This window comes from Lolium rigidum, chromosome 2, assembly GCF_022539505.1.
Source record: "Lolium rigidum isolate FL_2022 chromosome 2, APGP_CSIRO_Lrig_0.1, whole genome shotgun sequence".
NCBI lineage: Eukaryota > Viridiplantae > Streptophyta > Magnoliopsida > Poales > Poaceae > Lolium > Lolium rigidum.
The window spans coordinates 216262187-216334275 of NC_061509.1; the positions used below are offsets into that span (position 1 = coordinate 216262187).

The window sequence follows — 72089 nt, forward strand, 5'->3', positions numbered from 1 at the left end:
CCTCTTGTCCTTACAGATTTCCCTTTTACATCTCTTACAGGTCAAATACCTAGATTCATTGCAACTAAATTATATGGATATCAGCGATGAAGGGACACGTGTTTCAGTTTGGACAAATGCAATGGTCAGGAAAGCTATTATGCAGGACACACGACCTGATGGTTCGTTCGGCAATGCACCGGTAAAAACTTACAGAAATAGCATATGTAGTTTAACTGTAGTTTTTTTTGCCTTTTCAACCAAACCATATGATTGTTCTCTGATATATGTTCCTCTCTGTCTATGAATCTGAAGTTGAAACCTGAATATGCGTACACAAGTGCATCTGAATCAACTGAGAGAGATGTATCTGTCGAAAATTCAGCAGCTCATGGGCAGGATAAACTCAACAACCTAAGCAATAGGTCCACTGATATGGATGAATCTATGGAGCAGTCACGTACACTCGGACATGATGAAGACAACACAAACCATCAAGAGCAAAGCGACAACACACATTTTGAAGAACGTGTCGATGATGAATGGAAGTATGGTGACATGAATGAAGAAGAGTTTGAAGATGTCAAACCAGAAGCGTATACAGGGGGCAAACCATACTTTTTGCAGACCCGGATGTTATTGATAGGTTCATCAGACATAATGTGCCATCTACATGCACAGCGCAAGTAAGCATGAAACAACATTTTTCTTACTCTTTTTACATCTCACCTAGAAAATAACACCCTGACTAAAGTGGAATACAACTTCCATCTGAAAATAACATTTACTCATTGAAATCGAATGTTACCATCATAGGATTAATTTCTGTAATTATTTTTTACCATAGCTTTTTTTCTGCCTTTTCCAATGTTCCATGTTTTCAAACACCACTAGTAGAATAAGACATACATTTTTTCCCTATTATACAAGAGTGACACCAATTTGAACCAACTTTTCCGGGAAAAAACATCTGAACTAATTTTAACAATTTTTTTTGCAAACATTGGTTCAAAATTCTTTTAGGATGTATCATTACCTGCAAATTTATTACTTCTGTACAAATTTTCTTTGCTGACAAAACTACTTACAAACTTACTGTCATTTGCAGGAAACCTATAAATTCAAAGAAGCAATTGAGTACGCTTGTCATGGTTTTGAAGCAAGCTTGCAGATGCTAGTTCGAAATTTAGTTCACAGTGCAGAGAGTAGAAACAATCCAGAATTCACAGGTCACCAAATCAGCTCGCAAGAAACACTGACAAAAAATAAAGATTCAAAAGCCAACACACAGTTCAAGCAGACAACCACAAGGGGGTTTTCCAAGAAGCAACCATCAACAACACATGATGACAAGACCTTCAGGACGCATTCAGAGATCAATCAGAACAACAATTCTGTTTCTATGGGTACAGACGAGGGTTGTGCCAGCAAGTCAGTACCAGATGGACACATAGAAGGATTTGAAGAAGAGTTGAAACAACATATGGGTCCTGCTGATGGCATTACCAAACTAGCCAGTCCACAACCAGTAATCCTGCTGAAAGATGATGCCATTCCAACTATGAGCCCTGTTGAAGATGATGCAGTTAATGAGGAGAAAGAACATCTTGATGCCATTTCAGTGAAAGATGTTGAACAAGAAATCAACGAAGACCAAGGCATTCCACCCACAGTTACTGCTCAAGATGATGCAGGCATTCTGCTGGAAGTTGAAATACCAAACAGTGTGTACAAGAGCACAGTGGATCATGTCAACCATGTAGGATGCAGCAATAAAGATATAGGAAACTTATATTCTCTGGATGCACTTGTGGCAGAATATAAGCAGAAAAAGGGGGAAAATCAAGAAGATGTTAGTAAGATCGGGACACCAACCGTGAAGAATAACGACAGTTCCACCAATTCAGACAAGCTGACATCAAATCAATTTGTGGATACTGGAATCTTGGAGCACAAAAATGTAACTTACAATGAACTATCCGGTGTGATGTTTGATGATCAAGATAGCTCAGTAAGCAGTGAAGAGAAAAAAAGGATAGAGTTCATGCACTGTGTGGGGTTCTCACACATTCACAAGTTAAGCATACCAATCCTTCAAGTTCCAGAGATATCTGACAGTGCGATTCAAGATAATACATCTCAACTAAGGAGCCAGATGTTTCAGGAATTGACAAACAAGCCAGCTCCAGAAGTACCTTCTGGATTGGAATCACTAATTGATGGAAGCAAAACAGATGATATGGATAAATTATTGTTAGACATGGTGCCAAAAGTAGAAGCAAACAAACGGAAAAAGGTCTCGTTCGCAGATGGACCAAGCAAGAAAATGAAGGAGGAATCAGTTTCTGTAGTTCCATCTCCATCAAGATATAGAACAAGATCTGCTTCTCGCGAAGAAATGGCTTCAAGCCCACAGAGAAAGCAGGATATAGGTGAAGCCCAAGTAAAAACAGCAGCAAAAGGAAAAACATTGACGCCAAGAAAGACAACTCATCGCCAAGTATCAAGTCCAAGTGACAGCAATTCACGGAGACAAACAAGACTTTCAACACTGAGCACTATGGCAACAACAAAAACTGAAAACAAGAAAGATGTAACTCCAAGTTCATCTGGAATCAAAACTACAACCAGTAGCATCCCAAGTTCAGCAAATTTCGACCCAATGGGTAGGAAACTAAACTTCGACAGCACAGAATCTGAAAGGAGAATGCACGCAATGAGGATGGCTCCGGACCCACCACCTTTTGATCTAAGCACACCACCAGAAACCACTGATCAAGATGAATTAGTCATCAACGAAGCTAACAAAGAAGTGGAGATACAAGAAGCAAAAGCTATGGTTGCAGCACCAACCACCAAGAAAAAAACAGATGCATCAAGGAGCACTACACCTGTGGTTCATGAATATCAAAAGAGAAATGTCAAGATAGGACACTTAGCAAAATCTCCATCCGTCAACCTAGAATCCAAGAAAAACTACAGTGTTTCCAAGTCAGTGGAAACTTTGTACAACATGGTGTGTGAGCATGGATGGAAGACTAGCTCAACATCGAATAAAGAAATAGTCATTGATACAACAAATTACTATTGCAACCTCGGGCAGTTGGCAGATTCAGTTGCACCAGGGAAGATGTTGATAAATACGATGAGCTGAGATTGGAATTCACATAATGACATTGGAGAACAAAAATCCTAAGAAATACATAATGCCACTACGTGTTGCTGTAAGTAAACAATCATCGGTTCTTTTTGTACTTTTACATTTTTTCATGCACTTCTTTTTGTCCGCATTAATTATGCAGCATGTAATTCCTGCATCTCTTCTACAGAAATATCTCATTGATTCCCGATATGATTTAAAAGATGTTACAAGGTGTTTCGAGAACAGCCCAGCGAACAGACTTGATCACAAAGATATTGTAAGTTTGCTAACTTCTAAACTGATTTTGTTAACTGAATTTTTTATACACCAGATGTGCCTCCACAATAAACTGATTTTTTTAAACAAACATACAGACAATAACATCCTTCATCTAACAGGTTTGTTTCCTGACACTCGAGAAGTGGGCACGAACACCTACAAATGGTTCTGGACACTATTGGTTGGTTGTTCTTAATGTAAGTGCAGAAAGATTTGAGATAATTGACTCGTTATCATCAAGGAAAAAGGGGGAAGCTCTTATGATGGAAGCATGTCACATGCTCATAGCGGGAATCAAGGTTATGTGGAAAAGAGAGTACGCAAAATCAAAAGTGCAAATCGCGAACTGGCCAATAGAAGTTATTGACAGTCCTCGTCAAACAAACACGTAAGATTTTCTTGTTTTTGGTACTTGACAAAGACAAAAAAAGTACACTGCTACATCAGGTTTTTTGGATATCTCAATATATGTTAACTATGTTGCTGATCCATATGATCTCCTAGGTACGATTGCGGTTTCTTTATGTTGAAGAACCTTGAGGAAAAACATGGAAGGATGGTTTCATCATTCACACAGAAGGACTTGCCAAACATCAGGAAACTATACACTGACAAATGGCTACGCACGGAGAACAAAGCACCTTGGGGCTTATATATCTAGCTATTCTTCTTGATGTTAAGGTAATGAAGCTGCTTCTCATCATTTTTCTAACATAAAATTTTACTGATAAAGGACAATTGAGTCAAGCAATTACATATGGAGTTTCTCTGGAATTTTTCTTCTCATTTTTTACACAAAATAACATGCAACTTAACACTTAAATTCAAAGAAGATAAAATCTTACATAAACTCAGAACGTAAATTGCAACATTGATAAATAATATATTCAAATGGACTCTGAAACCATGTATCCATGTTAACATAAGAAACAAACTCTGAATCCATGTCTACATGTCTAAATCTTAATTACCACCAAGCCATTTTCTGTTTCCTATCACTGGAAAAATTGATGAAAAGGGAATTTCTCTGGATTTGCCAATCTTACTGGACAATTCCTTGCATCATGATCTATTTCACCACAAACACTACAAGTAGTTGGGTTAGGCTTCTTTAGCTGGAGTCCACCTTTCTTCCTTTTACTGCATGGTCTTCCTTTAGCTGCAGTAACAGGGGGGTCTTTTGCTTTCTTGTTTCTGTTTCTAGATTGAGAAACATCTTCATCCATTCTTCCCTCAAAGGGAGAAGAATCTGAAATATCTTCAGTTGCAACTGACTTGTTTTTCCTCCTCTTCAGTGCATCTGCATTAGCTTTCTTCAAAGCAGCTAGTTCTTTGCTCATTGCAATCATGTGCTTGTCTGCTATTTCTTTTGTTTTCTCAGAAACTGCCAATCCAACCGCGAGTTTTGAAAAATCATTGCAAAGATTTCCATACCGTAGTAACCTCATGTATTTTCTAGACATTTTCTCTGTTTTTCTCTGTACTGGCTCGACAATGGATGGAACAATATCAGGAGGGGGTAGGGACCACCTAGGTAGAATGTAGTGCTCAGGTATCTCTCGCACTTCACCAATGTAAGACATTACTTTCATAATGTGGCAACAAAGAGTTCCATCCTTGTAAAACTTGCAGCACTGGCAGTTGTACATGAGATTTTCAAGATCAACGTCAACCACATAGGTTCTTCTGCCATAACCATATACAGTACCTTGCACTGGGAAAACCTCAAACACACCACCACCACAGTCCCTAGCATTGTAGGATGTTATCTTCCGCAACTCCAGCTGGAAAATGTTGTAGATGGGTAGAGTGTAGGTCTGCAAAATTTGATCCTCCATTGGAAAATCTCCCCACAACCTGACAACTTTGTCCATTCCCATGAAATCATGCCCATCCTCAGCACAATCAATCTTCTCTTGTAATTTCATATACTGCTTGAAGAAATTAAGTAGGCTTTCGCATGGGCTTATGTACTGCTTCAAAACAGCATTAAACCCTTCACTGCGAGCTGTTGTTTGCAAGAATGGGAAAAATCGCTTCATGAAATAAGCAGGAACAAAACATTTCCTTAGATCATAGATGTCCTTGAAATGATCATTATCAACAACATCATGTTTTTGGATCATCTCAGCCCATCTAGTTTCAAATTCTTCTTCAGTAACACTATAGACAATAACATCATTGAAATCTCTTCTCGAGTCTTCTCTTTTGGCTGCCATAGGACCAATTTTTTCCTGAACCTTCTGCATGATATGCCATCTACAGTTCCGGTGAATGGTGTCAGGGAACACCATTTCAATTGTAGTCCTCATAGCTACATCCTGGTCAGTAATGATGTTCAGAGGGTGCAAACCATCCATTGCTACTAAGAATGTCCGGAATAGCCACTCAAAGTTCGCAACCTTCTCATTCCTCAGGAAACCACAACCAAGCTGTATGGACTGACCATATCTATTGATTCCAATGAATGGTGCGCAAGGCATGTTATACTGATTAGTCATGAAGGTTGTGTCAAACGATATGCAATCATTGTACAACTTGTACACATCTCTGGCTGCACCATCAACCCAAAAGATGTTCTCAACCCTGTTGTCATCGTCTAGCTTGTAGTCATAATAAAACCTAGGATCATCCTCTTTTAGCTTCTCAAAGTATTTCAACAACTCAGGGATGTCTTTGATTTTCCGCTCTTCACTATGTTGGGCTCTGTAATTGCTAATGGTTTTAGTACTGTAAGGTACATTCTGCTTGCTTCCATATAATTCCGCCATGATTTGCATAATCCTTCCCGAACTGAGATTTACATTACTTAGCAAATCAATGAACTTCTTCTCTTCTTTTGGAATTTTGTTGTGCGATCTCAAGAATTTTTTCAGAGCAAATTTCTCAACAAATTCATGCGTATGCTCCTCGACAAACTGAGTAACTTCCCATCTGGCACCAGATCTTTTAATCCTCATTTTCGCCTTGCAATCTGCCAATTTTGTGATAGCTCGGTTTCTAATCTTGACGAGAGTAGGTGGTAATGAATTGTTCCCCGTTTTGTTGCAAACAAACAAGCATTTGTCTTTCTCTCCATCTTTTGTAGACTTCCTAGATGATTCAATCCTAACGGAGAAGCCAACATGATGCGCATACCTATTGTAATGTGACAGAGCAGCTTCCCAGGTGTCAAATTTCATGCCAAGAAATGGTGTCTTGGGGGAAAACCCTTCTGGTGTTGACTGAACTTCACCTTCCTCACCACTGTCCTCACTTGGTAAAGTCACACCTATCTGGAAACCTGATCCGGCGTTAGTGCCTCTGTCCGAAGTGTCCTTCGGGTCGACTTGTGCATCACTACTCTGACCAGCCGAATAAGGTCCAAATGGCCCAGTTGCATCAACATTTTCCCAATTAGGACCACCATGAGATGTTCCTGCAGCATTGCTATTACTCCCAGGAACAAAACCTTGGTCAGGAGTGCCTTCCCAAACCGGAGGAGCATGAGATGATCCAGCTTCATTGTCATTGCTTCCAGGAGCAAAATCTTGGTCAGCTGGCTCGTTCAGATCAATTCCGAACCAGAAATCAAACCCTCTCGGCATCTGCAACAGTTGCACAGAGTTATAAGAAGAAAATTATACAGTTGAATAACTAAATGAACAAGAATTTCTTGTTTCACATTGCAATTTAATTGCTGTTTTTATGGATGTTGTTCAACATAATTTCACTTCATGTACTAACTAACTACATTTTTTTGCCCTAGGGTACTGAAGTGATTGGTTGAAGATCATGAAAAGACAATTTTTATGGCTGAAGATCATGAAAACATCCAGGTGCAGGTACTGAGAATAGTTAACACCAAAAACAAGGATCAAGTAGGACCTGAACAATGCATCTCAGATGTTATTACTGCTGTACCCGCAGTTTTGTACATTATGTGTGGAACATGGTGATGTAAGTAGTAAGGCATGCATGCTACTACCTAGTATCTTAAGTAGTATCGTCCGGTATCATCCAAAAACTGTTGCAAATGCCGTTACTTTTGGATCAAAATAAATCCATCAGCTGTTACTATCTAGATGATTTTCCTGTTTGATACATCTTCAGCAAATTACTTTTTGAATCTAATGCATGAACTGAATCAGCTGATGAGTTTTCTCCATATGCATAACTGAATTTCTTTTGTTGCTTCTAGATTTCTCCATATGCAACATCATAACTGAAATATAACTGGATGTTGTCATGTTTAAGATTGGCATGATGCTTTTAAAGAGAAAAATGATGTTACTTCTACTGTTTTTGATGTATCTACTGAAAATTACCAATTTTTATGAACACCAACTAATGCAGAAACTTCAGTGTCAATTACATTGCTTTTTTTTCATCATGCTGCTCAGGATAGGAAACTATCTTTTTGAGCAAACTACTGGATACTTTTCCTGAGATGTGTGTTATTTCATCATTGTCAAGAAAACATAGAAAACATTGCAGAAAAGTAATTTTCCTAAGATGTTTAGCATATGTAGTGAAGATGTCTTTTTTATACTCATTTTTCCCTGATACTTTCTTTTGACATATGTACAAAATCATGTGCATAACTGGATTATACTGCCTGAACTTTTTTATAGATGTAAACAGTTCAAGTATATATAACCTGGTTCAGTGCATGTAAGCAGGATGTAAACAATTCCATTAGATGTAAGCAAGTTCAGTACATGTAAGCAACATGGATCAGCAAAGGTAAGCAAAATTTCTGGGGGTAGATGTTAGCAGGACTTTTGGGGTAGATGTAAAGGAAAAGAGGTTATTCCTTTCTCATGTAGAGGTTAGCTGGTACCTGATTTTCTTGCTGGCTGACGGGATGTTGTTGAAATCCCTGAAAGAGTAGCCAGATCAAGATTGCTGGACAGTGTTCTGGTGAGTTTTGCTGTGCAGTTTCTGGTTCAAATCCTTGAAACAGTCGCCAGATCGAGATCCCTGACGGGATGTTTGTTCTAATCCTGGAGGATGTTGATTCTACTCTTCAGATTTGGATCTGGTGGTAGATGTAACTGGATCTGATTTCAGGGAGCAGGGAGGAAGAAGAACGTACGACAGAGAGGGGAAAGTTTCACGTTTTTGGTGCTGTGGATGAATTCGGGACGAGTTGGTCCCCCTTTTTTGACGATTGGCTGATGCCAACCTGTGTTCACACGGGACAGCACGTGGTGGTCCACGTTTTTGCTTTTTCAGGAAGTCATTACTGTTCAAAAAAGGAAAGTTTGGTTGACCTGGCTGTAACTTAAAACTAGGCTGACCTGAACGTAGTCGCGTCCTTGATAGAATAGTGTCGGGAAGCCATTAGGACCTGGCTTTTTAGTGGGTCCCATCTGAAAAAGTGTTGCCTTGGTATCCTCGTTCAAGTATGGTTTAGTGGGTTAAACATTCATCTCAACCGAGATTTTTTTTTTGGGTAACATCAATAACAACAACATCGTCAAAGGTTTCCGAGGAAAATAAATCACCACTAAAACTTCCGCCATTACTTTGATGCTAGGGAGATCATCACAACGGGTACCATTATCAGTGAGAAGACCACGAGTCTGTACGCCGCCTAGCAAAAGCATGAGCATGAAAAACTACCATATTTTGTTCCCCCTCCTTGAGCCAGTCAACCCTAGACCGTTGTCATGCAATGTTTTTCTCGTGCTCAAATAGTTCACAGAGACGACGCTCAGCCTTGCTTGCAATCAGGTCATTACAGTTGACCGAGACTAAAGACAAAGTGCTTTGCGTGATGTGGCCGATCCCCCGCCTCCGCCGGACGCTTCGGCGGCGGGAGGTTGGGGAATCACCGGATCCCGACGTGTATATAGCGTAGGTTCAAGTGGGTGGTTTGCCGACGGTGCGGAGGAGACGATGGCGCGGTCGGTGTGGCCTTTTGTGGGGGCGGACATCTTCTCTGATGGCGGTGCTCTGCGGGGCGTGGCCGCGGATCTGCCTCCTCTTGGCGCTCGCGGCTCGGTGGAGCTGTGGGGTGCCTCTTCCCCGTCCCGGAGGTCGTGGAGCGGCGGCTCCGATGTGAAGCTTTTGAAGGTGAAGGTGGTTGTGAATCAGATCGAGGACGATGGCGACGAGGCGAGGTGGAGGCTCTTTCGAGCCGAGATCTGTGACTTCCCGTCCGCCTTGGGTCTCCGTCCGTGTCCAAGGCAACTGTGGAGGAGCGGCGTGTCGCGGTACGTCTCCTTTGTCGACGGTGTCTTCAAAATCCTGCAGGACTTGGGTGTATTTTTTCTTTTGTTTCTCAGGGTATGTTCTGTTTGATCTCTGGTTCTATATCACTTGATCTTTCCCGCAAAAAAATAGTGCTTTCAGCTTACGCTAGAGATGCTTGATCCGCACCCAGCCGAAGCTCCCAAAACCCCACTTATGTAACTTGGTGGCCACCATGGAGATTGTCCCTCGTCGAAACTACTTATTTCTATATTAATTGAGCAAATTATATATTACTACCTCCGTTTCAAGGAATAAGACGCCCTCGTTTTACGATTTTTTTTTACCAAGAATTGCTTCAAATAGATAAAGATTGTTTACATGAAATTAGTATCATTAAAAAGTGCTTTTCAATACGAATCCAACAATACTATATACATATAATATAATCAAGATTTTGTTGCTCAATTTTTATGGTCAAAGTTCGTCTTGAAATACGTGTGCGTCTTATTCCTTGAAACAGAGGTAGTATGATATTTATTTTCACCAATAGCTTCTTATGTACTACATGTGTATATACATATGTTTCTCTAGAGCCGGAACAAAATTATATGAGTGACTCGTTCATATGACTGTGCAAAATATGAGTAGATGTGTGGTGAATAATACATCTATTGAATTTACGATCTCTCGGGGCGGAAGGGGCGCGGCCGGAGTGGTTTTTGCAGGTGGTGGTGCTTCCCCTCGTCGGCGGCGCTCCGAGGAGCTCTGGCGTCGAGCTACCGCCTTCGTCGAACCTGCGGGTCTGGAGATCTGCCAGGTTTGACTTCCCCGTCGCTGGATTCCGTGGGACGGCGGGTCCGAGAGATGCGGATTCTCATCGGCGTGACGACGACGGCGGCTTCTGGCGTAGATCCTACGGGATCGGTGTTCGGCGACTTCCCGCTGGCTCGGGGATGCTCCTGATCCAAGGCATCGAGAGGAGTTTGAGCAGCGGCGCGCCACCGACAGCGTTGCGTCGTCTCCGGCGTGGTCGAGTTGCTCAGGGGCTGGGCTGTAATTTTTTTTGTTTCTTCTGAGGGCCTCTTTGTAACTTGCTCGATGTAATATCTGTGTCTTTCACCGCAAAAAAAAGTATGTATGAGGGGATAAATGGAAGTGTTGCGAATCGAAGGAGAGCTGCTTGCAGAATGATATAGTTATGTGACGGCGTCGTCCACTAATGAATACTCGTAACCTTGGAAGATACATGAGGGACGGTGATAATCTACACAAGTGGGAAGGCCCTAGAGAAATCGTGGCATTGAGAAATGTTGGAGTTTTTTTTTTTTTTTTGGTAAGAGGATACCAGTCGGAGTAGAGAAATGGTAGGTTGCAGCTTAGGATGTGCATATATTTTACTTCGTGGGCCAAGTTAATTGACGAATGGAGTAAAATTATTGTAAATTGGTGGGTCTGAAGAGTAAACAAATCTTATCCGGATCTCTAGCTCTTGGGGGCCCACGACGAGCAGCACTCTACTAGTCTACTTGTCTACTTGTCAAGTACTAGTCCACTTGTCAATCTAGAGTGGCTCCACGGACCACGGTATCCTGGGCATCCATAATTGCATATCAATGGTCGTTCATGGCTAACTTTGAGTTTGAGGGAACAACCACGACGCCAGCTGGAAGCCTACAAGTGGGCACAACACCGTGTTCATGAACGATTCTGACCGTTGTGCCTTCATGTTGTAGATGCTGCAGTAGAACCGCTCCTTTCCCAAATAGAAGTCCTCATCGTGACTGTGTGGAATAAGATATGGTTCCCCATGTAAGTGGTGTACTTGTGGGGGATATGGACGGACCGGGAGCACCAACGCCCAAGGAAGAGCATCTGATCGTCTCAAGTGGCTAGTGCATATGTGGATTGCCTAGCCCTTTCTATTAGTTCGGACTTTTGGTTCAAGTGGCTAGTGCATGAAGCTTAACATGGTATCAGAGCCCCAGGTCTCAAGTTCAAATCCTGGCTTTCACATGGTTTCGCAATTAAGCCTAAAAATTGCTGTTGCCCCCCTCTGCCACCGCTGTTTCGGTGTGCTCTTCTTCTTTCACGTGTTGACTTTCTCTTCTCCCGTCACACGCGAGTGGGGGTGTTGTGAAGTGTATATGTGGATTGCCTAGCCCTTTCCATTAGTTCGGACTTTTGGTTCAAGTGGCTAGTGCATGAAGCTTAACACTATGCTCCTCTTAATCTTCCATCGCGACTTCTCAAAGTCAGCTACAAACACATTGAATTTGGTCGACATCTCTGTGTCCAATCCACTCAACAGAGGCCAGAGAGGTTCGGCTACTTTGTTGGGGTCCACCCTCTGGATCACCAGCAACGCACCGCCGGATTCCACGAGGTAGCAGTCAGGAGGTTTGAGGCGGCCTAGGTTCTCGATGGCGCGGTCAACCCGAGACACAGACGGATCAGCGGTGCCCTGGTCTACACAAAGGGAGAAGAGGCCGTGGTTATAGCTGAGAACATAGAGCTTGCCTCGATAAAATATAATGTCTTTGACTATTGTTAGCTGTTGATCGCCGCTTGCCACCAACGCCCAGGAGGCTGCCCCTGGTCTGCATAGGAATATCCTGGGATGACCTTTCTCGCCGGCGATTGCGGCGACAAGGTTATTACCTCGGCACACCACTAGCTTCCACATCGATGGCAGCCCGGGGAGCACCATGGTGGTAATAGTGGAGAAAGGGCTCACAAGAGTCATGGCACCGTCATGGCGCTGGAACACGAGCCACTCGCCGCAGGAGCTCTGCGCGTGAGTCCTTCTATGGCCGCTGAGGTTGATCGGAGGCAGCGGCTGGAACGCTGAGCCGGGCAAGCTGTAGAAGGTCCGGTCAGGTAGCGCGATCCAAGGAAACTGTGGGGGCAGGACAGTGTCGGCCGAGCGCCACTCGCAGCATACAGCGCCAAAGCGAACGCGATCGACATGGCTAGGGCCTAGGGAGGCGGCGGAGCACGACGCCCGCGAGATCCCCCGGGAGGCTAGACCAGGATCTCTCCTTGTCTTGTACAACATGTCGGCGTCGCACGCGACTACGTGACAGCTTACGTGCGTTCGTCATCGATCCGATGTCGCGGTAACAGAGGCAAAACCCTGGCTTCCCGATCCGAACCCTAAATCCGAGTATATACGAACAACACCCAACTCGCAGCCCAGCCCAGCCCACTCTGCACCAACACGGCCCACCTGGAGCTCCTTCCAAAATTAGGAAGTCCAATACAGCCCGCCCAGCAAATGGACTGCCGGTGGCGACTGGCCAACCAGTGGGGAAAAAGGTTCAAAGGAGTAGTAGTCTCTACTCGGACCGTGCGACGAGACGGGGGGATCGGGATCGGCGGCGATGGCGGCGGCGGCGGCGCGCGACGGGGAGGCGAGGCGGGCGCACGCGGCGATGGTGGGGGCGCAGTTCATCAACGCGGGGTACCACGTCGTCGCGAAGCAGGCGCTCAACGTCGGCGTCAACCGTGTCGTCTTCTGCGTCTTCCGCGACCTCCTCGCCCTCTCCGTCCTCGTCCCCATCGCCTTCTTCCGCCACTGCGGCTCGCCCGCCCAGGCGCGGCCGCCGCCGGTCACGCGACGCCTTCTCCTCTCCTTCTTCCTCCTCGGGCTCACGGGGTAAGCCATCCACCCGCTCGCTCGCTCGGCGTCAGACAGACTGATCGGCTGAAGCAATGCCGCTTCCCTGCTTACGAATTTCGTTCTGTGACGCGTCTGTGTGTTCAGTCCCACTGGCAACATCATATGTGGCACGAGACATCAGCGCGCCTGTCCAACACCATGTGCGTCGGAGCCGGCAAGGAGTTATCGACAGTTTTATTCGGCTCCAAATTTTGCCTGACACATTATTGGGTGCGCTGATATGAGTCAAAATATGACAGGCCCTAGGTCGAGGGCGCTATTTTTTCGAAATGGGGAAATATTTCCTCAGCTTCTGCATCCAAAGGATGCACACGACTTTTTTATTAGATTATTCACGAAATCTTACAAGAAACAATACAAAAGATCAATCTCGAAGCAACCTTACTATACCTACAGTGGGATGAAGAGGGTGACAATACACCAACTCACATCATCCAAAACTAAATGCCTTCCCAAACCGCCCAATAGCAGGTGAGAATCACATCCAGACAAGCAGACTCTCAGCGCACGCCAACGCACACGCCACAGGAGTTGCTCCCGCCGTCTTCCTCGACTCCATCTTCAAGAGATATCATCGCATTAACCTTGCAAGACCTGCCGTCGATGCCACCATGACGCCAGACGGCTCCACCATCCTGCATGTATACATCATCCCGCATCTGTCGTCGATACCCTGCAGCACCACGCCGCTGAGACTCAGCGCCAATAATATGGTAGATGAACACCACTCCACCGAAATCCGCCAACATCCAGCAGCTGCTCCAAAAATGATGCCCCAAGAGGTAGAATGACGCAGGCCGCGCCGCCATCGTCGGATCCGGGAGGCCTGGACCTAGGGTTTCCCCCGGAGCAGCACGAGTGAGAAAACCGCAGACTGCGACGACGATGCCTTCAAGAAGGTAGCAGTGCGACACGTCGCCATCGTCCGCCAACCAAGGTCGGAGCACGGTTTTCACCGGCAGCCGCGCATCCCCAACTCGCCAAGCGTAGTGCCAAGACGGCGAAGATGACGCCTTCGACAAGGTAACGACGTCGACCGCCGCCGCCATCATCCGCCAAGACCGAGGTCGAGGCTCAGTTTTCACCGGCCGCCATGACACCCCGGACTAGATCACCATTGCCGGAAACCTGTGTGAGATCCCATGATCCCCCACATAGGACTACCAGCCTAGTCGACCACCTCCGACGAAGACGAAGGCCGCCTCCACCGTCGAACCCGAGGCTGCTGCCCCGGGCGTCCTCGAACCGCGGGAGAATCCCAAGGTCACCACCCCGTACCGGCGAGAGGCGGAGGGGATGGCCCAACTGTCCCACCACCAGCCACCACCGGTGTGCCACCGATGGGAGGCAGGGGAGGCCGCAGCACCATGGCCACCGTCGCCCCTCCTTCCTCCGACCGCCGCCGCCCCACCATCACACGGGAGGCAAGAGGTCCCCCACCGTAGCCTCGAGGAGAGTACCCAGCCGCCGTCCCTGCCGCAGCAAGAGGGAAGCCCGGGGCCCCCGCCACGCCCCGCGGCCTTTGCCTGGCGGCGCCGCCGACGATGGCGGCGGGAGGAGACTAGGGTTTCAGAGGGGGGTGCGGGACGGGTATGTTGTCCTTTTTTCAGAGGGGCTCGAAAGATACCTGCTTGCTAGTAAAAAGTCAAGGGCGCTATTGAGGCAGCCGCTGGAGCTCTAAGAACTCAGGCGCCCTAGTAAAAACATCGAGGGCCCTATTTAGGCAGCCGTTGGAGCTCTGAGAACTCATGTGCCGTAGTAAACACATCGAAGGCGCTATTGAGGTAGCCGCTGGAGCTCTGATAACTCAGGCGCCCTAGTAAACACTAGTAGAAATTCTCTTAAGGCTAGCAAGCAGTGATAAGCTAAATATGAGCGAGATCACATCTTCTTTTGAGGCCCATAGCCCACTGGCCTACTCACTGCTCACATTATTTACTTGTGTCTGCTATTGGGCCCACCACACATCAGAGGGCTTCACCTAATGAGATTATGTCTGGTGGGCCTATTTAAAATAAACAACAAATACATCGTTTGCAATAACTTCTTGCTAAATTCCCTGAAAACGTCTAGCTAAAAAAGAAGTAACACATCCATAAATGCCACATACCCACACTGTCCATTTAGTAGCTAAGGCGAACACTACGCGTTAAAACTGCTCTTTTCTCGTCCCTCTCTCTAACGTCAGGAAAGGTCTTCTCATTTTAGAATTTTGTTGCTATACATATTTCCTTGGGAGCACATGAATTTCGATCGATGGTTACGATCAAATAGGCAAACTAGACTGCCCACACCAACTCAAAGAAGATAATTAGATGTATACTTTTTTATTAAGGAATCTAACGTTGTATATGATGCCCCCCATAGGGGGCTTCACAGCGATTTGAGCCTCGTAGCCGTTGGATCTTGTTTGGTGGTGGATCTCGTCCGTCCATTTTTTCACTGTAGAGTAGTCCAGGACGAGGCCCTCGCGCGAACCCGTTTTTTATCCATGGGTCATGTGGCCCGCCCGGCCCGGCGTCGTCGCGCACCTGCTCCTCCTCCTCTCCCTCGCGCAGCTGCCTCCTGCCGCCACCCCGCGCCGCCTCTCCCCTTCTCCTCTCCGCCGGCGCGAGCAAGGGTCGGCCCAGCCGGTCGGGCGACCTCCACACACCGTTATCTTTCGCGCCAGGGCGTCGGCGGCGGCGACCGCGTGCCTGAGCGTCGGTGGCGGCGAGCGCGCGCCAATCGCCTCACGTTCTCCTCCCCAATCCATCTTCGAGCTTGCGCCCCTCCTCGGTCCCTTCCTTGCACACAGAGCCGCCGCTGCTCCAGCTCGCAATCGTCCCACCCGGTCTGGCCGTGGGGAAAGGGCTAGCCTAGGGAAACAACGACAACAACCGCGACCTCCCTGGCAGGTCCATCCTCACTCCCAGGCGGTATTAGGTGCTCTTTGCTTCTCCTCTCTTCCTCTCCTACCCCTTCCCCATCAAATTTTAGTGCTTGATCTGTTTTTCCTTTGCAAAGGGATGTAGCCTTGGGCTTTATCCGTGAGGTTGAATGATCTGATCTACTTTGGATATGTTTTCTCTGGCTTCATGACATTTTTGCTTGCCAGGTGTTTGACGAATTGTGTACATGGGCTATTCTATGGTTATGGTGCTCCAGGATGTGAGTTCGATCTAGCTAATATTTATGCTCCATCCTGCTATTTGTAATCTTGCAATTAAAATAAGAGCATGTTATGGAGAGAGATTTCATATGAGCTTTTGTTCCATATACTTGTATTCAACTGTACCTGATTTTTTATTGTTGGGTGCTTCAATATTCTGTACAGTTGTGCTAAATAGACTGGCAGAAGGAAAACCACGTAATTTTGATTTTAAGTGCAAAGGCTTCATCTCTTATGTGTATATCAGATGATGCAAGGCATGTCAGTGTTATTTCTAGATAATATTTATGGTTTTTTATGTAGTTTTGTGAAGAAACATCAATTATTTGTTGCCGTTGGCGTAAATAAACCAAGAAAATACAGTAGGTATGGTTTGGGTACATTTTAATCCAAGTAAAATATTAATCAACGTTTGCTCTCTCATGTGATTTGGTCTTCTGGTCACGTGTGACAACAGTAGATGTGTGACAACTTATTCATGCAGCTTTTTGTGTGTATTACCCACCAGTTTTCATCGAAGTGCAATAAAGATTGAATATTATGCCCACTCGGCCTTCGTAGCCACACAGGAATATGTTGTTTCATTAATGGATAATAGAGATTTAAACTCCGGTACACTCTTGCTTTGAGTGGTGCTAATGATCGCACATTGGTTTGTAATTTTTTGTGCATTTGGTACAAGTTTTCATCTAGGTTCATATTGTTTTTCTTTAGGAAAACCTTCAAGAAAGATTATATTTGCTGCTTATTGCACATTTTCTTGATGTTTGTGAGGAGTTTTTAGTTCTATCTCCTTCCAATTTGTTTAGCTCATTTGTGTAAGCCAGAGAAACTAAAACATGTTTCTTCAGTTGACATCAAATGCATGGATTTAATTATAATCTTCTAAATGATCTGCTTAATAAGCGCTCGTGCTGGAGATGGTAGCTTTCTAATGTTGTTTCAGGTCAGAATGTTTCTATTGAGATGGCACAGCTTTGCCTATTTGACTTTTCATTAAATATCAAAATGTTGTTATTAAGCTTTGTATTGCCCGCAACTTTGATTTAACTAATCTTTAGAAAATGCATGCCTATCCAATTGACACAATAAGTTTATAGTTGGCCTCATGGGGCTCAGTTGCGATGCAAGATGCCCATGGTTTTTGATTCGCTGTATAGTCGCTGTATAGTCGTCGAGTCGATGCAAGATGCCCATGCCCATGCTCTTGTCCTGCTACTATGATAATTGTTGTGGTGATATTTATTGTGATGATATATCAAAAATAATATTTCAGCTTGCCCAAAGATATTTATTAGGATATCAATATATCTGGTTGTTTCTTCTCAGCTGCAGCCCACTATATTTATATTCATTTGCACTGATACTTGTGTGTCTCCTTTCAAATATTAGATGAGTATGAAACAACGGAGATGATGCTGATCCCTAGAGCCCTATTATGCTTTTGAATTTCCTTTCGCGCTTACTGTGGATGTCACAAATCAGGTAATATAGCTATTTTATTTTGTAGTAGTCTCCACAATAGGATGCTTTGGTTCAGATGTGTATTCATTTGCTATTCTCCTGCTAGATAATCGATTGTTTGGTTTCGATTTGCGTTTATATGCTAATCTCCTTTTATTATTTGCAGTTGGATGTATTGGTTTTCTCTTCTATTTTGTTAGTCCTTCTCTTCACTAATTGCCAGGTCTGCAAGTTTGCTAGGTCTGCACCTTTTTCTCCAGTTTCTTCTTAATTTAGTGTGCTGGTTGTTTGAAAAAAATGTTAACCAAGAACACCATATTTAAATTTAGTACCTCCGAATTTAGACCTGCTATCAAGATTATTTGATCTTATTTTATTGCATTTCTCTAGCAGAAATGATAATCCACCACTTAGAACACTTTACTACTTTTTCGTCATGTTTTGTATATGCTCCTGATTCCTGAATGAGACTAGCTTGCAGACTCTTCTTTTCCCAGATAAAATTCTTTCATTTATGTTAGATGAATTATTACTTTCTTTTCCTTTTGGTTAGGATTTGGTTCGAGTTAGCAATTGCCTAAAAGTTAAATTAGCTTCGAGATATTTATTTTTGGTTCTATGCTCTGTAGGTCAATATACAGATGCTTTGTGCTATAATCATGTTATAAATAATGAACCTATATAATTTTTTGCTTCAACATCTGATGGATAACCATTAAATGTTTCTTGTTGGGAGCATATAATTGCAAGAGCAGTGGTTAGTGTTGATTTGGATCAAAACTTAGTGTTGATGTCGAACATTGTGTGCTCAGGTTCGATCGTGTTAATCCAACCATGTTGACATCCACAATGTTGGCATCTGGGGTTCTATTTAGCTAATCATACTTTGTAATATTGTATCCACTGGAGAGTAGCATGTGCTGCTACTGCAATCAAATTATGCAAACTTTGCTTATCTGTATCATTACTATTGATGTGTTCTGCAAGGTAGATGTTTTAGATGACTTTCCTTCTCTGCATAGCAAGCATGTGCTACTGAATTTTTGTGATCTCCAGAGTTTGGTTTCTTCTGTTTTTGCTATGGTGATCCCAGTTGAGCTAATTTGTCTTCTACTAAATCTTCCAGGTTTAGGATGCACACCAAAACAACTCACTTGGGTTGCTAAGTTATATTTTCTGTCCATTCCATTTTCTCCCGATGCTTTATGGGGTTAAACATGGATTTTTGGTTCCTTTTAATTTACAAGAGTCCTCACCTCGACCATGATGCACCCATCAACCAGCAGTCTGACCGCACCATCAATAACATTACAGTGGTGTAGCGATGGGAGATGATAGCCAACACCAGATTTATCAGTGATGGGTGGCACGGTGGCATGGTCCATCTCTCCCACCAACATTCGACATGGAGCCATGTTTGTCCCACCTTTGGGTTTGACATATCAAAACATCACCTGAGCCTGTTTGGTATTGGTGCCTCTGTAGAGATGGGTCGTTTGGAGGTGAGCCTCTGATTCATTCGGTCCATTCCTTGCATTAATTTTCTTAGTGTGTGGCTTTGATTTTTTTTATGCTGAACATAGTCTTGTCAGATCTCTGTGTACATGTGGTTGCTGTGGGTGGCAAATAAAAGGCATTTTGTGAGACATGATGTATCAATGCAGCAGCAAAAACCAATTAGACTGAATAGAAATAATGATCATATAGAACACAGGTACATCCGTACATGTGCGTCTAGAAGCACCATATGAGTCTAGGATGGAAGTTCAGATTTAAGTACCCAATATTTTCTTCCCCCTTATTGCCTAACAAGTAATTTTGTTTTGTAATGTTTAAGATTGGTGGACTACTAATTAATTATTTTTTCTGATATTTAGCTGCTTATACTGATGATTTGCTTTGTAGGTCATCAATATACAAATTAGTTAGGAACTGCTTCAAAGTTAAATCAGTTTTGAGTTATTTATTTTTTATACTATTCTTTGTAGGTCAATATAGAAATGCTAGGGAGGATGCAGTGGCATCAGCGATGGCATGGGGAGAGCGTCCTTTGCACTACCGCTTCGCCGACCGCTTCACCAGCACCGGGACGACACAGTGGCATCAACGGGAGAGTGTTGTGGCCGTGTACAACTGGACTGCAGTGCAGGATTCCCTGCTCAGCTGGCACTGGTGGGAGGTTACCGAGTGCCAGGGCCGGCTTGGATTCAGTCCAACAGACCTTACTGCTTCATTAATACAAAAATGCTTTATTAGTTAGCTTCATTTAAATGGGCATGACTATCACGTATCTGATACATATTCCTATTTTAGCGGTTAGAGCACATGTAGTTATGACAAATGGGAAAAGAGGTTTTCACTATTCCATAAATTTCAAAAGCTAACCTTTGTTTTTTCAGTTTCACTCGGTTCCTCTTTCTTTGATATATATAGCTTTGGAATATAAACTGGGTCTTGATGGGAAGAAGATACAGTCTGTAATTATATGTTCTCGCACAGCACAAGAAACCACAGGTCTGCATTTTTTATCCCTATCAATCAACTAAATGGGGACCTGAAAATGGATCATACATAGCATTGCAATTTTCCTTACACCAGAATCAGTAAGGGCACATAAAGATTCCAGGCTTTGTTTTTGTTCAAGGCATCAAGTTTCATGTCCCTTTTTTGCATTATGATTTTTGGTGCCCGGGGAATTTAGATGGCTGACCTATTATCCACCAACGCTCTTGCATTTCAGATATGTGTATAACTGGCTAACGTTTTCTATGATTGTTCTTTTTTTAGGATCCCCTCTCTGCTCAGAGAGTTAAATTTCCTGTTCCTTCTTATATTGAATTTTTGTGTACCTTGATTGTTTTAATGGCTGGCTCTGAAGTGCAAGTATTCTCAGTAGTATTTGCTGGAAATCTTAGTGATTATGTGATTTATTTGATAAATACTATGAAGTTCCTTTTGTGTTATCTCGGTTGGAATATGTCAGTTTCGCTCAATAGGGATATTAGCTACCAACTTTACTGCTTGACGAAACTAAGATTTTAACTATAAATTACATCAATGATCTAAGCATAATTAAGCTTACAGAGGTAACGTGCATCTGACAGAGGCTAAATATTGCTCTAGGATATAGTGATAATAATACTAGCTAACTCGGTAGATGATCCTACATTATCATACAGGAAGCAGACTACTGGCATGCGAATTACTGATATGACCGCTGATGGGTCTTCCTCATAGATCAGCGATAGATTGACCTGGGCACAACATACATGGTATCTGTGTATTTTTTTTTTGATTTGCTCTTTGGATTTTAGCTTATTCAGATAAGCACAAAGAATAAATTTCAGCATATTAAGCAAGTGGAAAATAAAATCGGGGACATCACAGTTATTTTCTGTAATTTAACAAAGAGAAATACAATTTTAGTAACTTAAGAAAGAGGAACATACCACTTGCTAGCAGCTCGGCTCGATTCCCCTCTGATAGCTCTCTGTCTCCCGACCGCTTGTTGCCGAACAGATTCTCTTCATCTAGAAGAGACTCGCTGACACCTCCCTGTGGTTTCTTGCCATTGACCAGCCCCTTCCTCCACAGATCTTGATGAACGACAGAAACTCATAGCCATGCATGTCAACAGAGTGAAACTTCTCCTTTTCTTCCCTGTTGGCCTACCTCCTATCCTAAGAAACTCGATCTCGGCCGATCGCAGACCTCGGCCACTGCACAGGCTGATAGAGTAATACTCCTCTATTTCTTTCTTTTTTGCGGGTGAAAGAGACCTTTATTAAACTGAGATAGAATTACAATCGAAAGCAATGACCTCGGCAATCTCCTCAGGGGATTGCCCAGCCCACACTTCCCTGATTGGGTACAAGTGTTTGATATGTTGTTCATGATTTGCTGTGTTTTATCATTATTCCACGTAGCGACTTCGTTCTGTAAAACCTAAAAAACAAATAACCTTTTTTTCACCAGATTTTTATTGTTGTTATACAAACTGTAAATCGGTGCGAATTTCACATGATCATGCACCAAAACACACATATAATCTCATCTTACTATCAGTGTATTACATAACGATCATTAGTGCGAAATGCCGGGGTCGCGCGCCAAGGCGCGCATCAAAATCTAGTGTATATAGTTAATGGTTTGGCTGGTTGGTTCAGCATGCATTCTAGTACTACTACACAGAGTTTTGATTACTCGATCGACGGTATTTGGGTTACCATCCGGTAATCCGTGTTTCATTAAGTACCGGACTTGTTTGAATTTGTTTTCAGTTAGCATTTTTAGCGAGTTTTCAGCTAACTAAGAAAAAAGTGTAATTTCCTAGTGGATGAACAGCAGCCATCTAATTCATGGTTATCTCTCCGTGAAATTGACTTTGTGTTCTTCGATACTCGCTAAAAATATGAAGATTGGGCCTAGATGTGGGCGATGAGCTGATAATCATAGATGTGGCCTAAATGTAGTTCTTTGAACACTACATTTGCCCATTTGAGTTTTACTTGGCCCCAAAGGCGTTGATCTCCATTTAGATTTGGACGGAGGTCACTCTTATTGGGCCTAGATGTGGGCGAAGAGCTGATAATCATAGATGCTTCAATGAATAGAATTTCTTAAAAATATGGGTGGAATTTGCACACGATATTTCACGCAGAGGATATACATGCATGCTTGTGCCGGGTTTTTCCCGTAGTTTCTGTTTTATGAGCGTTGTGTCCTTTTTTTTATTAGGTACGAGATAGGACAAAAAGACGAGGCGCAGATGGTCAAATATCATCTCGGGCATGCACATTCAAAGCAATTTTGTATAGAACATTACAAAGACTAAGACTGACGGGTCTAAAAAAATTAGATGCTCTGGATTATTAACTTTTGGAATCAACACGATAACATAGTCACAAAAACTTCCTGGAATACCATCACCTAAAAGAAAGCCCCTAACAGCTGAGCAAAGATTGTTCTTCAGAATGTCCCGGTGAGTTTGATAGAATAGTGTCGGGAAGCCATTAGGACCTGGCTTTTTAGTGGGTCCCATCTGAAAAAGTGTTGCCTTTGTATCCTCGTTCAAGTATGGTTTAGTGGGTTAAACATTCATCTCAACCGAGATTTTTTTTGGTAACATCAATAACAACAACATCGTCAAAGGTTTCCGAGGAAAATAAATCACCACTAAAACTTCCGCCATTACTTTGATGCTAGGGGGATCATCACAACGGGTACCATTATCAGTGAGAAGAGCACGAGTTTGTAGTTTTGTACGCCCTCTAGCCAAAGCATGAGCGTGAAAAACTACCATATTTTGTTCCCCCTCTTTGAGCCAGTCAACCCTAGACCGTTGTCATGCAATGATTTTCTCGTGCTCAAACAGTTCACAGAGACAGACGCTCAACCTTGCTTGCAATCAAGTCATTACAGTTGACCGAGACTAAAGACAAAGTGCTTTTCGTGATGTGGCCGATCCCCTGCCTCCGCCGGCCACTTCGGCGGCGGGAGGTTGGGGAATCGCCGGATCCCGGCGTGTATATAGTGTAGGTTCAAGTGGGTGGTTTGCCGGCGGCGCGGAGGAGACGATGGCGCGGTCGGTGTGGCCTTTTGTGGGGGCTGACGTCTTCTCCGATGGCGGTGCTCTGCGGGGCGTGGTCGCGGATCTTCCTCCTCTTGGCGCTCGTGGCTCGGTGGAGCTGTGGGGTGCCTCTTCCCCGTCCCGGAGGTCGTGGAGCGGCGGCTCCGGTGTGAAGCTTTTGAAGGTGAAGGTGGTTGCGAATCAGACCGAGGACGATGGCGACGAGGCGAGGTGGAGGCTCTTTCGAGCCGAGATCCGTGACTTCCTATCCGCCTGGGGTCTCCGTCCGTGTCCAAGGCAACTGTGGAGGAGCGGCGGCGGCGTGTCGCGGGACGTCTCCTTTGTTGACGGCGTCTTCAAGATCCTACAAGACTTGGGTGTATTTTTTTTGTTTCTCAGGGTATGTTCTGTTTGATCTCTGGTTCTATATCACTTGATCTTTCCCGCAAAAAAATAGTGCTTTCAGCTTACGCTAGAGATGCTTGATTTCCCGCCGCACCGAGCCGAAGCTCCCAAAACCCCACTTATGTAACTTGGCGGCCACCATGGATATTGTCCCTCGTCGAAACTACTTATTTCTATATTAATTGAGCAAATTATATATTATGATATTTATTTTCACCAATAGCCCCTGATGTACATGTGTATATACATATGTTTCTCTAGAGCTGGAACACAATTATAGGAGTAACTCATTCATATGACTGTGCAAAATATGAGTAGATGTGTGGTGAATAATACATCTATTGAATTTACGATCTCTCAAGCATGTATGAGGGGATAAATAGAAGTGTTGCGAATCGAAGGAGAGCTGCTTGCAGAATGATATAGTTATGTGACGGTGCTGTGAGTCTCCACTAATGAATACTCGTAACCTTGGAAGATACATGAGGGCCGTCGGTGCTAATCTACACAAGTGGGAAGGCCCTAGAGAAATCGTGGCATTGAGAAATAAATTGAGAAATGTTGGAGTTTTTTTTTTTGGTAAGAGGATTCCAGTCGGAGTAGAGAAATGGTAGGTTGCAGCTTAGGATGTGTATATATTTTACTCCGTGGGCCAAATTAATTGACGAATGGAGTAAAATTATTGTAAACTGGTGGGTCTGAAGAGTAAACAAATCATGGATCCAGATCTCTAGCTCTTGGGGGCCCACGGCGAGCAGCACTCTACTAATCTACTTGTCTACTTGTCAATCTAGGGTGGCTCCACGGACCAGGGTATCTTCGGCATCCATAATTGCAAATCAATGGTCGTCCATGGCTAGCTTTGAGTTTGAGGGAACAACCACGACGCCAGCTGGAAGCCTACAAGTGGGCACAACAGCGTGTTCATGAACGATTCTGACCGTTGTGCCTTCATGTTGTAGATGCTGCAGTAGAACCGCTCCTTCCCCAAATAGAAGTTCTCATTGTGACGGTGTGGCGAAAAGAAGATACGGTTCCCCATGTAAGTGGTGTACTTGTCGGGGATATGGAAGGACCGGGAGCACCAGCGCCCAAGGAAGAGCGTCCGATCATCCCCTATGCTGCTCGCAATCTTCCATCGCGACTTCTCAAAGTCGGCTACAAACACATTGAATTTGGTCGACATCTCTGTGTCCAATCCACTCAATACAGGCCAGAGAGGTTCGGCTACTTTGTTGGGGTCCACCCTTTGGATCACTAGCAACACACCGCCGGATTCCACGAGGTAGCAGTCCGGAGGTGTGAGGCGGCCTAGGTTCTCGATGGCGCGGTCAACCCGAGACACGGACGGATCGGCGGTGCCCTGGTCTACGCAGAGGGAGAAGAGGCCGTGGTTACAGCTGAGGACATAGAGCTCGCCTCGATAAAATATAATGTCTTTGACTATTGTTAGAGCATGTCTAACAGGACCCTCAAAAACCCCAACCTTCAAACCGACTTTGAGGGTTGAGAAATTGTCGTTTTGAGGGCCGAAAATCTCTGGCGCAGATCAGTGCCCTCAAACCAACCCTCAAAACAGAAGGTTTGAGGGCACTGATCTACGCCCCGGCCTTCAAACCCTCAAAACTGGACAACATGTATTTCAACCAACTTTCATACAACAAACATAACCATAATCAACAACAAATAATTGTTCTAGTTATGATTACAACATCAAATAATTGTTTCAAGCTCACAACAATCATTCTACTTAGTACAACAATGTTTGAATCAAATAGTACATAGAAAAGTAAAACAAATATCCATTACAACAATGTTTGTATCACAAATAGGACATGGAATGAATCAAATAGGCCATCATTAGCGACGGTCAAGCAGCTGCCAGTGGTGCTCGACCAGATCATTGCGGAGCTGGGTATGAGTGTTGGCATTTTCAATATCCCGATGTGTTTGAAGAAAAGCTTGAATGCGATCCGGGTTCCTCTCCGGTTGCACTCGGGTACCAACATTGTCATAGAAACATGGCAAGTTTAACCCCCTCTCATCCTCGAGTATCATGTTGTGGAGAATGACACAACACTTCATGATGTTGACAAGGGTTTTCTTGTCCCTAAAACGAGCTGGACCCCGAACAATGGCAAATCTTGCTTGCAAAACACCGAAAGCTCTCTCAATATCTTTGCGGGCTGATTCTTGTGCCCTCGTGAAATTGGCTTCTTTTTGGGATAAGGGCATCCCTCTCCTCTCTTTAATGGACTTCACAAGTGTTGCCCACTCGGGATAAATGCCATCGGTGAGATAGTATCCCATTGTGTACTCATTGTCCATGACCTTGTAATTGCAAGTTGGAGCATCACCTGAAACTAGTCTTGCAAATAAAGGGGACCTTTGAAGCACATTTATGTCATTGAGTGTTCCAGGCAAACCAAAATATGCATGCCAAATCCATAAGTCTTGTGATGCCATGGCTTCAAGCACAATGGTAGGATCATGGCTTTTACCGCAATACATTCCATGCCATGCCTTTGGGCAATTTTTCCATTTCCAATGCATGCAATCTAGACTACCAAGCATGCTCGGCCATCCCCTTTTTTCATTTATCTCCATCAACCTCTTTGTATCTTCCTCATTGGGAGCCCGAAGATACCAATCACCATACAACCGGATGACCATCTTGGCAAACCTACGCACGGACTCGGTGGTAGTATCTTGGCCAATGCGAAGATACTCGTCACAGTAGTCCGTGGGTATGCCATAGGCGAGCACCCGCATTGCAGCCTATATCTTCTGGTATGCACTAAATCCCATGGCACCGGCAGCATTTCTACGGCGTGTGAAATAATGCGAGTTGGCCTCGCAATCTTTCACAATTCTCTCAAACAAAGTACGGCGCATGTGGTACCTTCTACGGAAGAGGCGAGGTGGGTATGTCGGTACCTCGGCAAAGTAGTCTTGCATGAGTTGCTCGTCGCCGAGTGCACGGTTCCTCTCGATGCAAATGCGCCCTATCTGCGACCCCCTCCTCTGGTCCAGCAACTTCTTGCGATCCTCAAGATCTTTCACGGTGAGAATGACGACCATAATCTCCGTGTCATCGTCTTCTATCATCTCCTCAATGTCTGAATCGTCCGAAGACGACGAATCGGAAAAATACGACAACTCCATCTATTGTCAAAACATCAAACAACAATCAAACAACAATTAAACAACATTAAGGAAACAAAAAAAAAGAAAAAAACAACTTACCAAGGCCGACGGCGGGGCGAAGGCGAGGTCGGGCGGAGGCGGCGGACGGCAACGCGGCGGGGAGGGACTCGGGGACGGGCTTGAGGCGGGGAGGGCGGCGGCGGGGCGGCTGCGGGAGGCGGAGACGGGCCGGAGGCGGGGACGCGGGGACGGGATCGAGGCGGGGGGCGGCGGGGACGGGCTCGGGAAGCGGGCTCGGGACGACGGGGCAGCGGCGGGAGGCGGGGCGGACGGGGAGCTCCGGAGGCGGCGCGGTGGGGAGGCGGGGCGGAGGCGAGCTCGGGGCGGCGTGCAGCGGGGCAGAGGGGCGGAGGAGGAGGTCGGCGACGCGGCGGGGAGGCGGGCCGGCGGTGGTGGCGGCCGGCACCGGCGGATCGAGGGGCGGAGGAGGAGGAAGGAGGAGGCGGGAGGAAATTTCCTCCCCGTGCGTGCGTTGACCGTGTGAGGGCTTCGGCCTGGGAAATTGCCTGCAACCCTCACTGCTGCAGGTTGGCATCGGACTTGAGGGTTCGGCCTGCAAAAAAAAATTGAGGGTTTACAGTTTTGAGGGCTCTGATCTGCGCCCGTTTTTCTACTCAGCACTCAAACTGGCAGTTATTTTGAGGGTTTGACCAGTTTGAGGGCTCTGTTAGACATGCTCTTAGCTGTTGATCGCCGCTTGCCACCAACGCCCATGAGGCTACCCCTGGTCGGCATATGAATATCCTGGGATGACCTTTCTCGTCGGAGATTGCGGCGACAAGGTTATTTCCCTGGCACACCACTAGTTTCCGCATCGATGGCAGGCTAGGGAGCACCATGGTGGTAATAGTGGAGAAAGGGCTCACCAGCGTCATGCCGCCATCATGGCGTTGGAACACGAGCCACTCGCCGCAGGAGCTCTGCGCGTGCGTCCTTCTGTGGGCGCTGAGATTGATCGGAGGCAGAGGCTGGAACGCGGAGCCAGACAAGCTATAGAAAGTCCGGTCAGGTAGCGTGATCCAAGGAAACTATGGCGGCAGGACGGGGTCGTGCCGCACGGCCGAGCGCCACTCCCGGCACACGGCGCCGAAGCGGACGCGGTCGACTTGGCAAGGGAGGCGGCGAGATCCCCCGGGAGGCTAGACCAGGATCTCTCCTTGTCTTGTACAACATGTCGGCGTCGCACGCGACTACGTGACAGCTTACGTGCGTTCGTCATCGATCCGATGTCGCGGTAACAGAGGCAAAACCCTGGCTTCCCGATCCGAACCCTAAATCCAGTATATACGAACAACACCCAACTCGCAGCCCAGCCCAGCCCACTCTGCACCAACACGGCCCACTGGAGCTCCTTCCAAAATTAGGAAGTCCAATACAGCCCGCCCAGCAAATGGACTGCCAGTGGCGACTGGCCAACCAGTGGGGAAAAAGGTTCAAAGGAGTAGTAGTCTCTACTCAGACCGTGCGACGAGACCGGGGGGATCGGGATCGGCGGCGATGGCGGCGGCGGCGGCGCGGGACGGGGAGGCGAGGCGGGCGCACGCGGCGATGGTGGGGGCGCAGTTCATCAACGCGGGGTACCACGTCGTCGCGAAGCAGGCGCTCAACGTCGGCGTCAACCGCGTCGTCTTCTGCGTCTTCCGCGACCTCCTCGCCCTCTCCGTCCTCGTCCCCATCGCCTTCTTCCGCCACCGCGGCTCGCCCGCCCAGGCGCGGCCGCCGCCGGTCACGCGGCGCCTTCTCCTCTCCTTCTTCCTCCTCGGGCTCACGGGGTAAGCCACCCACCCGCTCGCTCGCTCGGCGTCAGACTGACTGATCGGCTGAAGCAATGCCGCTTCCCTGCTTACGAATTTCGTTCTGTGACGCGCCTGTGTGTTCTTCATGTAGCATCTTCGGGAACCAGCTGCTCTTCTTGGTCGGCCTCGGCTACACCAATCCCACCTACGCCGCCGCCATTCAACCGTCCGTTCCCGTCTTCACCTTCATCCTGGCCCTCGTCATGGGGTCAGTCTCACTCGCCCCCTAAAAATATTCAGAGGTTTCACATTTCTCTTTGTTCTCCATTTTAAGATTTTTGCCTGTTCCAGCACTGAAACGGCGAGATTGGGCACACATGAGGGCCGGGCCAAGGTTGGTGGCACCATCGTCTGTGTGCTTGGCGCTGTTCTTATGGTGCTGTACAGAGGAGCAGCTGTGTTTGGTGGCAGCGAGCTCGACCTTGATGTTAATCGAGTCATCACCGAAATGCTGCAGCCAGAGCCAGTGTCTTCTTGGTTCGTTGCGTTTGGGTTGGAAAAGTGGCACATTGGAGTTCTGTGCTTGATTGGGAACTGCCTCTGCATGGCAACTTATCTTGCTTTGCAGGTATTTGTGGTTTTCAGGCTTTTGTTACACTCTATTCCTTATGAGCTTTGATGCTAGTCAATTAGGACACCTCAAACTTTAGTTTTCTATCAAGCATATTCATGGAACAGTTCTGAAATCCTCTCTAAGTTAGATCGGTAATCTAGAACGACTTAAGATTGTATCAAATTTATTGAGATTTGAGAGCATTCTACTTTAATGAACATTTCAGTTTTAACAATTTTTAGTTTCTTTTCCTACAAACGACACATTCTATTTGCTATATGAGTATGACCAACTGGCAACTGCGATACTGAATTTGGTCTGTTAGTTTTGCGAATTGTTAAAAGAAGATTTGTCATGGGCTAAGCAATTGTACCCTTGTATATTCATAGGAGGGGTTGCACGTGTCTGACATTGTTAGAATAACTGTATGATTGTGTGAATTGGATTTTATTGAAGTATCTTGATATTGTGCCCTCAGTGCTGAAGCTTATGATAGAACCAATGTTCTGCAATTCGTTGTGCTTTCTCATTTGTTATACTTATCATGTTCATGTGTTGTTTCAGGCTCCGATTTTGGTGAAGTACCCCTGTAGTTTGTCATTGACAGCATACTCATACTTTTTTGGAGCTCTTTTAATGGTCATCTCAGGAGTGTTTTCAACAACTAATAAAGAAGATTGGACTTTGACTCAGTCTGAGTTTGCTGCTGCTGTATATGCTGTAAGCTCTTAGATGTTTGTAGAGTGTTCCTTTTGTCATGGCTTACACTATTACATCATTATATGCTCTCACATGTAAGTGATTATGTATCTGTTGGTGCTGCTTAATTTGTTCTGAGGTTGTTGCATCCCATTTATGGAACCATGAATTGAAATTGTACAGCTATATGTAGTACTATGGAGGAGATATTGGTTGCAATTATACTAATTTGTGTAGGCCATAAAATAAATAGTTGACACATGCCACCATAAAAATTTATTCTCAAATTCTCTTACTTTCTCCCAAATTTCAGGGAGTTGTTGCATCTGCTCTTAATTATGGTATATTGACATGGTCCAACAAAATTCTGGGTCCTGCTATGGTGGCACTATATAATCCCCTCCAGCCAGTGCTCTCTGCTCTCTTGTCGGTGCTTTTTCTTGGAAGTCCAGTTTACTTCGGAAGGTAATAGTTTATCACACGTTGTACTCTTTAATGGACTTGGCCTTTTCCTTTTTACATTCTCTTTTATGTGAAAGATACTGTTCCCAACCTCTGCTACTTACATGTTAGCAGTTATCATATACAACAACATATGGTGTTTGCACATTGATGCCTTACTCGATTTGACTATCTGATAATCCGATAGATAAATAGTCCATGTTTCTAACATCAATGGATAAAGTACTTTCTTTTTCTTCCTAGAAGTTAATGTTTATCATTACGTTTGATCTGAAATATAATCCGCTATGTTTTGCTTGCAGTATTATTGGAGGGCTTCTAATCGTCTCTGGTTTATACCTTGTCACCTGGGCCAGACGTACAGAGAAGCTGAATGGCACTGGAATATCTTATGTAAAAGTCGCAGCGGAACCACATGAAGATGCTTCGCAAGTTGTAAAAGGCAGAAACTTGAGCCCCAGATCCTCTATATCCCTTTCTAGAGTGTGGAATGTGCCACATGAATCTTGAGACGTTGGCGGACGGAGATATCCAACTTATTTTGGCATCTCCTTGTTGAGAATATATATACAAAATGCATTAGAATTTAGAAAGAGAATTGCTGAAGAGAAGATTTTAGTGAAGATTGGTGGTAGTCATATATATCTGCTTATAAATCATACTTATAACTTTCCCAGTAAGACTTTAGGTAATTTAGGCACAAGAGACGCCATGTTCATTCAGGTTTGTGAGAATATGATAGCACTGAGGATATTGAACTGATGATCCTTGTACCAAATGCATAGCCAGCTCCACCGGCTTACTGTATATCCTGTTAAATCCTAATCCCTGCATATTTATTAACTCTGTAACCATTGGGGTCATGCTTGTGAAAGTTAGGCGAGAAAAAATTATGTGCATATGTGAAGTTCTTGCAGTTCATTCCTTACGAGCTCACAATTCTGGAAGCATGTTTTCTGATGTAGGTATGTTCTATCAATAATTGTAGAACTGTAAAGGGTCTTGCCCGATAATGGAATACAAAGTATATACATCACCTATTTCTCCTATGTGTATGTCATGGAATCCTATTCATGACCTATTTCATGCAGCATAATGCTGGTGTATTGTACAGCACGAGCGCGATCAATGGAAACATCGGACGCGTCGGTGTGTTTGTGATGATCAATGGTGCTGCTGTGACCGGAGCTCGGCCTGCGTGACGAACAGGCCGTGGAAGCCGTACGGGACACGGGAGGGCAGCTGCACCTCTGCGACGATGTCCAGCTCGGGCGTCCGCGCGTCCATCACCACGAACCGGTTGTCGCCGGTGCCCTCGTCGTGCACGTAGCACACCACGTAGCCGTCGTCCTCGTTGCCGTTGCCCTCGACGTCGTCGGGGACGAAGAACGGCTCCCCAGCGAAGCACCCCGGCCCGAAGTCCCGTCGCGCCACGGTGCAGTCGCCCTCGCCGGCAAGATCAAAGTCGAGCTTGGCCACCCCGCCGATCTTTGGCATGGGGTCGCCCACGCCGAAGTAGCCGTAGCGGTTGCGGCGGCCTAGGCAGCCTGGGTTGATCACGCCGAAGTCGAGGTTCCCCGCCGAGAGCGGCATGCGCGTGACGTTGCCGGTGCGGAGGTTTATGCGCACCAGCTCCACGGAGGCGTGTACCAGCTCCATGCGCTCCAGCGCGTGCTCGATGGACAGGATGTTGGGCGCCACCATCACGATCTCCTCGCCGCCGGCCTCCTCCCACGCGTTCACCGAGTGCATCATGTTGAACCCCGGCACCTCGAACCACCGCATCTCCGACTCGTCCGCGGCGTACTTGGGGATCACGCCGAGCCGGGGCACCATGCCGGAGTCCGCGCCCACGGGCGCGCCACCGCCCACCACCATGCCCATCGGGTTCATCACGATCTGTATCTCCGGGAATATCGCGTACCGCTCCGTGACGGCGAAGTCGTGCAGGAAGGACGGCTGCTTGACAGAGAAGATGGGAACGTCGGCGCCCTTGTTCCCGGCCGGGTCGAACCGGAAGTAGGTGACGAAGGGCGGCATGGGGCCGTAGCGGAACGCGAAGAGCTCGCCGGTGATGGGGTCCTTCTTGGGGTGCGCGGTCATGCCCATGCTGAGGCGGCCGCCGAAGTCGCACCTTCCCTGCGTGGTCACCTCGCCGGTGGCCGGGTCGACGCGCACGGCGTACGGGAGGTCCGACTCGCCGAGCGCGTAGAGGCGGCCGCCGAAGACAGCGAGGCTGGTGTTGGCGAGCCCCACGCCCTCCACCGGGTTCATCTGGCCCGTCAGCACCCTGGCCGCCATGACTGCGCCCCGCGCCATCCCGGCCAGGCCATGGAAGCCGGAGAAGACGTTGGGCAAGACCGGCTCGCCCGCGTCGCGCTCCACAAGGTACTTGTACGTCTGCACGTAGCGGGAGCAGAGGATGGGGTCGGAGTCGGACGACTCCGGGAGGAGCAGGGAGTGCAGCATGCCGTCGCCGTCGAAGAGGTGGTGCGGCCCGCGCGGGAGGTGCTGCGGGTTGGGTCCGTTGCGGATGTAGGCGCCACCGGCGAGGCAGCGCGGGATGGTGCCGCGTACGACGGGACATGGCGTGGGCGGCAGCTCGTCCACGGGCGCGAAGTTGGCGGACAACACGTGCCGCGGGTCCACCGACGGCCGCAGCACCGGTGGGTCGACGAACGTGTTGATCGCCTCCTCCAGCGCGTTGCAGAACGCCACCGGCAGCGAGGCGGCAGGTCGGCGACGAGGCCGAGACGACCGAACATGCTGCCTTGGAGCGTCAGGTGCCCTGCTTGTTCTCGCGGTAGCGACTTTTGTTGCAGTTGCATTGTTTGTCCTAGGCTCGTAGCGCTCCTCTCGCTCTTGTTGCTCGACTTGCTTCGGCGGCGACGTGAGGACGGTGGCGGTGGCGGCAGCCGACGGCGGCGGCGGCGATGTGCTCTTCTTCCTTCTGTAGCCGGAGTTCGGTGCAGCAGCAGAAGAGGCGACAGGGGAGATGTACGAGAGCCTCCTTGATCTTGAACCGTGAACAACATTGGCTTTGGATGGGTAGAGATCTGACATGGTGAAGTTAGATGTGACAAGTGCTCCCTCCATTTTCTGCAACCTGCAGATCAGTGTCTGTTTGGATTGCTAGTGGGTGAGTAACAGATTTTTTTGCTGGAACTCACTCAGGTGAGTAGCAAGTTCCGACACCAGTTAGCATGCTACTGCCTTTGCTTGCTTCTATGTTGTGGCTATTTATAGCTTCAGTAAAAGGCAAGCCTGCTTGGTTTTTTTTTTTTTTGAAGTAAAAGGCAAGCCTGCTTGGTGAAAATGTACATTTAGCGAAAGCTTGAGGATTTATGTGGACCCTTGGATCGCTACCGGAATGATTGGCCAATGTGAATTTTCTCTATGTTCCAAAAAAATTATCATAACTTGGAAGGTAAGTTATAATCCTATTAGAGCCTGTGCTAGATTCTTGTATGGAAAATTAAGTTATAAGAGCCTCTCCTTTTTTGCGAAAATTTCACCAGTCTATTTATAATACAACAATAGTAAAAAATCTCAAAAGTAATAAAAATCACGAGGTCTTTGGACCACCTAGCGACGACTACAAACACCAGAATAGGCCGATCCATGATACAAAAGGCCCAGGAATAAATAAAAACACAGTTACTAACCATATTTTTAGTTCCTATTTGTAAGTCAAACTATTTTAATTTTGATCATCTTTATAGAAAAAATAGTACTATTTATGACATGAGACTAGTATATTATGAAAGTACATCTCAAAATGATTCTGGTGGTATTAATTTGATGTTATAAATATTATTACGTATTTCTATAATGTTGGTAAAGTTTAACTTGGGACAAAAAAATTGGATTTATTCTCCCTCGCGGAGGGAGTATATGATAGAAATTTATGTGCAAAGCATAGGGTTAGAAAACACATGAATTTTGCAAACTTGGGTATTTGCTTCCTGTGAATAGTAAAAACACACAAAATCCTAATAGACATGATCAAATCAAAGTCAAACCACATGAAAATGTACAAAATGTTATAATGGCACTAAAGACCCACTCTGGTTTTACATGCTTAGAATTTGACAAAGAAATTTTTTCCTATTCCACAATTCTTCGTCCACTTCTCCTTCAAATGAAAGAGACCCTAAAGTTTTCGAGAAAATGAATTAAAATCATGACACATATTATGGTTTAGAGATAGTACAAATTTTTTGGCATATTTTACAATTTCGATGTGTGTTGAGGCCTTTTCAGTACAAATCCTGTCAATTTGCATGCATGGTGTGCTGGCGTGGCTATGCATAGGCTTATTACCTATTGGTTAGCTGGGTCAATTTACGTAGACTAATGAAGTGTTGAAGGAGTGGCCACGATGGGTAGACCATCCTATAATTTTTCCGATTTTTTTCATACAAGTGTGCGTATTGTGAAATTATCCAAACCATGATTGGGCAGGACAGGATAATGAACACCAATTTTTTCACCATGTTTCTCCCAATTTATCATCCTATTATTTGGAGGGGGACTGGGGGACCCTCAGTCCATATCAGCCATCAATGCCTGGCCCCAGCCGGCACTCATCCATGGCTACTGCTTGCTTCCTCGTCCCCATCCTCCTTTCCGTTTGTACCTTGCTCGGAATATCAGGGAACACTCCTATTTTTTACTACTATTTTTTACAAATTCACGGGAACTGATAGTGTACTCTGTCAAGTTGCAGCTCAGCAATATCTGCAGCAAATGCATGTGTATTTTGCGTTGCAGTTGTGAAGAAAAACAAAAGGGATCCATGGTCGGCTTGCGAGGGATTCTCGACACTTGGAAGAAAGGAAGAGGGTTTCTTGGTGGCCTACCGGTTAAGAAGCGACGCAATCAGCTTCACATGATCACATCAGAATGCGTGCACGCAACTATACCAGTGTACGGCAAGAATCATCAGGACCTGCATGACCACACTTTGTTTCACAAGAATTCAGAATTAGCGGCAGCATCATCAATCATGCTCTGATGCTCGCCTGCCACTTCCGCTTCCAACCATAGCAAAACTGAACCTAAGAAGCAACCCCGCCCCGATGTTGTCTGACGCGATCAATCAGTCTCATCGACCTCCGATAATATCTGCAACGATCTATGGATCAACCTGTGTACTCCTCCGGAAAATAATGCAGTGGATCGGCAAACTGAGGAGGACCACAGAAGCAGGCTCAGGCGACCGTAGAAAACTTGATCGCATCGGAAGCGAGTGGCAAGGACGGCCGGAGCCCGGGCCACCATCGGTGTCGCTCGCCGTCTCCCTCATGATTCACGCGCCACCGTAAACCCTGAAATGGACGAGTCGATCGCGGATTGCCGTTGCTTCCACTCAATCCCAGCGCTTCCATTTTTAACTGCATTAGAATTCAGAGTAGAGCATATCTATACCCTGGTCCTGGTAAGATAGCCAGGTAATTTGGTAGGAGTACTGAGGGCGAGGGGATAACTGCAGCGACGGCGACGGCGACGCGGCAATATCAGCGTGTGTTAGAGTGCTGCTGCTACACATATATCTGGGTTGATCACCTACCGCAAGACCCACCTCTGGACTACGGGCGCCGCCGATAGCTCGCGCGCGCTCGGCGACAGGAGGCTGTAAACATCGTGATGCTGCGTGCTTTGTTCACCAGCGATCTGCGAGGTGGGATTCATTCGCCGGTGCCCAGTTTCAGGCTGTTCTGGAGCTCAGGATCGGGACGGGACCCGATATTTCTCGGCGAAGCGTGAAGAGCCGGTTCGGTGGTGGGATGTTTTGTGATGAGGCCTTGCCTGGTTGCGTGCATGATATCAGGATACGTTTGGTTCAGTTTTGAACTGAAAGGCAGGCAAATTTGACCACTTCAGGAGGCGTTTTGTTTCTCTGCCCCCTGATTATGATGCGCCACGTTTTGCAATCTCAACAACTCCAGAGTCTGACCAACTTGTGCGGGAACATCGCTGCTTAACTTGGGTGAGTTCCACTAATTGAAGGCAAGATGGAGGTAAAAAAATGTCGTCAGAACTTCCAACTAAAATTGACAACATCAACACAAAAATCTGAAATAGGTCTTAACTTGCTTTGAACAACTGTTAGGCATGCGGATCAATTTTCTTAAAAGGGAACTGCTCCTCATTAACATGGATACAGACCTGAGCGTTTTCCTATATCCCCAGTGTCGCTGTGAAAAGAAAACTTAGGTTGTCGTGCTTTTGATCACAGGGTCTTGCTTCCTGTGTGCTGTTGGCGTTTGCTTCATTTGTGAGTGTGTGTTGGTGGCTCCATTAGTTAAAACTGTTAAAGTTGATTTGGTCCGGGTCGTTGCTTTTGTGTTTGTAAATATAAAACCGACAAAAACGGCTGACGATGTATCTTCATTATCTCCTGATAATGAAAATTCGATCCCTTGTGGGGATTGTTGGATAACTGTTGGTGTATCTGTTGGGCTGTCTTCTTGTTCTCTATTGTGACCCATCTGGTCCAGCCCAGTCTTGACCTATATAAGGTGCTAACCCTAAGCTGAGAGAGTTCCTCCCTGCAGCCTCCTTCTACCACAGGTTAGGCCCTCACCTCTGCCCACATGGTATCAGAGCAAGGGGCAGTGAGGGCAACAACGGGAAGGACTGTGGAAGCCTAGTCTGCTGTGGCAGCTAGGAGAAAGAGGAAGAGGAAGGAAGTAGGCTGCTGCGGTGGCTGGGAGGAAGAGGAAGGGAGCAGGCTGCTGCGGCGGCAAGGAGGGGAAGGCAGTGACGAGTAAGAAGACGAAGAGGGCATCCTGCGGATAAGCCATTTGGCGTTTCTGAGAGGTTAATTTGGTGTCAAGCATGGGGGACAAAGGAGATTTGGCCAAGGCTCTGGAGAGGCTAGCAGAACTTATCACTACCAAAGGAGATGCAGGAGGAGGATCTGCTGGAGGGGGAGAAATCGTTCCCCATACCAACATCGGTCAGAAACTTGAGCTACCGACGAATGAAATCAAGTTGGAAGGAGTGGCCAACTATCTCCGGTGGTCAAGGAGGGCGCTGTTGATTTTGAACTCGAAAGGGCTGGATGAACGTATGAGTGGTGAAGCTGCAGAACCAGCAGACAAGTCCAGTCCGGAATGGAAACAGTGGAATGCCATAAATTCTCTGATTGTGGCATGGTTGCTTAACTCTTTGGTTCCTAACATTGCTGCTTCTATAGAGGCACTCACAAAAGTTTCAGATGTATGGGACACCCTATCAAATCTATATTCTAGAAAGGGGAACATTATGTTGATTGTTAAGATTGAGGATAAAGTGCATGACTTGCAACAAGGAAACAAAACAGTGATGGCATATGTGGCTGAGTTGCAGCATCTTTGGGGAGATTTAGATCATGTTGACCCTCTGGAACTTGCCCATGGGGAATGTGTGAGTGCTGCTGCAAGCTGGATTGAACGTCGGCGAGTCATGAAGTTCTTGAAAGGCCTTAATCAAAATTTTGAGGGGAGAAGGGCTGCTTTACTGCATCAAACCACTACCCATTCTCTCAAAGAAGTCATTGCAGCTATGTACAGAGAGGAAGTGCGTCTGAATATGACAAAGGGAAGCGATTATGTCCCTCATCCGACCTTCTACACTACCGAGAGACAAGAGATGAGGGACTGCTATACTTGTGGACAGAAGGTACACTTGAAGCATCAGTGTACCTCCTTTGCTACACCTAGTAGGGGGAGAGGAGGATACACACATGGCAGAGGAAGCTACAGAGGAAGAGGTGATGGCAGAGGTGGTGGACAGCGGTATGGCAGAGGTGGTGGACATCCATATGGACTTCAGTATGGCAGAGGTGGTGGACAACCATATGGACAACAGTATGGCAGGGGTGGTGGACAGCAGCACACTATATCACCCAAGGCACATATGGCAGCAGCTTCAGAGCCAACTACCAGTACCTCTCAGGGACAATCAAAGAAAGAGGGAAAAAATGAAGAAACCTGTGGAAACTTTGCTCACTATGTCTACAAAGATGAAGGTAATATTGATCGAGTTTCTATAGCCACTCATAATGCTAATTCAGATTGGATTCTTGATTCTGGAGCATCCAAACATGTTACTGGAAATATTAGTGAGTTTGACTCTTATAGTCGGTATCCTCCCACACATAGAGGCACTATCCAAACAGCGAGATGGCACAAGCACAATCTATAAAAGGGGAGGGGTCGGTACAATGTACACCCAACATAAAATTGTCATCCGTTCTACATGTTCCTGCTTTTCCAGTAAATCTGCTATCTCTAAGTGCCCTGATTGATCAGCAGGACTACCGTATAATAGTTGATAGATATATGTGTTTAATTCAGGAAAGGGAGAGCAGCAAGAAGATTGGGACTGCAACCAGGTATAGAGATCTTTGGCACATATATCGTGACAACATGGGGCATGATGCTAGTTCCGTGTTTGCTGCGATTGTTGGAGGAAAGGAGAGTATGGCACTAGTTCATCATTGTCGAATGGGCCACATGGCGTTTTATAAAATGTTTCGAGTTTTTCCTGATGTAATGAATGGAGTGGACAAAACCAAATTGTGTTGTGATGCCTGCGAATATGCTATGCATAAGAGAACCTCTTATGTTAGTAGAGGGATCAGAAGTGTATCCCCATTTGTGTTAGTGCACTCTGATGTATGGACGTGTCCTGTTGTGTCAGCAAGTGGCATGAAGTACTTTGTGACTTTTATTGACTGTTATTCCAGAATGACTTGGATTTATCTTATGCGTCACAAAGATGAAGTGTTCACTTGTTTTCAGAGTTTTTGTGCCTATGTGAAAAACCAATTCAATGTTCAGGTGCAAGTGATCAGAACTGATAATGGTACTGAATATATCAACAAACCTTTTGCTGCTTTCTTATCTTCGCAAGGTATACTGCACCAGACTTCATGTTCCCGACACTCCTCCCCGGTATGGAGTTGCTGAGCGGAAGAACAGGCACATTCTTGAAGTGGCTCGATCTCTTATGTTTACCATGAATGTTCCCAAATTCTTATGGAGTGAGGCAGTTATGACTGCTACGTATTTGATCAACAGAATGCCTTCAAAGATTCTAGGTATGCTGTTTCCTTGCCAACTCCTTCTAAATAACAATGACTTTGTTGTACCACCCAAACTCTTTGGTTGTACATGTTTTGTAAGGGATCACAGACCATCTGTTGGCAAGCTAGATCATCGGGCTATCAAATGTATCTTTATTGGCTATTCCAGACAGAAGGGTTACAAGTGTTGGAGTCCCACCGACAGGAGGACTTTTGTAAGCATGGATGTTACATTTCGCGAGTCAGAACCATTTTATGACGGTGAGAGTGATCTTAGTGGCTTGTTCCATAGGCTTGACCATCTTGGTGATGCTCAAGAGGGGGAGCAACAACAAGGTGGTGATAAAGGGCAGCAAGATGGTGACCAACATCAACATCAAGAAATTCCTATTGTTGCGGAGATTCCTGCAATTCCTGGTACACCTACACCACCTAGACCCGTACCACCACAAAGATGGCTGCAGAATCCACTTGTGTATTCTAGAAGACAAGTGCAAAGGGAACAAGTAGATGCACTGGAGGAGCAACAAGACCAGGGGCAGGGGGAGCAACCCATTGGACCTGAAAATCAAGGAAGCACAAGTGTAGATTCTGCTGAGGAGAATCAATCTCAGACTGAGTCCAATAATAGCCTAGACTTGCCAATTGCAATAAGGAAAGGGGTAAGGAAAGTTGGGCCCCCAAAGCGGCTGAGTTATGATGACTATGACGTAGGAAATTATATTTCTTATGAGGCATTGTCACCCTCTTTTCGGGCTTTTGTTGCTTCACTGCAAACTGTATCTGTTCCTAAGGATTGGAAGGCAGCCAGGTTGGATCCGAGATGGTGCAATGCTATGGTGGAAGAATTAGAGGCCTTGAAGAAAAATAAAACATGGGAGTTGACATATCTCCCTAAAGGAAAGAGTACAGTAGGTTGTAAGTGGATCTATTCTGTAAAAAAATGCAGAAGGAAAAGTGGAGAGATATAAGGCAAGACTTGTGGCAAGAGGATATAGTCAGACTTATGGCATTGACTACGATGAGACGTTTGCACCAGTGGAAAAAATGAGCACTGTCAGAATATTGATCTCTTGTGCAGCAAATTTCGGATGGCCCTTGCATCAACTTGATGTCAAAAATGCATTTCTGCATGGTGATCTTCAAGAGGAGGTGTATATGGAGATGCCACCGGGATTTGTCAGACCTAAAACTAAAGGGAAGGTATGTAGACTGAAGAAATCTCTATATGGTCTCAAACAATCTCCATGGGCCTGGTTTGATAGGTTTAGACAAGTGGTGTGTGGCATGGGATATGGTCAATGCAATGGAGACCATACCTTATTTTACAGACATTCTGAGCAGAAAATCACTATCCTTGCTGTGTATGTTGATGATATTGTTATCACGGGAGATGATGATGTTGAAATTGCAAAACTGAAAGGATGCTTGAGTCAAGCCTTTGAGGTGAAAGATTTGGGAAAACTTAAATACTTCCTTGGAATAGAAGTTGCACGATCGTCAAAAGGGATATCACTATCTCAAAGAAAGTATACATTGGATCTCTTAGATGATATGGGCATGCTGGGGTGCCGAGTGGCTTCAACCCCTATTGAACAAAATAATAAAATCACAGCAAAGTCTGGAGAACCCATAGACAAGGAGAAATATCAAAGACTTGTTAGAAGACTAATATACTTATGCCACACAAGACCAGATATATAATTTGCAGTGAGTGTAGTGAGTCACTATATGCATGATCCGACGGATGGACACTTGGAAGCAACTCAAAGAATCTTGAGATACTTGAAGGGCACTCCAGGAAAAGGATTGTGGTTTAAAAGTAATGGACACCTAAATGTAGATGGATATTGTGATGCAGATTGGGCTAGCTGCTTAGATGATCGAAGATCCACCTCAGGGTATTGTGTTTTTGTTGGAGGAAATTTGGTGTCATGGAGAAGTAAGGAACAATCTGTTGTCTCGAAATCAACAGCCGAAGCAGTACAGAGCTATGTCACAGGGCCTGGGTGAAATGTTGTGGGTACGAAACCTTCTAAGAGAGCTAAAATTTTTAAGGCAAGGAAGTTTAAAAGTGTGGTGTGATAATATGCCTGCCATAAACATAGCAAACAACCCTGTCCAGCATGAGCGAACTAAACATGTGGAGATAGACATATTCTTTATTAAAGAAAATATTGATGCAGAGATTATCTTATTGGCTTATGTGAGATCAGGACAACAAGTGGCAGACTGTTTAACAAAAGGACTAGGATCAAAAGAGTGTAATCTTGCTTGTGCCAAGATGGGGATGATTGACATTTATCACCCATCTTGAGGGGGAGTGTTGGATAACTGTTGGTGTATCTGTTGGGCTGTCTTCTTGTTCTCTATTGTGGCCCATCTGGCACAGCCCAGTCCTGAACTATATAAGGTGCTTCTATCTCTGTAACCCTAAGCTGAGAGAGTTCCTCCATGCAGCCTCCTTCTACCTCAGGTTAGGCCCTCACCTCTCCCCACAGGGATTGCTTGGAAAAAACATGGATACATGTTATCACCAGATTTTGGCCAAATCAGGAGGTGGGCCGTAAGGGAGATGGGCTCGGAAGATTACACGTGAAAGATCTCTGAAGCGGCCTTGCACGAAGAGTTTGGGCTAGATTGCCCGTGTATCTGTATTATAGTAGATCGCATCTTAGATTAAAAGTTAGAGTTTGTCTCGTGCACGGTGGGGATTATTCCCACGTTAGAGAGTCCCCTGGACTATAAATATGTATCTAGGGTTTATGGAATAAACAACAACCAACGTTCAACCACAAATCAATCTCGGCGCATCGCCAACTCCTTCGTCTCGAGGGTTTCTACCGGTAAGCATCATGCTGCCTAGATCGCATCTTGCGATCTAGGCAGCACAAGCTTTATGTTGTTCATGCGTTGCTCGTACTGAAGCCTTTTTGATGGCGAGCAACGTAGTTATCATAGATGTGTTAGGGTTAGCATAGTTCCTCGTATCATATCGTTGTCGTAGTGCAACCCTTGCATATCTAGCCGCCCTTACACCTATCTTAGGTGTAGGGGCGGCACCCCGCTTGATCATTATTTAGTAGATCCGATCCGTTACGGTTGCTCCTTGTTCTTCAAGGATTAGTTTAATATTTGCAATAGTTAGGCCTTACAAAGGGTTGGAGGATCCAGCGGCACGTAGGGTGTCGTTTGCTAGTCCTAGACGAGGATGTTCCGGGGATCAACCTCGTGTTGGTTTTTAGGCCCTATCTAGGATCGGCTTACGATCACCGTGCGTGGCCGCGAGGCCCAATCGTGAGTAGGATGATCCGATTATGCGGTGAAAACCCCAAATCGTCGTAGATCGTTTTAGCTTTATCTTGATCAAGCGGGACCACCATATATTCGTGCACCTCGTACGAATCATGGGTGGATCGGCTCCTTGAGCCGATTCACGGGATAACTCGAGAGCCGATCGAGGCTCGTATTTAATGTTTACGTGTATGCCATGCAGGAAACTAAGCGAGGCATCTTCATCACCTTCCGACCAGGTATAGGTCGGGTGGCACGCCCTTGCACCGGCATCGGACGTGTGTACCGGAGGCTTTGCGGGCCGTCGCTCGGAGGGACCGGGGCCAGCCGCAACCCTAAGTTGTTCCCGGCTCTCTTGTGTTGCCCGTCGCTGCCCGCCGGTGGGTTTTGACCGCAACACATTCGGCACGCCCGGTGGGACAAGCTTCGTCATCAACCACATCGCCATCTACATCTGAGATGGCGGACGGCACTCCAGTCACGTACAAGGATCTGACCGACGAGCTCAAGAAGAAGTATGACGAGGTCAAAGCAATCCTCGAAGCCGACCTCATCGGCTCTTTTCACAGAACCCGTTCACATGGCATTAGGTGGAAGGGGTTCTCGCCTGATGGTGCACTCGATGGGATAGACCTCTCTGCCCCGTCAGAAGAACGCACCAGGTCCCTGCGTCAGGAGATCAACTACCTGGTGGCTCACTCGCTGCACCGCCACTCTGAGAACTTGGTGAACACTTTGGAGCGTGTCGCTCTCCGTGTGATCCAGGAGATCATGAGGCACCAGTACTCTCCGTCAGGACCAGCTCTCGGGACACACCAAGGGGAGATGCCACTCCAGTCCCGTCCACCGTTGCCATTTGCGTTGGCAGCACCAGAAGTGCCGAACTCACCGGCATTCGTCGTCTACAAGATCGGTGGTGACCCTAGTGACTGCCAGTTCTTGCATGAGGCGCCCAAGGAGATCCCTCACGGGTACATGTGCACATACGTGCCAGACTGCGGTAACTGGGCGCTCACAAACCAGGCCGCGACAGCAGGGACTTCTTGGAGGAACGTCAGCGACAGATCTTGAGAAGCAGACGTGGCTAACTAAGTACGCCACCCCGACGAACCTCCAGAGCTCAGCTCCTGCAGTTGGCTCAGAGCTGGAAAAGCAAGCATGGCTGGCTAAGTACGCCACCCCGGCGAATCTTCGGAGTTCAACTCCTGCGGCCGGCACGGCGGATCAGATCGGTACCATGCCGAGAGACCGAGTTCGGCATGGTGCCGAAAAGGAGGGCAATCGGCTATTCCAAACCGTACCCCGACGAGTACGAGTTGATCCCGCTACCACCTAAATATCGGCTCCCTGATTTCTCCAAATTCGGTGGATCGGATGGTTCCGGCTCCATCGAGCATGTGAGCCGATATTTGGCACGGTTAGGAACGGCCTCGGTGTCGGATCCACTACGCGTGAGGTTCTTCGCACGGTCCCTCACGGGATCGGCTTTCGGGTGGTACACCTCGTTGCCACCGGACTCGATCCGGACTTGGAAGCGGTTGGAAGAACGAGTTCCATATGCGGTACCACTCGGAGGCTTCCGAGTCCGGCCTTGCCGATCTAGCACAAACACGTCGAAGCGTGGAGAAAGCGTGACAGAATACATCCGAGCGCTTCAGGAATCTTAGGAACCGATGTTATTCGGTTCGTGTGATCGAAAAGGAAGCGATCGAGTTGGCGGTGGCGGGCCTTGCAGCGCCGCTCAAGGACATGGCCTCCCAAGCGGACTACCCCTCACCGGCGCACATGGTTCGAAGCTGTCGGCATATGAACAGCGCCACCCGGACTTGTACCGGGACAAATTCAAGCGTGCGGTAGTCCTGGTCGAGGCGAGAGGAAGACGAAGTTTCGCGGGAGATCAAGAGGTAGCGATGGCTGAATGGACTCGGGGGCAACCCCGTGTCCCGCAAATGGGTAAAGCCACCAGGCCCGCCCAGGGGGTTTGATTTTGACGTGACCAAAACTGAGCAAATCTTTGACCTCCTACTCAAGGAGAAGCAGTTGAAGATACCCGAAGGTCTCAAATTCCCCACGGTACAGGAGCTGGACGGAAAGCCATACTGCAAATGGCATAACTCGCTCTCCCATGCCACCAACGACTGCAGGGTGTGGCGTCAGCAGATCCAAATGGCGATAGAACAAGGACGTCCGATTTTCAACCGGTACGCCATGAAGGTCGACACCCAGCCCTTCCCCGCCGTTAACATGGTGGAGTGCACTTACCACGAAGGTTGCCGGCCGGGATCCTCGTTCAGCATCAACATGGTAGGACTTGGACACCACGGCGGCAAGGATGGAGACGAGGGCAGCTGCTCTCGTAGCAAGGACACGAGAGGAGGCCGCTCCACGCGATCGGCTCCGTCACGATGGCAAGCGCTACGTCACGAGAGGGAGAAGTGAAGAACATAAGATATCGGCGACCCCTCTCCGATCACCTCCTCAACAAGTATGTGAGTCGGTATGACCAACGCCGACGATCCAGCGATGATGATGAAAGAGATCGTCTGGCTAGAGAAGCCAGAAGACATCGTCGGCATGATCGCGATGAGGAGGAGTACGAGCGCCGTGCCAAGGAAAAGTCAAGGGAGCGAGACGACGAGGATAGGCACTGGGACTGTCCCTTCTTCAGACACTGCTGGGATTCAGGAATGAGCCGATTGCCTACAATCGGCAATTGCCCAGAATGCAACCAGAAGAAGAAGGAGGCAGCCAACGTGTCCGTGTTCCAACGCTTAGGGCCTCTCCCGCCTCGAAGCAAACGCGCTGAGTCCCCTCGGTTGGAAGATCTTGAGGATTTGGAAGACGAGGGAGAAGAGGAAGAAGACAGGTACCATCGGCCAAGGTGGTGCCCTGATGGACTCAGCCGTTCCCAAAAGCGCAGGGTTCAGCGATTGCGCGGCTTAGAGGAAGCCGAGAGGTTATACCTGCATACGCTAAGGAAGGCGCGACTTGATCTGGCCGCGAAAATTCAGCGAACCCTGGATGAAGAGGGTCGTCCACGGAAAATGGAGTGGCGCCCCAAGCAAAGGAAAGCCGATGATGATACATCGGCTAGCACAAACATGGTGCTCGTCCTTCCGACGGAGCTTAGTGCTCCACGATTACACGATGCACTCAAGGTGGACGACAGCGAGCGCATCGACATGACAAAGGATGAGGTTGGGCTGGTCTTGTCCACCGGCCTGACCGTGTAGCAAGAACAAACCGATGGGCAAACATGGCGAGGCCGATCCTTGGGATCGGCCCCCAAGGATCCATGGAGGAACGTTACGAGACCTTCATTGAGCGCTTCGATCAATATGGAGGCCGATTCCAGCAATCGGCCAAAATTATCCTCACCACATGTTCTGCTTGGGCTCGACATCAATCTACTTGGCAGCAGTTTTACGTCGGCTGATGAGTTAAGAAGAATTAACATTGGTCCTACCAGAGCCGACGTGCAAATACCATGCCTTGGCGAAACTACAGAGCCGATATCTGCAGTTACCTGACAGATTCGGCTCGGGGGGCACCTAAACCAGGTGTACATGTGAATATGTGCAGATGAACATGTGTACAGTGAAACATTGGGGGCCGATTAGAAAATCGGCCAGTAAAATTTTTTTTTTTCATGACATACAGCCGATGCATGGCCATTGACTCAAGAGGTACAGCTGATATAAGCAAAAGCTTGATGGAGCGGTTGTTGAGTTACGAGGAGAGGCTCTACTAGTAAATTCCTTCTCAAGACTTCCAACTCCTTCTGCAAATCTTCAAGTTCAGCAGTACCAGTGTAAGCATGCAGATCAGGTTAAGGTTGAGTACCAACAAAGGGAGCATACCTATCCTAGGAGCATGAGCACAGCTATGGGGTTTTGCCTGGCATGGATCAGGGTGGCGGCTTGATTGATGTCACTTTCAGAGGTTGTTACGTCCAGAGTTTTGGAGGGCGTCAGAAATTCAAAACATCCTCACCGGAAGTTGCATTAGTCTGCCGAAGATAATGAGCCGATCTGATCAGAAAGGCGCAAAGGGTTGAACTAGGAGGAGTTGGAAAGCTATTATATTTGAGGCTTCTTAGCTCAAGGAACAGATTTGCTGATATTTTTCGAAGCTTTTCAGTGCGTCGGCTCTCCCGGAAATCAAAAGGCTCGGGGGGCAGCTTGCCCTGAAATATCTTTGCTCTGGAGAGCCGGTTTTGTTGGAATCGATCGGCTTTGCATTATAACTTGAAAGCCGATGGCGACACATTTGGCTGATTCATGATTATTCTCGCCTTGGATGAGGCTCGGGGGGCAACTCGCCCAAAAGGTTCTTGAAGCCGATTTTGGTGGAATCAGCTAGCTCTACATCGCAACTATTCTGAAGAGTGGTGCTTTTGTTACAGAGTTATCAGTTTCAGCATCCAAGCTGATTCAGCAACAGTTCCAGGGCTCTCTTAAAGGCGCCCGCTCAAGACCAAAATCGCCGGCCTGCTGCGATCAACTGTACCAAGTGCTATCGTCATCGGCGGAGCTGGCTGACTTCGAGGGATGAATGAATTGGCCTGCCTTGCAGAATATCGTGAGAAACTAATGCGTTGCCACCGGATTTTAAGCATTGGTTAGGCCAATAATCGACAAAGTCAGGTGAGGAAAAGTCGGCTAAATCAACATAGAGGACATCGGCAAAATCAAAGGAAGTTTTCATTGATAATAAGATTTCTTACAAAGAGAAGCCGATTGTTCAACAAAAGGGAACAGATTATTACTGCTAATCCTCTGCTAGTAGATCCCTATTCTAAGGGCTGTTGGTGTCTTCGCCGTCGCTGGGGTAGCTGCCGTCGTTGCTGCTGTCGACGAGTTCCTCGTTGCTGCTACTGTGACCTTCAGCGGAGGCTTCTTCCTCGTCATCATTATCGTCCTCATCTGACCAAGCCCAGCCCCGGATGCGCTTTGGCGGCGGTTCGTCGGAGGAGGTGTCGTCCTCCTGTTCCTTCTTCATGTCGGAGGAGATGTCTTCGTCTTCGTCATCCTCTTCTTCTTCTTCGGTGACGGAGGTGAATTTACCCCGGAAGGGAGGGTCGTCGTCGTCGCTCTCCGCCTCCAGTTCTCTGTCAATCAGGAACCGGAGGTCATCCTCCCCGTCAATTAGGGGCATGGCCCCATCTGACCAGACGAGGTCCTCGCCCTCTGGCACGAAATCGAAGTCCCACTCCCGCTTGTCCCAATGCTTGGGAGCGCGCCGGTTGTACGCCTCAATCTGGTTGTGCTCTGGAATCGACTCGCTTGAGGAAGAGGATTGGAGGGAAACGGAAGAGGAGGAAGAGGACGACATGGCTATGGAAGGAGAGGGTTTTTTGGCTGACGACTGATGTGGAGCAGGGGGACGAAGAGGTGAGCTGTTCGATAAATAGAGGGGATAGAATAGAGATTTATTACTCGAGCAGTTTCCGAGGAGGTGGGGCCAAAATTGTCAAATCGTGCAGAGAAGTTGAGAAGGCAAGTCATCATGATGAAGAATACTGCGACGGTTCTGCTCTGCCACGACATGACCCTTCGAAGGAAAAATAGAGTGGTTTTGAAATTATCATTACCAAAACCAGGGGGGCATGTGTTATCACCAGATTTTGGCCAAATCAGGAGGTGGGCCGTAAGGGAGATGGGCTCGGAAGATTACACGTGAAAGATCTCTGAAGCGGCCTTGCACGAAGAGTTTGGGCTAGATTGCCCGTGTATCTGTATTATAGTAGATCGCATCTTAGATTAAAAGTTAGAGTTTGTCTCGTGCACGGTGGGGATTATTCCCACGTTAGAGAGTCCCCTGGACTATAAATATGTATCTAGGGTTTATGGAATAAACAACAACCAACGTTCAACCACAAATCAATCTCGGCGCATCGCCAACTCCTTCGTCTCGAGGGTTTCTACCGGTAAGCATCATGCTGCCTAGATCGCATCTTGCGATCTAGGCAGCACAAGCTTTATGTTGTTCATGCGTTGCTCGTACTGAAGCCTTTTTGATGGCGAGCAACGTAGTTATCATAGATGTGTTAGGGTTAGCATAGTTCCTCGTATCATATGCTGTCGTAGTGCAACCCTTGCATATCTAGCCGCCCTTACACCTATCTTAGGTGTAGGGGCGGCACCCCGCTTGATCATTATTTAGTAGATCCGATCCGTTACGGTTGCTCCTTGTTCTTCAAGGATTAGTTTAATATCTGCAATAGTTAGGCCTTACAAAGGGTTGGAGGATCCAGCGGCACGTAGGGTGTCGTTTGCTAGTCCTAGACAGGATGTTCCGGGGATCAACCTCGTGTTGGTTTTTAGGCCCTATCTAGGATCGGCTTACGATCACCGTGCGTGGCCGCGAGGCCCAATCGTGAGTAGGATGATCCGATTATGCGGTGAAAACCCCAAATCGTCGTAGATCGTTTTAGCTTTATCTTGATCAAGCAGGACCACCATATATTCGTGCACCTCGTACGAATCATGGGTGGATCGGCTCCTTGAGCCGATTCACGGGATAACCTGAGAGCCGATCGAGGCTCGTATTTAATGTTTACGTGTATGCCATGCAGGAAACTAAGCGAGGCATCTTCATCACCTTCCTGACCAGGTATAGGTCAGGTGGCACGCCCTTGCACCAGCATCGGACGTGTGTACCAGAGGCTTTGCGGGCCGTCGCTCGGAGGGACCAGGGCCAGCCGCAGCCCTAAGTTGTTCCCGGCTCTACTGTGTTGCCCGTCGCTGCCCGCCGGTGGGTTTTGACCGCAACAATACAGAGGATAGAAACTTTTGTTGATTTTTTTCATTGTGTTGCTGAGAAATTTCCTGTAAAATATTTAGGCATTTCTTTGCATTTTGGTAGGTTGCGGAGAGAGGATTTGCAGCCTCTTATAGAGAGTATTCTAAGCAGGATTTGAAAGTTGGATTGAATCCGGGCTGCTTGATCGCAATGCCTCGGCCCTCCTCATATATTTATAGACAATTACAAATACACAATACAAGTATAGAACACGTATTTAGCTAGGTGACTTGGAGTAGACTCCAAGTTGATCAGCCGGTGCCTCCTTATCTAACACGCCCCCACAGTCTGAACCTGGGAGAGCATCGACGTGAAGACTGGATCGGAATTCCCTGAACAAGATGGTCGGCAGACCCTTGGTGAAGATGTCAGCATATTGTGATGTAGAAGGCACATGTAACACACGAACAGCACCGAGAGCCACCTTCTCCCGAACAAAATGAATATCAAGCTCAATGTGTTTGGTGCGACGATGATGAACTGGGTTGGCCGACAAGTAAACAGCGCTGACATTGTCACAATACACGATAGTGGCTGTGTCAATGGGACGATGTAGCTCCTGCAATAGTTGTCGAACCCAGCATGATTCCGCGACCGCTGTGGCAACAACGCGGTATTCGGCCTCGGCACTAGAACGAGAGACCGTCGTCTGGCGGCGAGATGACCAGCTTATCAAATTATCTCCAAGATACATGCAAAACCCCGACGTAGAGTGTCTAGTATCCGGAACACCCGGCCCAATCAGCATCAGAGTAGGCAATAAGGGAATGAGAGGTGGAAAGGTGCAAAGTGAGACCATGGTGGAGAGTGCCCTTAAGATAGCGAAGAATACGTTTGATCGGAGAGAGATGAGGTTCACGAGGGTCATGCATGTGTAGACAGACTTGTTGGACGACATAGGAGATGTCAGGACGGGTGAGAGTGGCATACTGAAGAGCGCCAGCAAGGCTACGATAGAGAGACGGGTCTGAAACAGAGGGGCCGGCTGTGGAGGATAGTTTGGCTTTGGTATCGATAGGTGTGGTGACGGGGTGGCAATCGCGCATGCCTGCACGAGAAAGAATATCCAGAATGTACTGGTGTTGAGAGAGGTGAATGCTGGTGGAGGAACGAGTGACTGAAATACCGAGAAAATGATGAAGGGGACCAAGGTCCTTCATGGCGAATTCACGGCTGAGAGCAGAGGTGACATGGGTGAGGAGAGATGGAGTGGATGCGGTGAGAATTATATCATCAACATATAAGAGAAGGTATGCAGTATCAGAGCCCCGAAGAAGAATGAAGAGAGAGGCATCAGACTTGGATTCAACAAACCCGATGGTGCGAGCAAACGAGGAGAAGCGTTGAAACCAAGCACGGGGAGCTTGTTTAAGGCCATAGAGAGATTTGAGAAGACGACAGACATGAGTAGGATGTTGAGGATCAATAAATCCTGAGGGTTGCTGGCTATAGACCACTTCATCGAGAGTACCATGGAGGAAGGCATTTTTGACGTCGAGTTGATGAATGGGCCAAGCGTGAGAGAGGGCAAGCGAGAGAACGATGCGAATGGTAGCGGGTTTGACGACAGGGCTGAATGTCTCATCAAAGTCGACGCCGGGCTGTTGCGAAAAACCGCGGACCACCCAACGGGCTTTATGACGGGCAAGGGAACCATCGGAGTTATATTTGTGGCGAAAAATCCATTTGCCGCTCATGATGTTGGCACCAGGTGGGGGAGGGACAAGAATCCAAGTTTGGTTATGTGTGAGGGCGTCGTACTCATCCTGCATAGCCTGCCGCCAGTTAGGATCGCGAAGAGCTAAGAGGTAGGTAGATGGTAGTGGAGAGGAGACGATGGCAGAGAGATTGAGCCGCTCTTTGGGACCAGGGAGACAACCTGTCGTGGAGCGAGTGCGATAGACGGGAGGTGGTACGGGTTGAGGCTGAGGTGGTGAGGAGTTGGGTGGTGTAGGTGCAATAGGCGTGGCGGCGGCGGCAGGAGAGTTGTGCGCAGCGGGCGAAACTGGTGATGCGGGAGGTTGGCGAGGAGGCTCGGGAGGAGAAGGTGTTGCCGCGGCAGGGGATGCTGCCGGGCGAGGGTAGAGAACTGGAGGCGGTGGTGGGTCTAGGGGATCGAAGAGAGCAGGTGGTGGGGTTGGCGATGGTTGAGGTGGTGTGTCTGGTGCATAGGGAAAGGTGTGCTCGTCGAAGATTACGTGACGAGAGATGATGATGCGGCGGGTATTGAGATCGAGACACCTATATCCTTTGTGATGTGAGGGGTACCCTAAGAACACACATTTGGTGGAGCGAGGAGATAATTTGTTGGGCGTATTTGAAGGAGATATGCCCTAGAGGCAATAATAAAGTGGTTATTATTTATATCTTTATGTTTATGATAAATGTTTATATATCATGCTAGAATTGTATTAACCGAAACATTAGTACATGTGTGATATGTAGACAAACAAGAAGTCCCTAGTATGCCTCTTAAACTAGCTTGTTGATTAATAGATGATTAGTTTCATAATCATGAACATTGGATGTTATTAATAACAAGGTTATGTCATTGTGTGAATGATATAATGGACACACCCAATTAAGCGTAGCATAAGATCTCGTCATTAAGTTATTTGCTATAAGCTTTCGATACATAGTTACCTAGTCCTTATGACCATGAGATCATGTAAATCACTTATACCGGAAAGGTACTTTGATTACACCAAACACCACCGCGTAAATGGGTGGCTATAAAGGTGGGATTAAGTATCCGGAAAGTATGAGTTGAGGCATATGGATCAACAATGGGATTTGTCCATCCCGATGACTGGATAGATATACTCCGGGCCCTCTCGGTGGAATGTCGTCTAATGTCTTGCAAGCATATGAATGAGTTCATAAGAGACCACATACCACGGTACGAGTAAAGAGTACTTGTCAGAGACGAGGTTGAACAAGGTATAGAGTGATACCGAAGATCAAACCTCGGACAAGTAAAATATCGCGAGACAAAGGGAATTGGTAATATATGTGTATGGTTCATTCGATCACTAAAGTCATCGTTGAATATGTGGGAGCCATTATGGATCTCCAGATCCCGCTATTGGTTATTGGTCGGAGTGAGTACTCAACCATGTCCGCATAGTTCTCGAACCGTAGGGTGACACACTTAAAGTTGGATGTTGAAATGGTAGCACTTGAATTATGGAATGGAGTTCGAATATTTGTTCGGAGTCCCGGATGAGATCCCTGACATCACGAGGAGTTCCGGAATGGTCCGGAGAATAAGATTCATATATAGGATGTCATTTTATGTGAAATAAAATGTCGCGGAAGGTTCTATGGAAGGTTCTAGAAGGTTCTAGAAAAGTCCGGAAGAAACCACCAAGGAAGGTGGAGTCCACAAGGGACTCCACCTCCATGGCCGGCCAGCCCTTGATGGGGTGGAGTCCCAAGTGGACTCCACCATAGGGGTCCGGCCACCCCCCACATGGGAGGTGGGAATCCCACCTTTGGGTGGGAGTCCTAGTTGGGCTAGGTTTCCCCCTCCTATGGAAGGTTTTGGTTTCGGGTCTTATTCGAAGACTTGGACACCAACACTTGGGATCCACCTATATAATGAGGGGCCAAGGGAGGGGGCCGGCCACCCCCAAGACCACAAGTTGGCCGCCCCCCATAGAGTGGCCGGCCACCCCTCCCAAACCCTAGCCAAGCTCCTCTCCTCCATATTGCCCGCATAGCTTAGCGAAGCTCCGCCGGACTTCTACACCGCCACCGACACCACGCCGTCGTGCCGTCGGATTCAAGAGGAGCTACTACTTCCGCTGCCCGCCGGAACGGGGAGGTGGACGTCGTCTTCATCAACAACCGAACGTGTGACCGAGTACGGAGGTGCTGCCCGTTCGTGGCGCCGGAACCGATCGTGATCAAGATCTTCTACGCGCTTTTGCAAGCGGCAAGTGATCGTCTACCGCAGCAACAAGAGCCTCATCTTGTAGGCTTTGGAATCTCTTCAAGGGTGAGACTCGATACCCCCTCGTTGCTACCGTCTTCTAGATTGCATCTTGGCTTGGATTGCGTGTTCGCCGTAGGAAAATTTTTGTTTTCTATGCAACGTTATCCTACAAGTGGTATCGAGCCGTGTCTATGCATAGATGGTTGCACGAGTAGAACACAATGGTTTGTGGGCGTTGATGCTCTTGTTATCTTTAGTTTGAGTACTTTGCATCTTTATGGCATAGTGGGATGAAGCGGCTCGGACTAACTTTACATGACCGCGTTCATGAGACTTGTTCCTCGTTCGACATGCAACTTGTATTGCATAAGAGGCTTTGCGGGTGTCTGTCTCTCCTACTATAGTAAAGATTCAATTTACTCTTCTATTGAAAACATTAGTATCAACGTTGTGGTTCATGTTCGTAGGTAGATTAGATCTCTCTCGAAAACCCTAAACCACGTAAAATATGCAAACCAAATTAGAGACGTCTAACTTGTTTTTGCAGGGTTTGGTGATGTGATATGGCCATAATGTGATGATGAATATGTATGAGATGATCATTATTGTATTGTGGCAACCGGCAGGAGCCTTATGGTTGTCTTTAAATTTCATGTTGAGTAGTATTTCAAAGTAGTTGTAATAGTTGCTACATGGAGGACAATCATGAAGACGGCGCCATTGACCTTGACGCTACGCCGACGATGATGGAGATCATGCCCGAAGATGATGGAGATCATATCCGTGCTTTGGAGATGAAGATCAAAGGCGCAAGAACAAAAGGGCCATATCATATCACATATGAACCGCATGTGATGTTAATCCTTTTTATGCATCTTATTTTGCTTAGATCGCGACGGTAGCATTATAAGATGATCCCTCACTAAAATCTCAAGATAATAAAGTGTTCATCCTTAGTAGCACCGTTGCCAAGTCTTGTCGTTTCGAAGCACGTCGTGATGATCGGGTGTGATAGATTCAATAAGTACATATAACGGGTGCAAGACAGTTTTGCACATGCGGATACTAAGGTGGCCTTGATGAGCCTAGCATGTACAGACATGGTCTCGGAACACGTGATACCGAAAGGTAGAGCATGAATCATATGGTTGATATGATGAACACTTTGAGTGTTCGCCATTGAAATCACACCTTTTCTCGTGATGATCGGGTTTAGGTGCGGTGGATTTGGTTCGTGTGATCACTAAGACAATGCGAGGGATATTGTTTTGAGTGGGAGTTCACTTAGGTTTTTAATTATGTTGAATTAAAATTTGAACTCAATTTGTCATAAACTTAGTCTAAACTATTGCAAATATATGTTGTAGAGATGGCGTCCCCAATCAATTTTAATCAGTTCCTAGAGAAAGAGAAACTTAAGAGCAACGGTAGCAACTTCACCGACCGGTTCCGTCATGTGAGGATCTTCCTCTCTGGCGGAAATCTGCAATTTGTGCTTGATGCACCGCTAGGTGACCCTCCTGCAGAAGATGAATCCGATGAAGTAAAAGTTGTTTACGCGACTCGGAAAACTCGGTACTCTCAAGTTCAGTGTGCCATCCTGTGCAGTCTGGAATCCGATCTTCAAAAACGTTTTGAGCACCATGATCCTCATGAGTTGATGAATGAGCTGAAAGCTATATTCGAGACTCATGCGGCAGTGGAATGCTATGAAGCATCGAAACATTTCTTCAGCTGTATGATGGAAGAAGGCAGCTCCGTTAGTGAGCACATGCTCGCCATGATCGGGCATGCGAAGAAACTCAGTGACTTGGGAATAGTGATTCCTAACAGACTGGGGATTAATCGTGTCCTTCAATCACCGCCACCAAGTTACAAGAACTTTGTGATGAACTACAATATGCGTAACATGAACAAGGAGTTACTCGAACTTTTTGGCATGCTAAAAGCTCGCTGAGATTGAGATCAAGAAAGAGCACCAAGTGTTGATGGTCAACAAGACCACCAGCTTCAAGAAACAGGGCAAGTCTAAGGGAAAATTCAAGAAGGGTGGCAAGAAAGCTGCCACGCCTCCTATGAAACCTAAGAACGGCCCTAAGCCCGATGCTCGAGTGCTATTATCGCAAGGAGAAGGGACACCGGAAGCGTAATTGCTCCAAGTATCCGGCTGATCCGAAGAGCGGCCTTGTCAAGAAGAAGAAAGAAGGTATATCTGATATACATGTTATAGATGTTCATTTCACTGGTTCTCGTTCTAGTACCTGGGTATTTGATACCGGTTCGGTTGCTCATATTTGTAACTCGAAACAGGAACTAAAGAATAAACGACAACTGCTGAAAGATGGAGTGACGATGCACGTTGGAAATGGATCCAAGGTCAATGTGATCGCAGTCGGCACACTTCCTCTACATCTACCTTCGGGATTAGTTTTAAGCCTAAATAATTGCTATTATGTACCTGCGTTGAGCATGAACATTATATCTGGATCTTGTTTAATGCAAGACGGTTATTCATTCAAGTCTGAGAATAATGGTTGTTCTATTTTTATGAATAATATCTTTTATGGTCGAGCACCACAAAAGAATGGCTTATTTCTATTAGATCTCGATAGTAGTGATACGCATATACATAACATTGATGCTAAGCGAATTAAACTTAATGATAATTCTACTTATATGTGGCACTCGTCGTCTTGGTCATATTGGAGTGAAACGCATGGAGAAACTCCATACCGATGGATTACTTGAATCACTTGACTTTGAGTCACTTGATAGATGCGAAGCATGTCTAATGGGTAAAATGACAAAGACTCCATTTTCTCGGTATGATGGAGCGAGCTACTGACTTATTGGAAATCATACATACAGATGTATGTGGACCAATGAGCGTAGCATCGCGCGGTGGTTATCGTTATGTTCTAACCTTCACAGATGATCTGAGTAGATATGGGTATATCTATTTCATGAAACATAAATCCGAAACTTTCGAGAAGTTTAAGGAATTTCAAAGTGAAGTAGAAAATCAACGTAACAAGAAGATCAAATTTCTACGATCTGATCGTGGAGGTGAATATCTGAGTTATGAGTTTGGCATGCATTTAAAGAAATGCGGAATACTTTCACAATTGACACCGCCGGGAACACCTCAACGAAACGGTGTGTCCGAACGTCGTAATCGAACTCTCTTAGATATGGTTCGTAGTATGATGTCTCTTACTGATTTGCCGTTATCATTTTGGAGTTATGCATTAGAGACAGCCGCATTCACTTTAAATAGAGCACCATCAAAATCCGTAGAAACGACACCGTATGAATTATGGTTTAATAAGAAACCTAAGTCGTCGTTCCCGAAAGTTTGGGGTTGCGAAGCCTATGTAAAGAAGTTACAACCGGACAAGCTAGAACCCAAAGCGGAGAAATGCGTCTTCATAGGATACCCTAAGGAAACTATAGGGTACACTTTCTATCACAAATCCGAAGGCAAAATCTTTGTTGCTAAGAACGGAACCTTTCTTGAGAAAGAATTTCTCACTAAAGAAGTGACTGGAAGAAAAGTAGAACTCGATGAGATTGATGAATCTATACTCGTTGATCGAGTAGCGCAAGTACCGGAAGTTGTACCTGTACCGCCTACACCGGCAACAGAGGAAGCTAATGATAATGATCATGAAACTTCGAACGAGGAAACTATTGAACCTCGCAGATCGACAAGGGAACGTGCCACTCCCGATTGGTATGATCCTTGTCTAAATGTCATGATTGTAGATAACAATGATGAGGACCCCGCGACATATGAAGAAGCGATGATGAGCCCGGATTCCAACAAATGGCAAGAAGCCATGAAATCCGAAATGGGATCCATGTATGATAACAAAGTATGGACTTTGGTAGACTTACCCGATAACCGAAAGGTCTGTCGAGAATAAATGGATTTTCAAGAGAAAAACAGATGCCGATGGTAATATTACTGTCTATAAAGCTCGACTTGTCGCAAAGGGTTTCCGACAAATTCAAGGAGTTGACTACGATGAGACTTTCTCACCCGTAGCGAAGCTAAAATCTGTGAGGATTTTGTTAGCAATAGCTGCATTTTTCGATTATGAGATTTGGCGGATGGATGTCAAAACGGCGTTCCTTAATGGAGATATTGAGGAAGAGTTGTATATGGTACAACCCAAAGGTTTTGTCGATCCTAAAAATGCCGACAAAGTATGCAAACTTCAGCGTTCAATCTATGGACTCGAAGCAAGCATCAAGAAGTTGGAACCGACGCTTTGATAAGGTGATCAAAGACTTCGGGTTTATACAAGTGTCATGGAGAGGCCTCGTATTTACAAGAAAGTGAGTGGGAGCTCCGTAGCATTCCCGATATTATATGTAGATGACATATTATTGATCGGGAATGATATAGAACTATTAAGCAAGTGTTAAGGGTTATTTGAATAATAGTTTTTCAATGAAAGACCTTGGTGAAGCATCGTATATATTAGGCATCAAGATTTATAGAGATAGATCAAGACGCCTAATAGGGCTATCACAGAGTACATATCTGGACAAGATTCTAAAGAAGTTTAGAATGGACGAAAGTAAGAAAGGGTTCTTACCTATGTTACCAGTGCAAGGTATTGAGTAAAACTCAAGGACCGGCTACGGCAGAAGAAAGAGAAAGGATGTGTAACATCCCCTATGCCTCGGCGAGTAGGATCTATCATGTATGCCATGCTATGTACTAGACCGGATATAGCACATGCTCGTTAGTTTGACTAGCGAGATATCAAAGTGATCCAGGAATGGAACACCGGACAGCGGTCAAGAATATCCCGAAGTACTTGAAAAGAACTAAGGATATGTTTCTTTGTTATGGAGGTGACCAAGAGCTCGTTGTAAACGGTTACACCGATGCAAGTTGGAACACCGATCCCGATGACTCTAAGTCACAATCTGGGTACGTGTTTATATTGAATGGTGCTGCAAGTAAGCTGGGCAAGCTCGAGCAAGTGCACGGTGGCGAAGTCTTCAACGGAATCGAGTACATAGCGGCTTCGGAGGCTTCATCGAAGCGGTATGGATGAAGAGGTTCATTGTAGAGCTCGGTGTGGTTCCTAGTGCATTGGACCCATTAATCATTTACTCGTGATAACATGGGTGCCATCGCCAATGCACAAGAGCCAAGGTCACACAAGAGGCTGAAGCATATCAAGCTGCGTTACCACTCGATTCGCGAGTACATCGAAGATGGAGAAGTAAAGATTTGCAAAGTACACACCGATCCGAATGTAGCAGATCCGTTGACTAAAGCTCTCCCTAGGGCAAAGCATGACCAACACCAGAATGCCTTGGGTGTTAGGTATATTACAATGTAATCTAGATTATTGGCTCTAGTGCAAGTGGGAGATCGAAGGAGATATGCCCTAGAGGCAATAATAAAGTGGTTATTATTTATATCTTTATGTTTATGATAAATGTTTATATATCATGCTAGAATTGTATTAACCGAAACATTAGTACATGTGTGATATGTAGACAAACAAGAAGTCCCTAGTATGCCTCTTAAACTAGCTTGTTGATTAATAGATGATTAGTTTCATAATCATGAACATTGGATGTTATTAATAACAAGGTTATGTCATTGTGTGAATGATATAATGGACACACCCAATTAAGCGTAGCATAAGATCTCGTCATTAAGTTATTTGCTATAAGCTTTCGATACATAGTTACCTAGTCCTTATGACCATGAGATCATGTAAATCACTTATACCGGAAAGGTACTTTGATTACACCAAACACCACTGCGTAAATGGGTGGCTATAAAGGTGGGATTAAGTATCCGGAAAGTATGAGTTGAGGCATATGGATCAACAGTGGGATTTGTCCATCCCGATGACGGATAGATATACTCTGGGCCCTCTCGGTGGAATGTCGTCTAATGTCTTGCAAGCATATGAATGAGTTCATAAGAGACCACATACCACGGTACGAGTAAAGAGTACTTGTCGGAGACGAGGTTGAACAAGGTATAGAGTGATACCGAAGATCAAACCTCGGACAAGTAAAATATCGCGAGACAAAGGGAATTGGTAATATATGTGTATGGTTCATTCGATCACTAAAGTCATCGTTGAATATGTGGGAGCCATTATGGATCTCCGGATCCCGCTATTGGTTATTGGTCGGAGTGAGTACTCAACCATGTCCGCATAGTTCTCGAACCGTAGGGTGACACACTTAAAGTTGGATGTTGAAATGGTAGCACTTGAATTATGGAATGGAGTTCGAATATTTGTTCGGAGTCCCGGATGAGATCCCGGACATCACGAGGAGTTCCGAATGGTCCGGAGAATAAGATTCATATATAGGATGTCATTTTATGTGAAATAAAATGTCGCGGAAGGTTCTATGGAAGGTTCTAGAAGGTTCTAGAAAAGTCCGGAAGAAACCACCAAGGAAGGTGGAGTCCACAAGGGACTCCACCTCCATGGCCGGCCAGCCCTTGATGGGGTGGAGTCCCAAGTGGACTCCACCATAGGGGGCCGGCCACCCCCCACATGGGAGGTGGGAATCCCACCTTTGGGTGGGAGTCCTAGTTGGGCTAGGTTTCCCCCTCCTATGGAAGGTTTTGGTTTCGGGTCTTATTCGAAGACTTGGACACCAACACTTGGGATCCACCTATATAATGAGGGGCCAAGGGAGGGGGCCGGCCACCCCCAAGACCACAAGTTGGCCGCCCCCCATAGAGTGGCCGGCCACCCCTCCCAAACCCTAGCCAAGCTCCTCTCCTCCATATTGCCCGCATAGCTTAGCGAAGCTCCGCCGGACTTCTACACCGCCACCGACACCACGCCGTCGTGCTGTCGGATTCAAGAGGAGCTACTACTTCCGCTGCCCGCCGGAACGGGGAGGTGGACGTCGTCTTCATCAACAACCGAACGTGTGACCGAGTACGGAGGTGCTGCCCGTTCGTGGCGCCGGAACCGATCGTGATCAAGATCTTCTACGCGCTTTTGCAAGCGGCAAGTGATCGTCTACCGCAGCAACAAGAGCCTCATCTTGTAGGCTTTGGAATCTCTTCAAGGGTGAGACTCGATACCCCCTCGTTGCTACCGTCTTCTAGATTGCATCTTGGCTTGGATTGCGTGTTCGCCGTAGGAAATTTTTTGTTTTCTATGCAACGTTATCCTACAGTATTGGAGGTAATGTTCGGGTAGCAAAGGCAACCAAAGACGCGAAGAGTGTGATAAGGGGGGGTGAGGCCGAAGAGGAGTTCGTAGGGGGTGGTGAGGGTCTTGGCATTGGTGGGGCGTATGTTGATTAAAAAGGTAGCGGTGTGGAGAGCTTCGGCCCAAAGAGAGGGAGGCATAGAGGCTTGAAAGAGAAGGGTTCGAATGACATTATTGGTGGTGCGAATAGCGCGTTCTGCTTTACCGTTTCGTTGGGATGTGTGGGGACAGGAAAAACGAAAGAGGGTGCCATGGTTGGTGAAGAAGGAGTGGACTTGTTTGTTGTCGAATTCACGGCCATTGTCACATTGGATAGCGAGAATAGGAAGGTTAAACTGAGTGCGAGCATAGGCATGAAAGGCAGTGAAGGTAAGGAAAACATCAGATTTCTTACGAAGGGGAAAGGTCCAGAAATAATGAGTATAATCATCCACAATAATAAGGTAATAACCAAAACCAGAGGTGCTAGGAATAGGTGATGTCCACAAATCACAATGTAACAATTGAAAAGGTTTTACACTAATGGACTCCGAAGGATAAAAGGGCAGCCTGATGTGGCGACCCAACTGACACGCATGACATAGGGACGACGATGCTTTATTGGGTGGAATTTGTTGATGTTGGTGTAGACGCCGCATGGTGTGGTGGCCAGGATGTCCAAGGCGGCGGTGCCACAGGTCGAAGGATGAAGTGGTGAGGAGAGCTTGAGTGTCTGGTGGTCGGAGGGAGTAGAGTGGGCCCGAGCTATTGCATCGAAGAATCACGGTCTTGGTGAGAAGATCCTTCACAGTGAAACCGAAGGGGTCAAATTCAATAGAGCAAAGATTATCGATAGTGAATTGACGAACAGAAATAAGGTTTTTGATAATATGGGGAACAACTAGAATGTTACGAAGATATATGTTTTTGGGATGAAAAGGCAGTGTGTAAGAACCTATGTGTGTAACAGGAAGAGATGCACCGTTGCCAACTATGATTTTATGTGAAGAAGATGGTCGAAGGGAAGAGAGTATACCATGATCGGATGCCATGTGAGACGAGGCGCCTGAATCCATAAACCACTCTTGGTTACCGGGGAGGTGCATGTTCTGAAGTGCTGTAAGAAGAGTTGGGTCGAGCTGCTCCTGTGAGACGTTTTGCTGAGGGGGAATCATCAGACCATTGTTCCAGGTCGGCGTCATGGGAGGAAGCTGCTGTCCGGTGGCGGTGTAGGCTTGGTGACCGGGGCGGGGGCCCAGAACGCCTGCCGTGGGCGCGCGCCAGCGTGGCTGCCACGGGGCGAGCTGGAGCTGCTGCTGTTGCGCGGCCCGAGTTGGGAGCCCGGTCCACGGATTGTACATCCAGGGAGAGTTGCTGTCGCGGCCGCGGCCACGACCACCGCCGCGACCACGGCGACCACCGTAGCCCCCACCACGGCCAGAGTTGATGTAGAGGCCAGACTGGTAGGGCGGAGGGGGACGGGGATCGGTGCTGCCTGAGCCACCGCCACGTCAAGCCGGAGGGGCACGCTCGCCACCAGCGTGCGGGTTGATGCTATTGCCGCTGGCCCAGAGCGCGGAGGAGGCCGCATTCTTGGCGTCGGTCTTCTTCTGCGCCTCCTCAAGAACAAGAGCAGAACGTGTTTGAAGAAAGGTGGGGAACGACACCTGGTACGGGAGGAACGAGCGGAGATTGCTGAACTGCTCGTTGAGGCCGCGGAGAACCGTGAGGACGAGGGTTTCGTCGGAGACTGGCTGGCCGACGTCGGCGAGGGCATCGGCGAAGGACTTGAGTTTGGAGCAGTAGTCGTGGACGCTCATGTCGCCTTGCGGGGTGTTGCGGAACTCCGCGTCGATGGCGAGAGCGCGGCTTTTCTTGTTGTCGTGGAAGAGGCTGGCCAGCGCGTCCCAGATTTGTCGCGTCGTGGAGCCAGGGGCCATGATGATGCCGAGGAGCTCGGAGGAGATCGAGCCATAGATCCAGGAGAGGACGGTGTAATCGTCCCGTGCCCAATCAGATGTGGGCGACGTGTCTGATGGCGTGGCGCCGTCGGTGCCGAGGACGTGGGTGGTGAGGCCGTAGCGCCCGAGCGCGACGAGGAAGAGTTCCCGCCACTTGGCGTAGTTGGATTCCTGCAGATCAAGAGTAACAGGGACATGGCTTTTGATGGAGGCAACGTAGGAGGAGGGAGTGGGGTTAGGGTTTGGGGTGGGTGCAGTGTTGACGACGCTTTTGCCCATCTCGGCGAGGCGGCGGTCGAGTTCGGCTTGGCGAGCCTGGAGGAGGGACTCACGTTCCTTGAGCTCTTGCTCGAGCTTCTTGAGTTCATCGGCAGACATGGTGGTGGTGGCGGCGTGAGAGAGGGAGGAGGGCTAGGGTTTTGGAGGTTTAGGGTTTTAGAGGGAAGAGAGGATCGGCTGGTGCTCTGATACCATGAAAGTTGGATTGAATCCGGGCTGCTTGATCGCAATGCCTCGGCCCTCCTCATATATTTATAGACAATTACAAATACACAATACAAGTATAAAACACGTATTTAGCTAGGTGACTTGGAGTAGACTCCAAGTTGATCAGCCGGTGCCTCCTTATCTAACAGGATTACTGGACGGAGGGGACGATTTGAAAAAGGACAGTAAATAAATAGGTATACCTAGGGCACTGCAGTTGATTTGCACGCAGTTGGCGATTTTTGTGTGGAGTGGTGAGTAGGGTAACCATAAGATACATTTGGCCAACTAGCCATCTGTTTGCATGAAAAAGGTTTTGGTGGAATGGAAATTCCCAATCTCCAAGATTTAACTAGTATTTATTTGATAGGGCCCTGGATCAAAAGATAGATCTGGGGAGGGATCACTACGGAAGAAAGTGATTAACTCTAAATACAATACTACCTCCATTCCAATGAATAAGGCCTAAATTCTTTTTGACAAGTCAAAACATCTAAAGTTTGATCAAGTTTTTACAAAAAAAATAGCATGCAAAATACAAAATCAATATCATTAGATACAACATGAAATATATTTTCATATGATATCTATAGAATATCATAGTTGATGATATTTTTTCTATAAGTTTGGTCAAACATTTGCTTAGCTTGAAATTATTTTGAAAAAATATAAGTCTTATTAATTAGAACAGAGGTAGTACTAGGAGCCATAACATTCTGTCTTGTCAACGTGTACATTTCGGAAAGAGGTCATGTGAGCAGCTAAAGCTGTTTTTTCTTTCAAAAAGGCGATTGAGACCCCCAACCTCCGCATCAAAAAGATGCATAAGGTTTTTATTTATATTTGATTCAACAAAGGTCTCATTAAATCTGTGAAAGTAGGATATAGATGACATGTAGCTAATGGTAAATCTATTGAGTTTTAGGAGGATATCTGGTTTGGAAATTCCCCCTTAGCTACTCAATTCTGGGATACCTATTTTGTTTCAAACTAGCGAAATAAGACTACAAAAGGAGTTGTGGGACGATAAGCAGATTAGGTGCACTTTTAGAACCTTCACTCAGGAATGAAGATCCAGTGGCAGGAAATCATAGCCCAAGCTAGAAGTATAACCTTCTGATGTAGAAGACCAACTTATCTGGCAATATGAGTCAAAAGTGGTTTATTCCTCTAATTCAATGTAAGCAGTAGTGAATTTTAGACGGGTTAGAAAATCTGTATGTGTGGAATTTGAAAATCCAACCTAGGATACATGTTTTGCTATGGCTCTTCTCACGGAATAAAAGTCTGACTAGAAATAATCTAAGAGCTAGAGACATGCCAACACCTTTACGAGTGTGAGTTATGTAGTGAAATAGAAACTGTCAGTCATCTTCTTTTGAGTGAATTGTTGCTAAATTCCTTGGGGATGATGTTTTTAAATATTTTTTTGGAAACAAGGAAAAAGACTTACCATTTTCATTGATTAAGAAAGAGAGTTTTTAGAGGTCTTACAAACCGAATCTTGGCCAACGCCAAGAAACCAAATAAACATTAACATACTCTCGCGGTAAAAGATCACTCATCGCCTTTGCCCCGGCAAGGCCTAGTAAGCTTCCTCATCTTTAAGTTTGGAAAGTAGCATAGATGAGGTGATTGGGTAGTTTTGGAAGACTCACGCATTACGTTGTTTCAGAATTTCCCAAGGGACCAGAATTGCAAGCAAGGCCATGGCCTTTCTAGAACCTCCTCTCATTTGAATGCAATTGATCCACCACTCCTTGAAAGTGTGCATGCTATGCCAATCTTGGGGATAACCTCCCGAAGACCAATCCAAACTTTCAAATTGGACCAAACTCGGATGGTGAACCGGCATTTGAATAAGGTGTGCAGCCGATTCTTGCACTTAGTTGCATAACTTACAAACAGGGACAAAGGTCGCTCTTTGCCACTGGTGTCAGTTGACACCAACGAAATTCAGCAAATCCTTTAAGAAATACAGTTCATAAGTGCCCATTTGAAGAACTGGACCCATCGTCTATCGAAGCTAACATCATTAATATTTAATCCTAGCTCAGTCCATGCTTACAAGTGTCACGATTTTGCCATCCTCTTCTCAAATCTATCCGCCGTCCACACTCTATTCTGAAGGATAATTTTTTTTCCATTTAGGAGGCGCCCACGGCTTCCCAAGCACATGGTGGGCATGGGAGAGGTGGTGAGGCACAAGAATTGCATGATGTAAGCCGACCTCATTGAGTATCAACCATTGGTGGAGCTTCCACATAATTGAATCTTTGGTGACATGGTCTAAATGGACGATGTCAAAGCATCTCCGAAAATTTGGCAAATTGGGTAATGTGTTAGATTTAAACCACCTTGTATGTTGATTTGTGAGACCCAAAAGGCATTACCCAAGGCTTTTGATACCGTGCTCTTCTTCTTCTTTGAGATGCCGTAGATGAGAGGTAGAGCATCTTTCGGCCGCATGCCATTGGGCCAAGCGGACTCCCGAAAAAGGGTCTCCTTTCCATCTCCAATGCTAACAATCGTAGCCGCCGCGAAGAGGTCATACACATGTGGCGTGCAAGGATTCCCAAACCCAACCCAAGCTTAAAAATCCTTTGTGCCTTCCAGTGGCCTGACATGCAATGACTTTGAGTGGATCGCCACCTGAAAGACTGCTGCTGATGGAACAGTTCATGGCAGCCACACGTAGCTGGAGCCGGGAGTACATAAAGACGCACCCTGAGTAAGAGCATCCCCACTCGTTGGCGCTCCCCACGTCCAAATCCGGACGAAACAACCGCCGGATTGGACGAAAATAAGTCGTGGGGAGTACCGTATTTCCAGTCGTCCACCCGGAGTTTGGCGGATAGAGTTTAAATTCAAACAAATCGCCGTCCCGCGCTACAAGTACGGCCAGTTGATCGGCAAAAGGAGCAAAAGGATCAGCCACAGATCGGCGATCGGAGGGAAATTACACGGAGACAGGCTCGTCGGCAGTCCCGGCCGGCACGGCGGTGTCCGACGGACCAGTTTCCTCACACGTCGTGGCCGAAGCGGCTGCGGCGGCCGACGATGAAGCAGCGGCAGTGGACGTCGAAGCAGCCGCAGTCGACGAGGTAGATGGTGAGGCAGATGAGGTAGGAGCCGGCGGAGACGACGAAGGACTGGCCGGAGTGGCTCGGAGGATGTCGCTGCGGTGGCCCTGGTACCAATTCCTCGTCTCCTCGTCCATCAGTTCCATGTCGCCGCCGCCCATGAGGAACGCCAAGTCTGTGTTCCTCTTCTTCGCCGCCGCCGCCGCCGTCTTCAGCAGGGCGATCCGGACGCCTTGGTTGGCGAGCATCTCCCGCCACCTGCCGTCGAACTTGTCGTTCCTCCCGTCGGCGTGCGACCTCAAGTCGGCCCAGCACTTGTCGATCGACGCCCGCATCCTGTCGGCGGGATTGCCCGTCTTTTTGAGCTCTTTGAGCTTCTTCGGCCGAGTTCAGGGCACCCTTCCGCCGCGCTTGCCGCCGGAGCGTCGGGGTTGTACTGCTCGGTCTTGCTCTTCGAGAGGGTCGTGCGGACTTCCTTCCACTTCTCGCAGTTCTCGAGGCGGGCGTAGACGTTGAGGAACTTGAACTGCAGGCCGGTGTCGTCCGTGTACATGTCCAAAGCTCGGCGCAGCTGGGGAAAAAGAGCACGGCGATACGGGTCAGCTAACGACGATGTACCTCGGTGATGCGGGGTCGACGGAGCATACCTTTTGCTCCAAGTCGTGGCCGCTGATCGGCCGTTTGTCGCACTCCTCCCGTATGCCGTGCCATTTGCTGCACGCCGTCCGCATGAGCCCCCAATGGGTGGCCATTGCCTTGTCTCCCCGGAACACGTTCATGTTCGTCTTGTTGAAGTAGGGATCGACGAGTTTGCGCTCCTCGTACGCTCGCTTCACTCGAAGCCAATATGTGTCGAACGACTGATTGGCCCCGATTATGCCGTTCATGGACACGGTCTTCCAAGCTTCGGCGAGGCACTCCTCTTCCTTCGGCGTCCATTTGATACGCGGTTCGGCAGGCGGCGAGTCCTTCTTCCTCTTCTTCTTCCCCTTCGACGAGGTTGGCGGCGGCTTGTGTTGGCTCTTCTTCTTCCTCGTCTTCTTCTTCGACGGCTTGGCTTCCGTCGGCAACATCCTCCCGATGCTCGTTGCGCGCCGCCACAGCGGCCGTCGCCCTCTGCTCCTCTTGCGTGAAGAACCCCGGGCACGCAGCGGCGGCGGCCATGAAAAACCCGGGGCTCGCAGCGGCGGCGGCGGAGCCGGAGGTGATCATCTCGTGGATCTCCTCTTCGTTCGGCGCCGCCATCGCACCGAACGCGAGCGGCCCTCGTCGCATGGCCGGCGAGGTGTCCTCGAACTGGCCGCCGCCGCCGACGTCAAGCTCGGGCGGCGACGGCGTGGACCTGGACGGTTGGACGTAGGCGCCCTCTTGGAACACGGCAGTCGGCGACGGTGAGTACAGCGAAGGGGAGAAGGTGTTATCACCAGATTTTGGCCAAATCAGGAGGTGGGCCGTAAGGGAGATGGGCTTGGAAGATTACACGTGAAAGATCTCTGAAGCGGCCTTGCACGAAGAGTTTGGGCTAGATTGCCCGTGTATCTGTATTATAGTAGATCGCATCTTAGATTAGAAGTTAGAGTTTGTCTCGTGCACGGTGGGGATTATTCCCACGTTAGAAAGTCCCCTGGACTATAAATATGTATCTAGGGTTTATGGAATAAACAACCAACGTTCAACCACAAATCAATCTCGGCGCATCGCCAACTCCTTCGTCTCGAGGGTTTCTACCGGTAAGCATCATGCTGCCTAGATCGCATCTTGCGATCTAGGCAGCACAAGCTTTACGTTGTTCATGCGTTGCTCGTACTGAAGCCTTTTTGATGGCGAGCAACGTAGTTATCTTAGATGTGTTAGGGTTAGCATTGTTCTTCGTATCATATGCTATCGTAGTGCAACCCTTGCATATCTGGCCGCCCTTACACCTATCTTAGGTGTAGGGGCGGCACCCCGCTTGATCATTATTTAGTAGATCCGATCCGTTACGGTTGCTCCTTGTTCTTCAAGGATTAGTTTAATATCTGCAATAGTTAGGCCTTACAAAGGGTTGGAGGATCCAGCGGCACGTAGGGTGTCGTTTGCTAGTCCTAGACGAGGATGTTCCGGGGATCAACCTCGTGTTGGTTTTTAGGCCTTGTCTAGGATCGGCTTACGATCACCGTGCGTGGCCGCGAGGCCCAATCGTGAGTAGGATGATCCGATTATGCGGTGAAAACCCTAAATCGTCGTAGATCGCATTAGCTTTATCTTGATCAAGCAGGACCACCATATATTCGTGCACCTCGTACGAATCATGATGCCTTGCCTTCTCAACTTCTCCGCGTGATCTGGCAGTTTTTTTTTTTAGGCACCACTTCCTCGGAAACTGCTGTGGCATTGAATTTCCACTATATCCCCTTTTATTTAACCGCTCCGAACAGTTTTCTTCCGCATCTCCTTCGCATTAGCACTCCAAAAGCCCTCCTGCGCCACCATGTCTTCTTCCTCCTCTGCTCCATCGGATCTTTCCAGCCAGTCCTCCTCTTCCCGCGAGCCGACGCCGGAGCCGAACCAGGAGGAGGTCCACGCGGCGAACACCCGCCGCGCTATCGAAGCTGGGGAGGAGTCCAGCCACGACTTCTCCGTCTGGTCTGAGGACGACAAGTCCTTGACCGACGGGGAAAGCGACCTCCGCTTCCTCGCCGACGGGGAAACGGAGGAGGAGAGCGATGACGATCGCTTCTCCTGCGACTTCACCTCTCCCGAGGAGGAGGAGGAGGAAGAGGAGGAGGAGGAGGAGGATGACACCTCCTCCGACGAGCCGCCGGCCAAGCGGTTCTGCCCCTGGCCGGGGAACCTCAGCGACTTCGACAGCGATGACGACGACGCTGACGAGGAGGACGAGGACAATGAGGGCCCGGTCGGCGGCCACTGGAGCAGCGACGACGAGCCCGCCGGGAGTAGCGCCGACAGCGGCGATGATGGCGATGACGAGGGCAGCGACGACCCGTAGATAGGACCTTTAGTATAGGACCAGTAGTAGTAGATGGGGCAATGTATCACCTAGTACTTCCTTTTGTGAGCAATCAGCTCTTTATGTAAGAAATCTTGCTTATCAATGAAGAACTTCTCCCAATTTGATTTTGCCGATTTCCTTTGAGCTTAATTTAGCCGATTTCCTCTCATACTGATCTTGCCGATTTGTCCCCTTAGCCAATGCGTAATGAGCCGATAGCAACGCATCGGTCCTTTAAAATTCACCCTTCAATTCTTCAACTGATGATTTTGAGATCTGGTGGATAATGTAGAGCCTTCAGGAAAGTCTTTGAACTCTTCCAACCAGACCTAATGGTCTTCTTCAAACACCCATCATTTTGTGAAGAAGGTTGCGACGAAAGATCAGCCGATGGCACCCCAATCGGCTCCTAAACAGAGCATCTACCAGGCCTGCTGCCCCCGAGCCTTACTCGAGGCGAGAATGTCGGTGAGGATGCACCACAGCCGATCACCTTCCTTCCTTCGAAAGTCGATATACCTCTTCTGTCAACACTGCTGAGGAAGCTCTCATTGTTTTACTCCCACGAAGGAGCAGAAGGCCCCACAGCTGAACTGGACTTGGTGGAGAGGCTTGGTGAAGATCCGGTAGACCTTGTATAATTGCACTAGAGTCGATGGCTGCGCATCGGCTTCGTTTCTTAGTTCTAAAGTCGATGCCCTTGCATCGGCTATATGTCATGAAAAAAAAATTTACTGGCCGATTTTTCTAATCGGCCCCCAATGTTTCACTGCACACATGTTCATTTGCACGTGTTCATCTGATTAGGTGCCCCCCGAGCCGAAGCTGACAGGTAACTGCTGATATCGGCTCTGTAGTCTAGCCAAGGCACCGTATTTGCACGTCGGCTTTGGTAGGACCAATGTTGATTTTCCCTGACTCATCAGTCGACGTAAACCGCTGCCCAGTAGATTGACGTTGCATGTAAGCAGAACATGTGGTGAAGATAATTTTGGCCGATTGCTGGAATCGGCCTTCATATTGATTGAAGCGCTCAATGAAGGTTCTGTAATGTTCCTTCATAGATCTTTGGGGGCCGATCCCAAGGATCGGCCTCGCCATACTTGCTCATCGGTTTGTTCTTGCTACACGATCAGGCCGGTGGATAAGACCAGCCCAACCTCATCCTTTGTCATGTCGATGCGCTCGCGGTTGTCTACCTTGAGTGCATTATGTAATCCTGGAGCACTAAGCTCCGTCGGAAGGACGAGCACCATGTTTGTGCCAGCCGATGTTTCATCATCAGCTTTCCTTTGCTTGGGGCGCCACACCGTCTTTTGTGGTCGACCCTCTTCATCCAGGGTTCGCTGAATTTTCGCAGCCAGATCAGGTCGCGCCTTCCTTAGCGTATGCAGGTATAACCTTTCGGCTTCCTCCAAGCCGCGCAATCGCTGAACCCTGCGCTTTTGGGAACGGCTGAGTCCATCAGGGCACCACCTTGGACGGTGGTACCTGTCTTCTTCTTCTTCTCCCTCGTCTTCTGAATCCTCGAGATCTTCCAACCGAGGGGACTCAGCGCGTTTGCTTTGTGGTGGGAGAGGCCCTAGACGTTTGAACACGGACACGTTGGCTGCCTCCTTCTTCTTCTGGTTGCATTCTGGGCAATTACCGATTGTGGGCAATCGGCTCATTCCTGAATCCCAGCAGTGTCTGAAGAAGGGGCAGTCCCAGTGCCTATCTTCGTCGCCTTGCTCCCTTGATTTTTCCTTGGCACGGCGCTCGTACTCCTCCTCATCGCGGTCATGCCGACGATGTCTTCTGGCTTCTCTGGCCAGACGATCTGTTTCATCATCATCGCTGGATCGTCGGCGTTGGTCATACTGACTCACATACTTGTTGAGGAGGTGATCAGAGAGGGGTCGCTGATATCTTATGTTCTTCACTTCTCCCTCTGTGACGTAGCGCTTGCCATCATGACGGAGCCGATCGCGTGGAGCGGCCTCCTCTGTGTCCTTGCTACGAGAGCAGCTGCCCTCGTCTCCATCCTTGCCAGCGTGGTGTCCAAGTCCTACCATGTTGATGCTGAACGAGGATCCTGGCTGGCAACCTTCAGGGTAAGTGCATTCCACCATGTTAACGGCGGGGAAGGGTTGGGTGTCGACCTTCATGGCGTACTGGTTGAAAATCAGACGTCCTTGTTCTATCGCCATTTGGATCTGCTGACGCCACACCCTGCAGTCGTTGGTGGCATGGGAGAGTGAGTTATGCCATTTGCAGTATGGCTTTCCGTTCAGCTCCTGTACCGTGGGGAATTTGAGACCTTCGGGTATCTTCAACTGCTTCTCCTTGAGTAAGAGGTCGAAGATTTGCTCAGTTTTGGTCACGTCAAAATCAAACCCCCTGGGCGGGCCTGCTGGCTTTACCCATTTGCAGGACACGGGGGTTGCCCCCCGAGTCCATTCAGCCACTGCTACCTCTTGATCTCCCGCAGAAACTTCGTCTTCCTCTGCTTCGACCAGGACTACTGCACGCTTGAATTTGTCCTGGTACAAGTCCGGGTAGCGCTGTTCATATGCTGACAGTTTCTGAACCATATGCGCCAGTGAAGGGTAGTCTGCTTGGGAGGCCATATCCTTAATTTGTGAGGCAAGGCCCACCACTGCCAACTCGACTGCTTCTTTTTCAGTCACACGAGCCGAATAGCATCGGTTCC

The 72089-nt window shown here is 47.3% G+C and overlaps 2 protein-coding genes, 1 long non-coding RNA gene and 1 pseudogene across 4 annotated transcripts; 2 read left to right on the forward strand and 2 right to left on the reverse strand.

The window, feature by feature from the left end:
- Positions 1–11774: 11774 nt before the first annotated feature.
- Positions 11775–12681, reverse strand: LOC124690554 (annotated as a pseudogene).
- A 3315-nt stretch (positions 12682–15996) lies between these two features.
- LOC124688129 lies at positions 15997–20837 on the forward strand. Of its 2 annotated transcripts, XR_006998437.1 has the most exons (6): positions 15997–16184; positions 16357–16409; positions 17803–17895; positions 18041–18114; positions 19001–19376; positions 19863–20837. It is a non-coding gene; the product is annotated as an uncharacterized LOC124688129 (long non-coding RNA). The 2 variants fall into 2 exon arrangements; XR_006998436.1 differs by having other exon boundaries at positions 15999–16409.
- Positions 20838–28552: 7715 nt separating this feature from the next.
- On the forward strand, positions 28553–31372 carry LOC124692942 (WAT1-related protein At5g45370-like). Its single transcript, XM_047226383.1, has 6 exons — positions 28553–28827; positions 28943–29059; positions 29143–29419; positions 29969–30124; positions 30417–30568; positions 30868–31372. Exons 1-6 carry the CDS (start codon positions 28553–28555, stop codon positions 31073–31075), a joined length of 1185 nt encoding a protein of 394 aa, XP_047082339.1. The 3' UTR covers positions 31076–31372.
- Positions 31373–31547: 175 nt separating this feature from the next.
- On the reverse strand, positions 31548–33788 carry LOC124692941 (9-cis-epoxycarotenoid dioxygenase NCED1, chloroplastic). Its single transcript, XM_047226382.1, has one exon. The coding sequence runs from the start codon at positions 33659–33661 to the stop codon at positions 31730–31732; it is 1932 nt and encodes a 643-aa protein (XP_047082338.1). The 5' UTR covers positions 33662–33788; the 3' UTR covers positions 31548–31729.
- Between the last annotated feature and the right edge of the window lie 38301 nt (positions 33789–72089).

Coding starts and splice junctions, on each gene's coding strand:
- LOC124692942 (XM_047226383.1), top strand. CDS start 28,553: ATGGCGGCGGCGGCGGCGCGGGACGGGGAGGCGAGGCGGGCGCACGCG. Junction 28,828..28,942: donor TTCCTCCTCGGGCTCACGGG/GTAAGCCACCCA, acceptor TTCTTCATGTAG/CATCTTCGGGAACCAGCTGC. Junction 30,569..30,867: donor AGTCCAGTTTACTTCGGAAG/GTAATAGTTTAT, acceptor TTTTGCTTGCAG/TATTATTGGAGGGCTTCTAA.
- LOC124692941 (XM_047226382.1), bottom strand. CDS start 33,661: ATGGAGGGAGCACTTGTCACATCTAACTTCACCATGTCAGATCTCTAC.